Raw genomic sequence first — 72,089 nt, 5'->3', positions numbered from 1 at the left:
GGGCATACGGGAGCTTTTTCCTGGGTATCCTTCTGTATCCTCCACGGGAATTCCAAGGCGTTGTGAGCGAGTTGGTGGCATGGGTGTTCTCGCTGCTCATCGTTCTGGTTGCATATCGTCCTTGAAGTTCCTGAAATCGTTGGTTGATTGGTGTAGTATTGATGAGGTTATATAGGTTTATAGATGGGTATCGGTAGGAAAGGTTGTTTATATTACGAAGGATTCTTCTCTCTCAGTTGTAAGGATACGGCGGGATAGTATCGGGGGAAGCGTACAGTATATCATTGCTTTGTAGTCTAGGACTGGTCTTATGAAAGTTTTATAATGGTGAATGAGAGATTCACTGTCTCCCGAGCTTGCCCCTCAGAGCTTTTAACAGTTTGGCTCTCTTCCGGACTCTGTCCTGTGTCTCTCTCAGGTCGATCTCTCAGTTGAGGGTCCTCGTGAAGGTGACCCCAAGTAGGACACCGAATTCTGGAGTCTGAGGTTTTCTCCCAAAAGTCTGAGATTCAGGTTATCCGGATTTGATTTAGGACGGGTAGAGGTGTTAGGATATCGGAATAGGATAGTTTGGGTTTTGGTGGGATTTATTTAGATACGCCATTTGTTGCACCACTGCTCGAAATGGTCGATCATGTTTTGACCTTGAATTTGCAAGCTGCGGGTGTTGGGAGCGGAGGAGTAAAGGATAGTGTCGTCGACATACTGGAGGAGTTTTTGGGTTGTGGGAACGTCGTGAGTATAGATGAGAAATAAGGATAGAGCGAGGACTGAGCCCTGTGGGACACCGGCTTTTGGAGTGAAGGGGTGGATAAGGCTTCGTCGACTTCAACGCAGATTTGTCGGTTTGATAAATAGGAAGGTACTAGTCTGATGAAGTGATGAGGCAGATGAATTTAGATAAGCTTCCAGTTCAGGGCCGCGTGCCAGACCTTGTCGAAAGCTTTTTGGATATCAAGAGAGATTGCAATAGTGCAAAAAGATGCGTTGATATTTTCGGATATATGGGTATGTAGTTCGACTAGTGCGTTCTGAGTGGAGTGTTCAGGCCTGAAACCATGCTGGTGGAAAGGGATAATGTTATGATGAATGAGAAAGTCGTTCAGACGGTTAGTCAGTAGTCGTTCCAGCAATTTGCCCAGGTGACTAAGTAGGCTGATAGGTCTGTAGGAGTCAGGATTTGTGAGATCCTTGTAGGGTTTTTTGGATTCCAGGCGTTTGGGAAGTAGGCGTGTACAAGACATGCATCAAGGATATGTTTGAGAAAAGGAATTGTAGAATCGGAAAGGTTTTTCAGTACTCGGTGATTCGCCGAGTCTGCGCCATGAGCGGTATTTCTGCGGCTATGGATAGTTTTGAGGATATCTTCCTCACTGAATGGGGATCTTAAGGGGCAGTTGACGTCGAGAGAAATTTGACCTGGTTGAGAAAAAGGTTATCGAAATGAGGGTCTTTAGGGAGATGGAATGTGTGTTCGAGATTTTCGCAGGAGGCTTCTGCTTTGTCGGATGGGTTGGAAGTGATATTACCGTCAATCACTAGGTGACTGTCGGTTTTCCGGTTTTGTCCAGTAAGGACTTTGAATTTGTTTCAGAGAGCCATTCCATCTCGGTAGTCAAGTTTTTCAGTATCCTCAATCCACCTTTTCTGGGTGTTTACGTTTGCTTTTGCTTTTGATGAGTGTTATGAGATAAGGTGGAAGTGGGGATTGATCGATTCGTCTAGTTTTAGTTAGAGTGGCTAAGTCGTCTGAGTCAGAAATAATTTTTGGAATTGTGTCAATTTGTGCGTCAATTTGTCTGGGATGGTTGGGGGGAGGATTGTCAAGGGAAAAAAGTTTTTGATTGATGAGGGAGTGGAATCGTTTCACGTCTGTGAATTTATGGTTTTTGTAGAAAATGGTTTCAGGAGTTGAAGGAATACGAAAGTTTTGAGAAGTTTTGATGAGAATGGGGAGGTGATCCGATGTAATTGTGTCACCGATATAGGCCAAGTGATCGACCTCCTCTATCGGCTTCTCAGAGCACAAGATATGGTCGATGATGAAAGCCCCACGGTGGCTCAGAAATGTCGGGTCGCGGCAGGGAATTCTATAAAGATTGTGTTCGATTAGAAGGTTGGCTAGGAGGCGGCCGTTGGCATTGGAGGTAGAATCTCCGAATTGAGTATGTCGAGAGTTTGAGTCTCCTATTAGGAATGCTTTGGGGAGAGAAGCTACATATTCGATTAATTCTCTAGAAACAGATTGAGTTGAGTGATTGTAGTAAGCTATGATAGTTATGTTGCTGGTATTAGAAAGTAGGTCGATCGCCAGGCAATCGAGTTCGGATGGGATAGGTGGAAGGCTGTGTTTTTTGTGGGCTAGTCCCCTTTTGTTTAAGATAACAATGCCACGGGAATGTTGATCTTTTGGTCGGTGGGTAGTGTTGAAACCGGAGAAGGCATTTGGTTAGGGTATGGGTGACACAAATGATTTGGATTTCTTGGATGTGAAGAAGGATTTTGGTATGATATATTTTTCTACTGAGGCCCTGGGCGTTTATAGTATCGAGGATTAAACACCCATTATTCCGTACCGTTGGACAATCAGCCATTCAGTTCAGCCACCAAATCAGTGAACGTAAAGTCCACTTTGTAACCACTGGCTGTGGCGAAGAGGGAGTGTCCCAAGATTGTTTTGAATAATTCATTTGTGAGCGATAGAATTTCGGTTCTCATGGCAGGCATGAGGTTGAGGAGAAGAGTTGTCTGGATTTTAATAACAGCTTTGATTTGCTGAGTAATTGGGGTCACTGATTTGGGAGTTTGAATTTTGACGGTGGCCACCTCTTTAGGATTATCGGGGGTTATAACTTATAACCCTTTTGGGGCACTTTAGAGTGAAGGCGGGATAGTCGCCATCACAATAAGGACATTTGGGAGTGTATGTTTCAGAACATTCAGTTGGGGAATGGGCCTCACCACAATGAGGACATTTGGTTTTGTGGGTGGGACATTCAGTTGCTGAATGTCCCGTTCCACTGCATGTATTACAATACTTTGGAATAGGTGTTCGGCCGTATATATTGACTCCGTGAGTCAAACAGTGAGTGTATTGTTCCTTATTCGCGGTTATGACGCGAATGAGGGTTGTTGGATTGCAGGTTTTCTTAGAGGTTGTCCTCCAGATTTTGAGCACTTGAATTTTGGCGGCTTCTAGGAAGCCGCTGATTTCTTCGATGGTGAAATCAAGGTGAACACCCTTGATAACGAATGAGAGGTTGGGTTCTTTATGAGCAGGAGGTTGAGTGTTTCTTGGTCGAAAGTCAATAACTTTGAAAGAAGTGTGACCAGTGCGGTCACGAAAGAGTTTTTGGAGTTGTTCTGCATTTTTGGAGTTATTTGAGGTTTTTAGTAGTGCGGTCGGGTTGAAATTAACTTCAAGTTTCGTGATTTGACCACGGAGAAATTCATTGGAGTTTAGTTAGTTGAACAAGGCCCTTTGACTAGCTAAGCCGTCAGGGATTTCTCTAATATTGAATAAAAAATTAAAAAAAAAAAATGTTCAAAATATGTTTTTCCGTTAACCAGCTGTCGCACCCCTACGAACGACAACCCTCACAAGTCGAAACTTGTGCGAGCTAAGGATTAACGAGGTCTTACCTTTTAACGTGTGATTCCTAACATTGGTAAGATTTGGTAGCGTTACTTCGGTAGAGGTTAGAGAGGGGGTCACAGCAGACTCGCGCTCGGAAGACGAGCCGGAGAAAGAAGGAGAGGGATTAGTAAAAGGTATTTGGGTACGTTTAGTTCGGCGAGTTTGTCTCGCCATTATTTAAAAAGAGGTATACGACCTTATGTAGTTTACTATATTGTTGGTTAGTCCTAAGATTGGCAGCACCTCTAGGTGCTACCTCTGGCACTGGGTTGCACCTTCGCCTTTTGGATTAGGCTCTGTTGCCTCTATCGGAAGAGTATGATTAAACTAATCAGGGACTCCTCACGCCGGCAGACAATTCGAGATTATCCTATGGGTTCAAGTACACTCATTTTGCACTATCACTTTCACTTTGGCACGACCTTCACTCGACGGAAGCTAACACTTGTAGTGATAGTGTTCCTTGTACGTGATGAGGCCATATCAGTGAATAATAAAAAATTAAAAATTTGTACATATGAGGTAAATTGAAATTCATCATAATATATATAATATAAAATTATTATTGGAAAATTATTAAAAAAGTCTGAATTATAAAGTACTTAGTGCTAATATTTACAGTAGTTCAGCGATAATGGTTATTACCGATTGAACGCAAGATATAATATTTTGTATGTGATGAAATGACCAATAAATTAGTACAGAAAATAGCCGCTTTGTTATTAAAATTTGTTTTAACTATGTGAGTTTTTTTTTTTCGGGGAGGGGATGCGTTTATAGGGGTCAATTTTGTTTATACATTTTTTTCAGCTCAGTTTGATTAACCAGTTTATGGAAAAATGATTTTTGGGTGAGCAATATATTTTAACTTTTTTCTTGAAACTTTTTTTATTATGATTGTCTTTGATTATATCAGGTATTATCTGATAAATTCGTGGTCCCAAGTAACATGCATTTCTCTGTCTAATCGTTTTCTCACAACGAGGGGCGATCACAGAATTATTCCTGTTTCTTGTGTGGTAGGTGTGTTCAGCTAGGATTATCTGAATATTCCTTTCTTGAATATTATATAGAATACTCATACAGAATAATTGCCTCATGTCGAAGACCTGTGTGTCTCTGAAAATACTGTCACTTGAGTATGTTCGACTTTTTTGAAGTATTATTTTTAAAATACACTTCTGAATTGTATCAAGATTCACCAAATAACAATCTTCAATAATAATAATAATAATAATAATAATAATAATAATAATAATAATAATAATTGAGACTGAACTAGTGCAGAACATAGGGTTCTCAAGTGTTTCATGTCTAGGAAGTTTCTGAGATATGGGAATTTAGAAAGTGTACCTCTCTTCTTTTTTACTGTTTCTTTTATGTGTTAGTCCCAACGACGGTGTCTGTCAATTGTTACCTCTAGATATCTAATTGAGTCACTTTTAGTTGTATAGTATAGTAATTCGTTTTATCGAAATTAATTGTGAGTTTGTTCTGTGGAAACCAATTTTCGATTGCTGGAGAATCTTCTTCTGCACCTAACTTGAGTTGTTACCACATAAATCCTGTGTATAGGATGGCAGTGTCGTCCGCAAAGCTCAATACCTCACCTCTTGTATCAAAAAGGAGCTGTTCATTCTAGTAAATTGTGAAAAGAACGGGGCCTAGCACAGTTCCTTGAGGTATCCCAAAGTTCACAGTTTCTGGATTACTCATTGTATCACCTATCCTGCCCCCCTGTTTACGATCATTCATATAACTTTTGAAGAGTCCATACGCCTTTCCGCGAATACCAATGTTATCCGGCTTTTCTAAAAGTTCAGGGTGACTCACTGTATCAAAGGCTTTAGAGAGGTCGATAAAAATGCACACTATTGGGATCTTTTTGTTTGAAGAATCATAAATTTGTTATGTAAGTTTATGTATTGCATCTCCTGTCGATCTTCCCTAAATCCTTATTGTTCATCAGCGATCAGATTATATTCATTTGTAAATTTCATGATTTTTTCAATTATTTTTGCTATATTCGACATCAGTGTAATTGGTCTGTAATTAGTCATATCCATTTCATCCCCTTTTTTGTACAATGGTTTGATTATTTCGGTTTTGAATATTTCAGGAAAACAACCATTTTCAAAACATTTATTAATGAGAATGATTAATGAAACTTCAATTTCAGTAGAAATAATTTTCAAAGTTTCCGAGCGAATTCCGTCTTTCCCTGGTGACTTTTGTGATTTCGATTTCATGATCACGTCATGTACTTCATTTGTATCAGTTTCATAACGATACAATGAATTTTGTTACGTTTGTTTTGGAATATCGTAGTTGTTTGTATCAATAACCCTGTTCGCATATATACGAATGTTGCTGGATAATGAATCTCAGGATACTTTTCGTATCAGGTAAACAAAATTGAGAGATTTTCATCTTGCCTATGCGAATCCATCAGAGAGGGTAATGTGAGAGTTAAACAATTTTTTTTGTTCGTATTAACATGAATGAAATTCGAGATGTACCTAGAAGGTTCCACGATCCGCTGAATAACCTAATTGTGCTGTTCATGGAACCACTGGTTTCGTCCCTAATGAGTTATAGATAAAGTTACCTTCACTTTCAGATACTTGTAGATGAATCGACGATTGACCAATAATAGTCGAAACTTCTCTCAGGGGAAATATTGTTTTGTTCCAGGCAATGTTAACATTTTCAAGGCTAATATTTTATCTGCCATCACAGTGAAAACTGATTGTAATGGCATTATCTAAGGAACCTTTTAGGATTGAGAAGAAAGTCATTGATTTGATTCTCAGGAACGCGCAGGATAAGAAGAAGCGCTGAATTTTTAACTAGTTCCATTTGGACGGGTTTTGATTACCTATATCAGCTCCACTTTCTTAGAAGCTTAGGAAAATATATGTAGTAGAGTAAATATGCAAAATATTCATTCAACGACCTCATTTACCATGACTATATTTGTATTTCAGCATATCTAGGCATGCGCCAAGATGTAAAAAAAATCCCTCACTGCGGTTGCAACCTACTGCCCTCAATATCGCTTGTAGGATTGCCTACTCTTTTTCACGCTGATCAAATTATTCTCTCTGCGGTTTCTGGTCGATTTTCATAAATTTGCAAAAAGTAAACGGAAGTTATAACTCCAAACTTGTAGGTCATTTATGAAATAACTGTTTGCCAATTCCAATACTACGTGATCAATTGCTTCAACTCTAGAAGTTGTTATCAACACTCAAAAATAAGAACAAACGCTTTCACTGTCGGAGTCGTGATTAAAGAAAACAAATCCTGGGCTGATAGGTCGTGGTCGAATAGAACCTTTAGTAACAAAATAATTGTTCGTTACAGAGACATCGAAATATAACTCAAGAAAGTGGCAAACCATAGACACGTGTTTCGGGCTTTCGGCCCATCATCTGTATGGTGCAGCCAAGTGTAAGGATGGGCAACACTTGGTTACCAAAAGATAGAAATACAAATGCACGAAGCCACCAACAGGAGCCAACCGCACATTTGTGGTTTCAGTTGATAGATCTTGTGTTTACAAGTGCTATATCCGATATTAACTTCTGTTTCTATATCAAGACACTCAATAACTTTCATATTCGTATAATTTCCTGGACCCGGATGTCACGCAGGTAGCTATAGCTGCCTCCGTGGTAATTTTGATAGTTTTCTCGTAAACACAAGATCTATCAACTGAAACCACAAATGTGCGGTTGGCTCCTGTTGGTGGCTCTGTGCATTTGTATTTCTATCTTCTGGTAACCAAGTGTTGCCCATCCTTACACTTGGCTGCACCATACTGATGATGGGCCAAAAGCCCGAAACAGATGTCTATGGTTTGTCACTTTCTTGAGTGCTATGTCCGATATTTACTTCTGTTTCTATATCAAGAAACTCAATAACTTTCATATTCGTATAATTTCCTGGACACGGATGTCACGCAGGTAGCTAGCTATAGCTGCCTCCGTGGTGATTTTGATAGTTTTCTCGTAAACACAAGATCTATCAACTGAAACCACAAATGTGCGGTTGGCTCCTGTTGGTGGCTCCGTGCATTTGTATTTCTATCTTTTGATAACCAAGTGTTACCCATCCTTACACTTGGCTGCACCATACTGATGATGGGACACAAGCCCGAAACACGTGTCTATGGTTTGCCACTTTCTTGAGTGCTATTTCCGATATTAACTTCTGTTTCTATATATATATATATATATATATATATATATATATATATATATATATATATATATATGTCTAGGGATATTTTTATAACATACTAAATATCATAAAAATAAATGCATGAGGTCGTTTAATTTCGATTAAATTGGTACACTCGACCACCCTGTAGATTTCTATAGGTTGAACTAATCTTTCATCAAGTTTTTTACAAACTGTAGGTTTTCGGCTAAAATGGATAATCTGAAAGTGTCGAGTTTGTACATTCTATGCATTCTATGCAGAAATCGACTGCATGAAGCAGATCTCCACAACAGAAGGCCACTTAGATGTCCACCTTTGTCGAGAGGCAATCGCGGTAGAAGATTAGAATGGTGTCAAGAACATCAAAACTGGGATGGAACTGATTGGGCCACAGTTTTGTTTACAGACGAATCCAGATTTGGATTCCATCCAGATTCTCGTCGAGTAAGACTGTGGAGACGACCTGGAAATAATGAACGTTTGAGACACGTCCAGGAAGTCCACACATACAGAGGTGGTACAGTAATGCTATGGGGCGGAATCATGATCGGCGGCAGGACCGATCTCGTTTTTCCAAATCGCTCCCTCACAGCTCGACAGTACCTCGACACCATTCTTCTACCTATCGTCCGTCCGTTTGCTGGTGCTGTTGGTGAAAACTTCCACCTAATGCACGATAATGCTCGTCCACATGTTGCGCGTCTATTGACTGACTGGCTCACCAACGAAGGAGTTGATGTATTGCCATGGCCAGCACATTCACCGGACCTGAATCCCATGGAGCATGTGTGGAACATGCTCCATGGGATGCATATATATATATATATATATATATATATATATATATATATATATATATATATATATATATATATATATAAAGTCTAGGGATATTTTTATAACATACTAAATATCATAAAAATAAATGCATGAGGTCGTTTAATTTCGATTAAATTGGTACACTCGACCACCCTGTAGATTTCTGTAGGTTGAACTAATCTTTCATCAAGTTTTTTACAAACTGTAGGTTTTCGGCTAAAATGGATAATCTGAAAGTGTCGAGTTTGTACATTCTATGCATTCTATGCAGAAATCGACTGCATGAAGCAGATCTCCACAACAGAAGGCCACTTAGATGTCCACCTTTGTCGAGAGGCAATCGCGGTAGAAGATTAGAATGGTGTCAAGAACATCAAAACTGGGATGGAACTGATTGGGCCACAGTTTTGTTTACAGACGAATCCAGATTTGGATTCCATCCAGATTCTCGTCGAGTAAGACTGTGGAGACGACCTGGAAATAATGAACGTTTGAGACACGTCCAGGAAGTCCACACATACAGAGGTGGTACAGTAATGCTATGGGGCGGAATCATGATCGGCGGCAGGACCGATCTCGTTTTTCCAAATCGCTCCCTCACAGCTCGACAGTACCTCGACACCATTCTTCCACCTATCGTCCGTCCGTTTGCTGGTGCTGTTGGTGAAAACTTCCACCTAATGCACGATAATGCTCGTCCACATGTTGCGCGTCTATTGACTGACTGGCTCACCAACGAAGGAGTTGATGTATTGCCATGGCCAGCACATTCACCGGACCTGAATCCCATGGAGCATGTGTGGAACATGCTTCAACGAAGAATTACTCCGCATATGGGGAACATTCACACAACGTTTCAATTGAGAGAGCTTTTATTCGCTGAATGGGCAAATGTACCTCAACAAGACATTGAAAATCTCATTTTGTCGATGCACGATAGATGTAGGGCCGTAATAAACCAGCGTGGAGGCCATATTTTGTACAGATTCCAATTGTTTTTGTATTATGATTTTTTTTCGGGGTGCCAAAGAAGAGCCATATTTTTTTTAGTTTTGCTTATATGCGCACTCAGTATTTTTGACCATTCAATGAATTTTGTTGTAAGTTACATTCGTTTAATAATCACCCGTCAACATTTTTTTCCTAAAGCGATCTAAAAAAAATTATTGCCAATTTTAAAAATATCCCTAGACTTTTCCGATGTATATATATATATATATATATATATATATATATATATATATATATATATATATATATATATATATATATACACAAAACTTTGGGAATTTCTTTTTGGGTGAACAGCAGAACGGAAGTGTACTCTTATAACACAAGTTATTCCAATATTTCGATAAAATTTATTATCATCTTCAGGAAAAACTACAAATGTTTTATGGTGATAATACAATATGAAAAAGTTTTTTTTATTTTAATAATGATATAAAAATTTTTCATACAACTTACTGTTAGTGAGGTTGGCCGTGTCGAAAAGAATGTTATATCTAAACAATTGAAACATGTCAATACAATAAAATAGTCATCAAGTTAAAAGAGGTAGACACCTCACTGGATACAAAGAAGAATAATGAATTAAAACTTTTAATAAAAATCGTTATTTGTTTTAAAATTATGGGAATACCGGTAAACGCCATGTGCATTTAGAAACAAGAGAGAGAGACACAAGACAGTTGACATTTAGACAATGACAGTTGTCATGTCATTATATTATAAAGGTGTGTTAGTTTGTAAATGATAACAATCTGGAACACAAAGGGAACTGATTATGGAACAAGTGTGGTCAGAGACATCTGCTGTTCTGTAAGTAAATAAATGAGAGAAAATCCACCAAATCAAATATATTAATTAATTAACAAAATCCTCAGTGGTCTTGAGGAATGGAATGAAGAAAATATTTACTCAAAATAAAACCCTGCCTTAGGGAGGTTGGAAGTTTTGTTGAAACAATATCAAATATTATGATTTATATTGGAGAAGAGAACCCAGAATTATTGTTCATTTGGAAATTATGTAAATTTTTATCAATGTCTAATAAGAAGGCATAGATTCCACTGAGATGATCAATGTCAGACCTTTTATTAAGGCAGTTATCTGATTGTAATATGAAAGACATTTCCAAAAACAATCTTTTAGATGTATTTCTTTCAGTTGATAAAATGTTTGCTGAATTAAAGTTCATGTTATGACCTTCTTTGTAAATATGCTTGCTGAGAGCACATCTCTCAGGATGTAATCTACTGTCACTCTTATGTGACGAGATTCTGTCTTTTAGTAATCTTGACGTTTGACCAATATATTCACTACTACAATTTAGACAAGGAATGGAATAAATTAGATTAGACTGAAGGTTGATGGGAGTTTTATCTTAAAGTTCAGAAAATAGTTTATTAATGGTGAAAATGGTTCTAAAGGCTATTTTTACATTTAAATCTTTGAAAATTCTGCATAGCTTTGGTGTCATATCGCTTATGTATGGTAAAGAGGAGAATAATATAGGAACTGGAGGTGGATCAGTCCCAATTGTGACATTGTCAGACACTAAAGGATTTTCATCCAACTGGTTATTATTATTGACTTGCACGTCCATGGTAGACGTGCTAAATAAGATCTTCTTAAGTAGAGGATCTGGGTAGGAATTGTTAATGAATAATTGGAAAAGTATATTTAAATTTTTTTTATGAAAAGAGGGATCGGAAATCTGCAGAATGCGATTCTTCATTTGTTTGACCAAATTAATTTTCGTTGACTGCTTGTGGTATGACCAATAGTTCAAGAACCTCCCAGAACTGATAGGTTTGCGATACCAATCTATGCGTAGAGTGTTATCTGGTGTTCTGATAACTTTTGTATCAAGGAAGGGAACCCATTGTTCGTTGTTCTCAGTTTCGATGGTAAACTGTATGTGAGGGTCATAACTGTTGAAGATGTCCACAATCTCAGATATTCCATCTTGAGGAAGGGATAATATAATGTCATCGACATATTTTTTTATGAAGAAAAGATTAAAGGGAAGTACCTGTAAGACCAAATCTAGCAGGTCATCCATGACATATGCTGCTAAAATGGGGCTGATCTTAGCTCCCATTGGAGTACCAAAAGTTTGTTCATAAATTTTACTATTAAATGAAAAATAAGTATTATTAAAAAGGAAAGTTATGAGTTGGAGGAAATCGTCTTTATGGATGTCACAAAATTGACTAATACGTCCCCATTTTCTATCAATCGATCTAAGACAATTGTCTAAATAGACATTACTAAAGAGGGATACGACGTCTAAGCTAGCAATTACATAATTGTTGGGAAGTTTCATTTTGTTGAATGTGGAAAACACATCAAAAGAATCTTTAATAAAATATTGATTATCATTTTCATAAGCTTTAGTTAAAATGTCTGTTAGAAAGGAAGCAAGTTTTTCAGTGGGAGAACCAATTGAAGCAATAATGGGTCTAACAGATAGGGTTGGTTTATGAATTTTAGGTAAAGCATAAAATTTTGGTAAAATACCAGTATAATTGGTGAGACGTTTTTTTGTAGGTTCGTCAATCTGATTAGATTCAAATAATTGTTTAATTAACTCATTACAGTTACGTTGAACTTGTAATGTCGGATCTTTATTTACTTGTGAATAAGAATCACAATTTTCAATAAGATTTGTAGAAAGGTTGATATATTGGTCACGATCAAGTATCACAGTAACATTACCTTTATCAGATTTGGTAATTACGAGGTCTGGATTATTCCTTAAGAAGCGTTTAGCTTTTAAGAACAGATTTTGGAAGAAATTTCTGTTCAAAAGTTGTTTAGAAATTATAAAATTTGTAATAATGTTAGTAGAACGTGCTACTAAGGAGTTTCTTTTACTATCATTGGAGATAGTGGAGGTGATGTAGTCAACATCAGCTAAAAGATTTTTTATGGAGAATGTGCCATCAACGATGGGTTCAATACTAAATTTGGGGCCTAGAGCCAAAAAACTTGAAATATCTTCAGGGATACTAGTGCCTGAAAGATTCTTTAACCATTCTGGTTTGGTAGAGAGTTTTAATTTATTCATGGCTGTTAATAATTTGTTAAATTTATTTAAATTCTTTAATCTAATTTTATGAAAAATTTTATTAAAAGAGATTTGTTGTCTTCCAGAAAATTCTAAGAAAACGGTGTGATTTGATAGTTGGATTATCTCATTTTTAAGCAACTCTGAATTTTGTTGAATTCGTTTAAAACATTTATGATTACTATTAATTTCATAATTAAGAAGTTTGGTTCCTAACCTGCAAGTGAAAGTTCCTGGTGTGTTGTTATTATAATTTACATCTTGTCTTAACACTAGTTTATCAATGTGTTGGGTTGCATGTGTAATGTGTGTTGGAAGTATTCCTACAGTACGACATCTCAGGAGGAAACATCTACGGTTTTTTTCTTTGGCTAGCTTCTTCTTTAAACGTGACCACTGTTTCATTTTATTCACAATTCCATTTCCATGTGTAGCTCTTAGATCTTCATAGAAACCCATACCTGTTGATATAGTTGAAGGACAGTCTTTGCTGACTAGTTAAGAACAAAACTTGGGAATTTCTTTGGGTGAACAGCAGAACGGAAGTGTACTCTTATAACACAAGTTATTCCAATATTTCGATAAAATTTATTATCATCTTCAGGGAAAAGCTACAAATGTTTTTTGGTGATAATACAATATGAAAAAGTTTTTTTTTATTTTAATAATGATATAAAAATTTTTTATACAACTTACTGTTAGTGAGGTTGGCCGTGTCGAAAAGAATGTTATATCTAAACAATTGAAACATGTCAATACAATAAAATAGTCATCAAGTTAAAAGAGGTAGACACCTCACTGGATACAAAGAAGAATAATGAATTAAAACTTTTAATAAAAATCGTTATTTGTTTTAAAATTATGGGAATACCGGTAAACGCCATGTGCATTTAGAAACAAGAGAGAGAGGCACAAGACAGTTGACATTTAGACAATGACAGTTGTCATGTCATTAAATTATAAAGGTGTGTTAGTTTGTAAATGATAACAATCTGGAACACAAAAGGAACTGTGTCATACCACTGTGGTCATACCACAAGCAGTCAACGAAAATTAATTTGGTCAAACAAATGAAGAATCGCATTCTGCAGATTTCCGATCCCTCTTTTCATAAAAAAAATTTAAATATACTTTTCCAATTATTCATTAACAATTCCTACCCAGATCCTCTACTTAAGAATATCTTATTTAGCACGTCTACCATGGACGTGCAAGTCAATAATAATAACCAGTTGGATGAAAATCCTTTAGTGTCTGACAATGTCACAATTGGGACTGATCCACCTCCAGTTCCTATATTATTCTCCTCTTCACCATACATAAGCGATATGACACCAAAGCTATGCAGAATTTTCAAAGATTTAAATGTAAAAATAGCCTTTAGAACCATTTTCACCATTAATAAACTATTTTCTAAACTTAAAGATAAAACTCCCATCAACCTTCAGTCTAATCTAATTTATTCCATTCCTTGTCTAAATTATAGTAGTGAATATATTGGTCAAACGTCAAGATTACTAAAAGACAGAATCTCGTCACATGAGAGTGACAGTAGATTACATCCTGAGAGATGTGCTCTCAGCAAGCATATTTACAAAGAAGGTCATAACATGAACTTTAATTCAGCAAAAATTTTATCAACTGAAAGAAATACATCTAAAAGATTGTTTTTGGAAATGTCTTTCATATTACAATCAGATAACTGCCTTAATAAAAGGTCCGACATTGATCATCTCAGTGGAATCTATGCCTTCTTATTAGACATTGATAAAAATTTACATAATTTCCAAATGAACAATAATTCTGGGTTCTCTTCTCCAATATAAATCATAATATTTGATATTGTTTCAACAAAACTTCCAACCTCCCTAAGGCAGGGTTTTATTTTGAGTAAATATTTTCTTCATTCCATTCCTCAAGACCACTGAGGATTTTGTTAATTAATTAATATATTTGATTTGGTGGATTTTCTCTCATTTATTTACCTACAGAACAGCAGATGTCTCTGATCACACTTGTTCCATAATCAGTTCCCTTTGTGTTCCAGATTGTTATCATTTACAAACTAACACACCTTTATAATATAATGACATGACAACTGTCATTGTCTAAATGTCAACTGTCTTGTGCCTCTCTCTCTTGTTTCTAAATGCACATGGCGTTTACCGGTATTCCCATAATTTTGAAACAAATAACGATTTTTATTAAAAGTTTTAATTCATTATTCTTCTTTGTATCCAGTGAGGTGTCTACCTCTTTTAACTTGATGACTATTTTATTGTATTGACATGTTTCAATTGTTTAGATATAACATTCTTTTCGACACGGCCAACCTCACTAACAGTAAGTTGTATAAAAAATTTTTATATCATTATTAGAATAAAAAAAACTTTTTCATATTGTATTATCACCATAAAACATTTGTAGCTTTTCCCTGAAGATAATAATAAATTTTATCGAAATATTGGAATAACTTGTGTTATAAGAGTACACTTCCGTTCTGCTGTTCACCCAAAGAAATTCCCAAGTTTTGTTCTTAACTAGTCAGCAAAGACTGTCCTTCAACTATATCAACAGGTATGGGTTTCTATGAAGATCTAAGAGCTACACATGGAAATGGAATTGTGAATAAAATGAAACAGTGGTCACGTTTAAAGAAGAAGCTAGCCAAAGAAAAAAACCGTAGATATTTCCTCCTGAGATGTCGTACTGTAGGAATACTTCCAACACACATTACACATGCAACCCAACACATTGATAAACTAGTGTTAAGACAAGATGTAGATTATAATAACAACACACCAGGAACTTTCACTTGCAGGTTAGGAACCAAACTTCTTAATTATGAAATTAATAGTAAACATAAATGTTTTAAACGAATTCAACAAAATTTAGAGTTGCTTAAAAATGAGATAATCCAACTATCAGATCACACCGTTTTCTTAGAATTTTCTGGAAGACAACAAATCTCTTTTAATAAAATTTTTCATAAAATTAGATTAAAGAATTTAAATAAATTTAACAAATTATTAACAGCCATGAATAAATTAAAACTCTCTACCAAACCAGAATGGTTGAAGAATCTTTCAGGCACTAGTATCCCTGAAGATATTTCAAGTTTTTTGGCTCTAGGCCCCAAATTTAGTATTGAACCCATCGTTGATGGCACATTCTCCATAAAAAATCTTTTAGCTGATGTTGACTACATCACCTCCACTATCTCCAATGATAGTGAAAGAAACTCCTTAGTAGCACGTTCTACTAACATTATTTCAAATTTTATAATTTCTAAACAACTTTTGAACAGAAATTTCTTCCAAAATCTGTTCTTGAAAACTGAACGCTTCTTAAAGAATAATCCAGACCTCGTAATTACCAAATCTGATAAAGGTAATGTTACTGTGATACTTGATCGTGACCAATATATCAACCTTTCTACAAATCTTATTAAAAATTGTGATTCTTATTCACAAGTAAATAAAGATCCGACATTACAAGTTCAACGTAACTGTAATGAGTTAATTAAACAATTATTTGAATCTAATCAGATTGACGAACCTACAAAAAAACGTCTCACCAATTATACTGGTATTTTACCAAAATTTTATGCTTTACCTAAAATTCATAAACCAACCCTATCTGTTTGACCCATTATTGCTTCAATTGGTTCTCCCACTGAAAAACTTGCTTCCTTTCTAACAGACATTTTAACTAAAGCTTATGAAAATGATAATCAATATTTTATTAAAGATTCTTTTGATGTGTTTTCCACATTCAACAAAATGAAACTTCCCAACAATTATGTAATTGCTAGCTTAGACGTCGTATCCCTCTTTAGTAATGTCTATTTAGACACTTGTCTTAGATCGATTGATAGAAAATAGGGACGTATTAGTCAATTTTGTGACATCCATAAAGACGATTTCCTCCTACTCATAACTTTCCTTTTTAATAATACTTATTTTTCATTTAATAGTAAAATTTATAAACAAACTTTTGGTACTCCAATGGGAGCCAAGATCAGCCTCATTTTAGCAGCATATGTCATGGATGACCTGCTAGATTTGGTCTTACAGGTACTTCCCTTTAATCTTTTCTTCATGAAGAAATATGTCGATGACATTATATTATCCCTTCCTCAAGATGGAATATCTGAGATTGTGGACATCTTCAACAGTTATGACCCTCACATACAGTTTACCATCGAAACTGAGAACAACGAACAATGGGTTCCCTTCCTTGATACAAAAGTTATCAGAACACCAGATAACACTCTACGCATAGATTGGTATCGCAAACCTATCAGTTCTGGGAGGTTCTTGAACTATTGGTCATACCACAAGCAGTCAACGAAAATTAATTTGGTCAAACAAATGAAGAATCGCATTCTGCAGATTTCCGATCCCTCTTTTCATAAAAAAAATTTAAATATACTTTTCCAATTATTCATTAATAATTCCTACCCAGATCCTCTACTTAAGAAGATCTTATTTAGCACGTCTACCATGGACGGGCAAGTCAATAATAATAACCAGTTGGATGAAAATCCTTTAGTGTCTGACAATGTCACAATTGGGACTGATCCACCTCCAGTTCCTATATTATTCTCCTCTTTACCATACATAAGCGATATGACACCAAAGCTATGCAGAATTTTCAAAGATTTAAATGTAAAAATAGCCTTTAGAACCTACTTTCACCATTAATAAACTATTTTCTAAACTTAAAGATAAAACTCCCATCAACCTTCGGTCTAATCTAATTTATTCCATTCCTTGTCTAAATTGTAGTAGTGAATATATTGGTCAAACGTCAAGATTACTAAAAGACAGAATCTCGTCACATAAGAGTGACAGTAGATTACATCCTGAGAGATGTGCTCTCAGCAAGCATATTTACAAAGAAGGTCATAACATGAACTTCAATTCAGCAAAAATTTTATCAACTGAAAGAAATACATCTAAAAGATTGTTTTTGGAAATGTCTTTCATATTACAATCAGATAACTGCCTTAATAAAAGGTCTGACATTGATCATCTCAGTGGAATCTATGCCTTCTTATTAGACATTGATATAAATTTACATAATTTCCAAATGAACAATAATTCTGGGTTCTCTTCTCCAATATAAATCATAATATTTGATATTGTTTCAACAAAACTTCCAACCTCCCTAAGGCAGGGTTTTATTTTGAGTAAATATTTTCTTCATTCCATTCCTCAAGACCACTGAGGATTTTGTTAATTAATTAATATATTTGATTTGGTGGATTTTCTCTCATTTATTTACTTACAGAACAGCAGATGTCTCTGATCACACTTGTTCCATAATCAGTTCCCTTTGTGTTCCAGATTGTTATCATTTACAAACTAACACACCTTTATAATATAATGACATGACAACTGTCATTGTGTAAATGTCAACTGTCTTGTGCCTCTCTCTCTTGTTTCTAAATGCACATGGCGTTTACCGGTATTCCCATAATTTTAAAACAAATAACGATTTTTATTAAAAGTTTTAATTCATTATTCTTCTTTGTATCCAGTGAGGTGTCTACCTCTTTTAACTTGATGACTATTTTATTGTATTGACATGTTTCAATTGTTTAGATATAACATTCTTTCCGACACGGCCAACCTCACTAACAGTAAGTTGTATAAAATTTTTTTATATCATTATTAAAATAAAAAAAACTTTTTCATATTGTATTATCACCATAAAACATTTGTAGCTTTTCCCTGAAGATGATAATAAATTTTATCGAAATATTGGAATAACTTGTGTTATAAGAGTACACTTCCGTTCTGCTGTTCACCCAAAGAAATTCCCAAGTTTTGTTCTTAACTAGTCAGCAAAGACTGTCCTTCAACTATATCTATCTATATATATATATATATATATATATATATATATATATATATATATATATATAAAATTGGAAGAGTATTTATAATTTAATGTATTTGACTCTTGATTGTTATTCTGATAGTTCAAATAATTTGAAAATTTTCTGTGATATCAAAATTCTTAGTGCTCCGGCAGATACCTGTCCTTACCTCTAAATCTTACCTCTATTCTTCAAGGTTGCTCAGCTCAATCGAAGCTCATGCTGCTCTCTTTCTCAGAGTAGAATTCTAGGAAAGGTGTTATGAATAAAATGTTGTATGTCTGTGTTTTTGAAAATAAAACTTTGTCTCAAAGTTAAATAAAATATAATGAATGTGAAATTGTGTAAATGTTTTGTCAAACCAAACTTAAATCACCCTAAAACTGCGTCAAAATACCTTATGCTGAGAAATGTTCCAGTAAATGTTAAATTTGAAACAAAAGTATTCTTAGAATTGTGTTCCGTACAGTTAAATTTACGTGTAACGGCAAATTAGTTACTTGAAAACTTAAGGTGTCTGTGGTTCGTGCGTGGGAAACGATTCTAAAAATATCTGTGCTAATTTCAGTGAATTTTTCAAATTTTCCTAATATTAAATTCAATAATAGGTCTTGCAAATAAAATGATGAAGTTCGTTGATAAATAAAAGTTCAGAGGTTGTGATTTTCACACTGGAAGTTCCTTGTGACTGGAAAACTTTTGATTTGATTTGGAGGTTATGAATTGTTCAAGATTTTCAAAAATGTATTCTTCTTATGGATTGGGATAAATTCATAAATTCATAAATGATATTGTAATACCTCAAAACTGGTACAGCTTCCCTGGATTGGTTTTCCCTGATTGGAATTTTGAATTCTTCCAGACACTCTAAAATCTCCAGTAAGTATCCTTTCTCGTTATTATTATTTATACTCTGGCTCCTATTGATGGTTTTATATTGATAAGATCATGCAAAACGGCCTTGTCTCTTTCTTTTCCCTTTTTATTTCTAACAGTTTTTCAAAAAAATTGCGTTTGGACAATTCAAAAGCTTCTCTCCCCTTCTCTTCATTATTGATTCACCCCTGGCAACCAGACAGAATTTTCCTGCCTGCTACTCTTCATGACAATAATTTTGAAATTTCTTCAATTTTGACACTTTTCACTGTTCACACATATTACATCTACGATTTCTGTTACCCAATTTTCACTAATACTAATAATGATTAATTTTGATTACATTTCATCACATTTTGTTTTGAATTTTTCTAATTTTGAATCCAAAATTCATCATTTTTCAGAAGTTAACACCTCCTTTTCAATTTATCAATCTGATTGGCTACTCTTTAGTTGCATCCAAATCATGTACTGAGTTATTACCATTTTTCAGATAAAATTCCTAATGTCAGTGTCAATTGAATTTTTGTTATTAATTTGTAGTGTAAATCTGTTTTATTGTATGTTATTATGTTGTATTAATGTCTTTACTGTTTTCAGTGTATTTATTCCGATGATTGATGGTTTCTGGTTAGTTGTACTGTTTGGAAAGGATCTGAAATACTCTAATACTGATAAGTCACAACTTTTCCTGATCTGGGCATGAACATTACTCCAAATTATACAGATAAGAATTTTAATAAAGGTAAAGTATCTGGCTTTCTAATAAAATTAAACATCTAAGAATAACTTTGATTTTCACAAACTTTCAACACTGAACTAACAAAATATGTGAACTTTTGACATCAAACTAATAATAATATGAAAAACTTTCAACATCGAACTATCAAAATGAATACGAACTTTTAACTACTAAAATAAATGCAAACTTTTAACATTTAACTAATTAAAATATGAAAATCTTCAACTTTGAAAACAGAATAATCTTATAAAAAACTTATCATAACAAAATTCCCCCAAATTTATGTTTGAAATTTTGGAAAGTTTTCTTAAAATTCAAACATAAAATTTCCTTTAAATATTTTCATGAATTCACTTTCTTGTCATAATCGAGATTTCTTTTTCTATTTTATTTTATGTTTCATATTTATAAATACTCTCAATATTAAAAATACCTCTCACAGTTTTATTTATTGGGTGTATTAATTTATAGCTGTTCGTGGGATTCTCTGTCGCAACTTCATAAGGTCCTTCAAATGGTAACATCAGTTTGGCACATTTTTCTTTTTTATTATCTGGCATTCTCATAGCCTTAACAATAACTAAATCTCACTTTTCAAACTTAACTTTTTTACCTCTCCTTTTACTTTCTCTCATCATATATTTCTCTGCATTCCTTTCAATTTTAATATTCACTTTCTCCATTATATCATTCATATCCTTCTCATCACTAATCCATTCTCTCTCTGGCATTCTTCCATTCATAATCAACTCTGGACATTCTTCTGTAATAGTATTTGGTACCTCATTAAAATATTTCTCAATTATACTGATTTTATTATCCCAAGTTCTGTGATTTTCTTGTGAAACTATTCTCAAATATTTAATTATTTCCTGTACATATCTTTCAGTCTAATGCTGGTAAAATTTAATTTAATATTCAAATTATGTGCAAATTTCTTCATCCTGTCGTTATTGAAATATGTTGCATTATCTAGGATTACTTGTGTTGGTTTACCTAGTTCTACCGTAAATTTTGTTGATAAATTTTTAATTTATACCTCATTATTATTACTCTGTACCTCATTCTTAGCGTGTGTCTGTTGTATATTGTTTAGCTGTCTAATTTCTTCCACGCTTCTACTTCTATGTCTGTACATATCATCATTTCTTTCGTCATCGTAATCCCTATTATCTCTGTAATTTTGTCTGTCTGTACTATTAGTTCTATGTCTGTATGTATTATTATTATTGTTGTTTCTATTATTATTGTTATTATATCTGTTATTATTGTTGTTATAGTATCTGTTATTGTTATTATTATTGTATTCATTATATCTATTATTATTACTGTTATTATTTCTTTGTGGATAGTTATAATAATTTCTGTTATTAAATCGTGTATTATTATTATTTATAGGTCTATTATTTTGTTGTGGAACTCTTCTTTGTGTATTATTATTATATCTATTATTATGATACTGATTATTTTGATTATAATAGTTATTTGAAAATGTTGTTCTGTTTTGATCATTTCCTCTATTTCTATAGGATAATGTCCTTTCTAATCACATTAAATAATCACATAATCTGTCCATGTTTTTGATTTCATGCATGCTAGTAATTTCGAATATTTCCTGCCTAAAATGCCTACTAATATATCCTACCATTTCATCTTCTCTCATTTTTGGTTGTAGATATTGTGCTGTTGCATATAATTGAATTGCGTAATTATTATAATTTTGACTCCTGCATTCGTCAAATTTTCCAAATTGAAGTTTATCTCTTATTCTCAATTGCGCATTTTCCCCCCAATACTGTCTAATAAATAAATTCTCAAAATCTTCAAAAGTTTGAATATTGTTTTTCTGGCTGTTGAACCATATGCATGGTTGATTTACCAGATGTTGCCTAATTATGTCTTTCATTTCCTCACCCTTAATTTTGTTAATAATTTTATTCTTTAAGATTTTAATAAATACAATTGGATGTAACTTTTCAATATTGCCCTCAAATTTGTTATTGTTTCGTACATTTTGGCACAGTCCTATGTAGGTGGTTTCTACTTTAGTTTTATGTCCATTTTCCTCTATTTCCCTAATTTTATTTTCTAAAGTCAGGAATTTATTTTTATTTTCCTCATCTTTCTCATTGATGATTTCATTTGTGCTATTTGTATTTATTTCTAATCTATCATTTACATATTTAATTTTCCCTAACACTTCTTTATTATTGTTTTTAATTTCAGTCCTAACTTTTTGAATATTTTCACTGTTTTTATATATTGAGTTGTTAATGTCCACTATGTCCTGTTTTGTATTACTGTAAAATTCATCATTTTTCTGCTGCATTTTATTTTCAAAATCTCTATATAATTGAGCCATCTCCTGTTTATTTTTTTCTAATTTAGTTTGTACCATTTCTTCTAATCTGTCCATATTTGCTTTCACACCTTCCATGCTTTCTCTCGTGCTTTCTTTCATTTCCTCCTTCACACTTTCTATGCTCTGTCTCATATCTCCTTTCATACTCTCTATATTTTCTCTCATTTCTCCTTTCACACTCTCGAAATTTTCTCTCATATCCCCATTTACACTTTCTATATTTTCTTTCGAATCCCCCTTTACACTCTCAATGTTCTCTTTCATATCTCCTTTTACACTTTCAATACTTTCTCTCATATTTCCTTTCACACTTTCAATATTCTCATTCATTTTAACCATGAATTGCATCAGCATTTTCATTTGGTTTTCCCCACTCAAATCTTCTTGCACTCCACTACCTTCTTCTTGTTCACCTCCAGTTTTCTTACCATCCCTCAAATCCATTTTATTAAATTTTTTAAAGCTTTTCTATATAATTCACTCTAATTTTTGCCTTCCCAAATGTGCCTCACGTTTTGGCGCCAAATTGTTATAAAAATATAAAATTAGAAGTGTATTTATAATTTAATGAATTTGACTCTTGATTGTTATTCTGATAGTTCAAATAATTTGAAAATTTTCTGTGATCAAAATTCTTAGTGCTCCGGCAGATACCTGTCCTTACCTCTGAATCTTACCTCTATTCTTCAAGGTTGCTCAGCTCAATCGAAGCTCATGCAGCTCTCTTTCTCAGAGTAGAGTTCTTGGAAAGGTGTTATGAATAAAATTTTGTATGTCTGTGTTTTTGAAAATAAAACTTTGTCTCAAAGTTAAATAAAATATAATGAATGTGAAATTGTGTAAATGTTTTGTCAAACCAAACCTAAATTACCCTAAAACTGCGCCAAAATACCTTATGCTAAGAAATGTTCCAGTAAATGTTAAATTTGAAACAAAAATATTCTTAGAATTGTTTTCCGTACAGTTAAATTTACGTGTAACGGCAAATTAGCTACTTGAAAACTTAAGATGTCTGTGGTTCGTGCGTGGGAAACAATTCTAAACACATCTATGCTGAATGTCAGTGAATTTTTCAAATTTTCCTAATATTAAATCCAATAATAGTTCTTGTAAATAAAATGATGAAATTCGTTGATGAAGAAAAGTTCAGAAGTTGTGATTTTCACACTGGAAGTTCCTTGTGACTGGAAAACTTTTGATTTGATTTGGAGGTTATGAATTGTTCAAGATTTTCAAAAATGTATTCTTCTCATGGATTGGGAATTATAAATGATATTTGTAATACCTCAAAACTGGTACAGCTTCCCTGGATTGGTTTTCCCCTGATTGGAACTTTGAATTCTTCCAGACACTCTAAAATCTCCAGTAAGTATCCTTTCTCGTTATTATTATTCATACTCTGGCTCCTATTGATGGTTTTATATTGATAAGAACATGCAAAACGGCCTTTTCTCTTTCTTTTCCCTTTTTATTTCTAACAGTTCTTCAAAAAAATTCGCGCCTGGACAATTCAAAAGCTTCTCTTCCTTTCTCTTCATTATTGATTCACCCCTGGCAACCAGACAAAATTTTCCTGCCTGCTACTCTTCATGACAATAATTTTGAAATTTCTTCAATTTTGACACTTTTCACTGTTCACACATATTATGTCTACGATTTCTGTTACCCAATTTTCACTAATACTAATAATGATTAATTTTGATTACATTTCATCACATTTTGTTTTGAATTTTTCTAATTTTGAATCCAGAATTCATCATTTTTCAGAAGTTAACACCTCCTTTTCAATTCATCAATCTGATTGGCTACTCTTTAGTTGCATCCAAATCATGTACTGAGTTATTACCATTTTTCAGATTTATTTTATTGTATGTTATTATGTTGTATTAATATCTTTACTGTTTTCAGTGTATTTATCCCGATGATTGATGGTTTCTGGTTAGTTGTATATATATATATATATATATATATATATATATATATATATATATATATGTAAACGGTCATTTGTCAGCCCGTAGAATATACGATGTGAACTCTGGTCAGCCCTCGGAAACGTCGGTCGTCCCGGTTTCGGGCTCACCAACGTTTCCCACTGTATATAGTGTTTTTTGGACTTGTTATCATGTGAAATGACGTTTAGCAAATTTTCGGTTGGGCCGACCATTACACCATATACACATAGCTGATACACCACCTACTTTCACAAAACTTCGCCAGGAGGCGTGGCTGTGTAATTGTATACACCTGACGTGAATAGTGTCTTTGTGAGCCCAGGTTTATACGAACACTTTCAATGGATAGCATGTTGGTCAGCCCACAATCGGGCAACGCTGCACTTGCATTTCATGATTCTAACTAGATTGTCGTGGTGCAGAAATTCGATAATAGAAATGGAAAATTTTTTGAGAGATGTAGAATTTTATGAAAAAGTTCCTGTTTTGTATGTTTCTTGTACAAGCGTTCGTGTGCGTGCATCACCCTATATCTATACAAGCAATTTAGATCAGGAATTGTTTCGCATATAAAAGTTTTATCAGAGCTTCGTAACATATTCACTTGTAGAAAAATGCTTGATCTGAACTCATACTTTCCCACATTCGACTACTTGGCTTAAGACTCTATAATCGACTTCCACAAAGATATAGATCCTTTTCAAACCGGAAATTTCTTATTGAAGTGAAAAAGATACTAATTGATCTGTGTCCCTACTCCCTAGAAGATTATTATGAATTAATTTTTTAAAGAACAACCTGTAAACATGTATTATTTCACTATCCTATGTTGATTGTATTTTGTCTGCAATCCTTGTTATGCATGTACATAATTTATTTTATTTTATCATTTTACTCACTGTACTTTGTTGTATGTCTATATGTTTTTTGACTTGTCCTATAGCTGTATTTGCTCGAATGGATAAATAAAGAATTGAATTGAATTGAAGTTAAAATGTAAGACCTCGTTAATCTATAGCTGGTACAAGTTTATACTTCTGAGGGTTGTCGTTCGTAGGGGTGCGACAGACATATTTTAAACCGTTTCCTGTTTGTATTCTCAAATGTAGATTTTCAAATTCTAATTATTTGGCATGGACGCCTCAACAGAAATCGCGTTGTGTAAATCAATTTTAGACATTAAGCAGGAAACTTCGGATTTGACTTTGAAATTGTAGATTTGAAAACCTGACTGCACAAAAATAATCGAAGTGTGACTGAGTAGAAATGAGTAGATGAAAAATGACATTTTTTTCACAATCGAAAAATCTAAAATGTGATGAATGATCTGGTAATGAATTTATTGAGAAATTAATAGTGAATATCCAGAATGTCTACAGTTTCAATAAATTCTATATAAAAATCCGCAGCAGCACTACGGATTTCCGATATATAATTTAGTTCAAAAATTAGGTAAAAATCGCACTAAGTATGTTTTCTATGACGAAACGAAATTCTGAGTGACTAGCATAAGGTAAGATATAATTTGTGAAACAGATATTAGTAATAAGTTTCAATTCTCTTTTTCTTAGCAATAGTTTTTTCGAAAACTCCCTTTCAGTTTTTGGAGGTATGATGTTGTTCAGGTTGAACATAATGAAGTGGAGATTAAACCAATGTTTTTTTATTATGTTGACTGTTCATGACGATGAATACGTCATATCATCATCGATCATAACCTGCAGCAGACATTTCAATCAAAATAAAAAAGACTTGGAATATTTCAGCACAGAAAAAATTTGATCAGGTTGAATAAACATTTATTTGAATGGAGTATTATTCTTCAATTTGAGAACTGCTGACAAAAATTGTTCGGCAAACTAATAAATCGTAGAATGAAAAAATAACATAATTTCTAATGAAATGAAACTACAACATGGGTAAAAAAATATCAAATGAAAATTATTAATATTATTTCTTCTTTCTATAACAACAGTAAACGTATTCTTTGATTGCAGCCCAGTTTCTATTTTTTAATAATGATGAATATTTATTTTCCTTATATTTTATATACAAACAAGAACTAATTCAATTCTATCACTTCTTTTTTTTTCGGAGCGAAAAACTTTTTGACTATATTTCGTTTTGCTCCTTAGACCAAGTTTGTTTTTGGGAAGGTTTTATTGTTTTCAAAACTGTGCGTGTCTGATAATCTGAAATGAGATCAGTGTGTTGAAAAACTCTATCAAGATATCAAACGGGTTGAAAATGGATCCAAAAATGAATGATAAAAATAAAAAATGGAAGGACGATACTGAAAAGTGATGTGACTCATTTCCAACCTATACTCAGAGATACGGATGATTCCAAAACAGCTCAAAATATAAATAATTGATTGCATATAGGGAATTTTTTTCAAAAGGAGCCACGTTCAATATCTCCATAAATAAGACAGTAATGTAAATTTCCCGAAACACCTAATTTTTGTGAAATAATATAAGGTATCGCTAAGATGCGTACACACTCCTCTTCAAAATATCAAACAAAATAACCCCATATATGCCATCTATTGGATAAGTGATTTTATCAGGAATTCAACGATGATTTTTCAGGGTTGATTTCTAATTTACTGTGAAGAAGGACCTTGAAGTATAAGTGAACGACTTTTTAGATTAATTGATACAATCTCTCACAAAAACGTATACAACAATTATTTCTATTGTCAAGTTCCTAACAGAAAACAACTTTTGTCGCGTTGAATTATATCTGTCGGATTTTTGGCAAAGTTTCTCACACAAAACACTTCAAAATACTTTCTAAAACTCACAGCCAAAAATGTTCCACTAAACAGTTGTATAAAAACGCGACACGTGTTTCGCCATACAATGGCTTCTTCGGGCGTATCTTTATCTACTATATTTTACAAATTTAATGCTTGGTATACCTAATTTTAAAATTTAAAGTACCTACATTTCAAGTACTTGAGTTTGTAATGGATTAAATGACCTGAGCTTATGTCCCAGTCCCCACATTTGAAAAATATTCAGTAACGGTTATTCAATTCTAATTGATCATTTAGTTAGTTACCCGAATTCTTGAATCTATTGATTGCTTGACATTTTAGAAGATTGAATTTCAAACTCTTCTCTTCTAAATATAACATGTCATATTCATGACTGAACTCATGTACTTCTTCTAAAAGGTGGTTTGCAAATGTGAAATTGGTCTTACTATTCACAAAATTACATCTAAGCTTTTAATTCTTTGGAAAATAATCTCCCTGCTTGGCCATTATACAGTTTTGGGCAAGAGCCACAACTCAGCTGATATACTCCTGATCTATCCGATACCGAAGTTTTGTCTTTATTGTTTTTAATAAATGCACTTACACTATTATTCGGACTATTACTATTTCTGTGAGCTAAGTTTACGCAGTCTTTCTTCAAAAAAATATTATTGGTTGGTTCAGCCAAAAATGACAATGTCTCATAACTGACGTTATCGCATCTTGAATTTGGGTAGATATGGTCCATGGCTTGCTTTTGTAGTTTTGTTTGATTTGTTTGATCAAACTCAGCTCTCTCTGGAAATTATTCAATAGTCTATGAAGAATATTATTGAATGCAGCAACTTTATGCTGGTAAGAGTGCGTAGAGGAATTATGTATGATAATGTCAGTGTAAGATGGTTTGTGGAAAATTGCAAATTCATGTTCATTGTTATTTTTTGTAATGGTTGAGTCAAGGTAATTTAATGAATTATTTACCTTCCTCTCAGTGGTAAATTTTATTGACGGGTGGATGGAATTGACATATTCAACGAACTTGCCTACTTGCTTTTCTGTAATGATTTCATTATTCACTAGTGATAAATGGATATCGTGATGCTTGAAGAAATACATGCATAATGAATATTTAATACAACAGTCCTGAACAAACTGTAACGTCTATTTGATAAAAAAATTGATGAGCTTCCGTGAAGTATCATATTTATTCTAATACTTGCTACTTTCTACACACATTCACATCAAATCGATATACCAAATTTGGAACATCCATTCGAACTAAAAATGAAAACACAAGAAAATAATATTTCATTTGAGTTAGGAATTGGAAAACAGTGAATTACTTAAAATTAAGTAGATTTTATGATATTTATTTGTAATCGTCATATACCTATATATTCTCTAATTATTCTCTAAGTATACCAAAATATTGGCAAGCCAATTAACAAAATAGCATTAGGACCATTGCAAAGATCGTAACGGTTCTCAAAGAGTTTCGCGCCAAAATAGTTAACGCGTCTCAAACAATTGCAGATTTCGTAGGAATACTGAAACTTCAATGAAATGAATAAAAACACTTTTGTCTAATTACCTATATTTGATTTTATTTATATGACCGTTTTCCGGTTTGATCCCATCATCAAGTATTACCTTACCTATAAATTTCGTCGCCGCTGATATATACCATTATTTTTTGAAGAGAAATTTTGATGATCATAATATCCTCCATTTCATAAATTTATTATCGGATGAAAAGTGCAATTTTCTATACTTCACTGAATTTGACTTCGATACTAAATTTTCCCATTTTCATGATGTTTTTCTTCAAGCTTTTGATATATCCTTTCCTAAACAGTTTCAAAAAATTAAACAAAATCAAAATTCAAGTGGACACAAACCATGGATTACTAAGGATATCGTTGAAGAAGGTATATTACTCAGAGATATTTATAATTTGAACAAGAGCCAAACCAATGTACATTTATTGGGTCAATATAAGCAACTCTTAAAAAATAATAGACAAAAAATTGTGCTCTCAAAAAGTCAATACTTTAATAATCAATTCCTCAAGGCTCAACATAAATCTGAAGCTGCCTGGTCTATCATCAGCAAAAATACTATTATAAACGATTCATCTAAGACATTGGCGATGGTGTACTTGTTGGTGTACAAGCATTTAGTAGTTATTTTGTCGATTCAGTGGAGTCATTAGTAAAAAATACTGCACCTGGTGGCATTGAAAATCGTTGTGTAAAAACTGAGAGTCTTTTCATCTATCCAATAGATGAAACTGAACTCGTGGAAATAATTAAATTCGCATGTTCGAAAAATTCCAGTGGGGTTGATGAATTGCCAGGCAATGTTTTAATGAAGGCTGCTTTGAAAATAATGGAACCTCTGATTTATCCAATCAATTTATCTTTCTCTGAAGGTATTTTTCCTTCCCGACTTAAGCAAGCAATGGTCGTCCCAGTCTATAAAAAAGCAATAAGCATGTAATGTCGAACTACAGAGGTATTGCTTTACTATCTCCATTTTCGAAAATATTTGAAGAATCATATCAAAACTTGTGTCCTTTTTAAATAAATACAATATCGTATCTGACAACCAATATGGGTTTCAAGTGGGCTTGTCAACCCAGGATGCCATCCTTTCTCTACATAATCATGTATTATCAAACTTCGACAACGATGAAAAATCACTTAGTCTTCTTTTCGACTTGACACGAGCGTTTGATATCAGTCATCATGGTCTTCTTCTTGATGAACTGTTTGGCATGGGCGTTCGTGGTCCAAGTCTGAAATGGATTGAAACCTATTCAACTGGTCGTACACAGGTTGTTAAAGTTAGGCTTCAGACTGGGTCATTTTTCTCTGAATTTCGAAACGTTGTTACAGGTGTGCCCCAAGGTAGAGTTTTGGGGCCTACACTATTTATTTTATTTGTTAATGACCTTTCAAAAATTAATCATCCACAGTGCTCTATACAATTTGCTGATGACACATCTTTTACTGTCAGTGGTTCGGAATGTGAAACATTGTCAGTAAGAGCAAATGATGCTGTATTCAACAAGCAAAATTATTGTTCTGAGAATGGCTTGATTCTGAATAATCTTAAAACCAACACCATTTTCTTTACAAATCAGGAAACTGATTGTAGTGTATTGGTTAGGTCTGAGATTAAAAATATTGAACAGGTAAACTATAAAAATTTTTTAGGAGTTTTTATTGATTCCCAACTCAATTGGAATCATCATGTTGATTTCATACTGAAGAAATTAGAGACACATTGTTTCGTTATATGGAATCTGCGTAATTTTGTGTCTATTGAAATTCTTAAAAGTTACTATTATGCATATATTTACTCTGCCCTCAATTACTGTATTATTTGTTTTGGCAACTGCAATAGAATCAGTGTCTTATTAATTTTCCAGAAAAAAAATATTAGAACAATTTGTTTAAAAAAAAAACTCGATTCCTGTAAACCACTATTTGCAAAGTTGAATATATTAACTGTTACTTGCATGTATATTTTTAATTGCGTAATCTACGTTAAATCAAATTGCTCCAAGTTTTAGAACAGAGATGATACATGTCTTCTTTCGGGCTTCACCCTGAGAAAAAACTATAACATTTTAATTCCTAGTCATAAGTTAGCCAAGGTGACTAATGGACCTCGTATCATGTCAAAAAAACTGTACAACAAGCTCCCAATATCCATTAAAAATAACTAGTGTAAAGCTCTCTAAACAAAAAGTTCGGAAAGTATTATGTGAAAAGGTATTTTATTCGCTTGATGAATTTTTTCAGTCTGATTTGGAATTATAAATTTTAATTTTTGTACCCCTTTTATGGTCTGAATGTTATGTAATATATCATATAATTATGTTGTTTTATGATTGTGACCTCATTGTAATTGTACTGAGTTATGTGACTTTTTCCATGGCGTCCCTAGGTCTACGGAAATAAAGATTTTTGATTTGATTTGAAGTATTGAAAAAATACTTAATAATGCGGGGTCAAACCCGAAACTGGTCGTATACATAAAATCAACTAGTGGTACTTAGACAAAAGTGTTTTTATTCATTTCATTAAAGTGATCATGAATTACCACAAAATAAACAAGTAATCAATCATACATAATACAGAAACTATATGAAACATAAATAGTCAATAGTAACGGCATCTTTTTCTTTTCCTAATATATTTTTTCCGGTAAACTAACACATAGTTTACCTCTGAAAAACTGGATTTGCCAGGATTTTAAAAACACTTGATACCCTCACGATGAAAACCAATGATACACTGAAATGGATCGCGTTCCTGGTCAGCCCTTCGATGTGGCAGCATTGTAGGGCTGACCAAGATGCTCTTCATATAGCGATTTGTATAACTATGGGCTGACCAACAGCATGGGGCTGACAAAGGTTTAAAGGATATGTAAAATTTTTATTTTCAGAAAAAATCTACCCCTCTGATGGGCCTATTAATAAAATCATACCCCTGAAGAGTATTCCGAAAAGTATATACCTAAATATATTCGGGAAGTGCTGGGTGGACCAACGCCCCGTTAATATACCGGGCTCACCAATATGCAATGAACAAATATATATATATATATATATAATATATATATATATATATATATATATAATATATATATATATATATTATATATATATATATATATATATGTATATATATATATATATATATATATATATATTTATGATATAAGTATTGTTCATTGGAATTTTGACAAAACCTAATTAGCTCATAAGTTGTTCATTTGAAGTACAGATTAGAAACAACACTCAGTATATGATAAAACCATGTAGTAAAAATGTTGTCAAGCCTACTGAGTTATTGTTAATGGAAAGAGTTCATAAAATGTGCAAATTCCTGATTTCAAAAATAAATATTGTAAAATTGAAAATGTGAACTATCATAAGACAATCAAAATTGTTAATATCAGATATAGGATTAAGTATGTTTATCCAAATGGTGAATAAACTAAGGTTAGTTTGTATAAAGTGCCAAAAAGTTACAAATTATAACAAGTTGACATGATCTAGAATTTTCGAGAATTGGTTGCCAAGGAAATGAGGAATTTATTGATTGGGGAAGCGAGGAGAGTCGATGAAGAACACTGGAAGAGGAAACACGTTAAAATTTTGCTAAGTTTTCGAAAATTGAATTTAATTTGAAAATAGTAGGTGAAAATATTTAAAAATAAATAAAAATCCAGCAATGATAATTAGTGTGAACAAGCAGCTAATTCCATTCCATTCCAAAACATGTTGCTGATATAAGGAGGCAGGAGAGACTTTTTCATCATTCAGTGATCACAAACTCAATAAACATTATTTCACCATTTCGAACATTAATTTACAAATCATAACATTGTGAAAATTGTTTTTGTCGATAAATCAATAGTTGTCACTTTCCAGTCATTCACTGTTTATTCACAAACAGAAAACTGTCATTCTATGATAAAGGTTAAAAATCATAGAACAAACATTACCATAGAGTGGTAATCTGTACTCATTTTAGATTAAGTTATGTTTCGCAGATTCTAGGTAGTGATAAGGTGATTAATATCAATGCTGTTTTTTTTTCAAATTTTACATTATAATTATTTAGCATTTTGAAATTTTATTTGGCACAATAAATTTTGATAAACATCAAAGACCTTTCCAAGAACTCTACCTGTGGAGAGAGAGGGCGCTGCATGCTGTTAAAATCCGACTGAGTTAAGCTAGACAAGGTAGGAAGTTTCCTTTAGGATAGGGTATCACCTAAAGTACAGGTTGTCAAAATTTTAGTAAACATATAATAATAATAATAAAAAATATAACAAGTAAATTCAGAACCCATTTATCAATATAACAAATTAATTAAAACAATTCACTTCAAAATATATATATATATATATATATATATATATATATATATATATATATATATATATATATATATATATATATATATATATATATATATATATATATAAAATAAATAGATAAGTACTCTTTGATCATTCCCCTATTGATTTCAAGTTAAGAGCCACCGGTATACAGCTGTTTCACACCAATGGGTGGTTCCACTTATGTTTCGCTTGCGTTTACGCAGCTATTTTTATCAAGTACTTTCTTGGTTCTTTTTCATTTTGTCTTCAATCGAGGACCGCCTGCCCGGTACTGACGATGCCCAATAGGCTGAAACAGCTGTATACCGGTGGCTCTTAAATTGAAATCAATATGGAAATGATCAAAGAGTACTTATCTATTTATTTTTTGATTTTTATGGAATTATTTTCCAGCAGCTTGACTGCATTAACTTTTCTAGATTATATATATATATATATATATATATATATATATATATATATATATATATATATATTGCGTGACTCACGATCAATGGTAGGTTAGACGTTTCTGGAAAACGCAAAGCATGATTTTTCTGAAAATTTCACCTCTCACATTTCCTAACCTGTTCTATCGATCTAAAATATTTTCAGCATTGCGGCGTTGCCACTTCTATCAAAAAGTACTAGCGATTATATTTTTTTTAATGAAACACCCCGTATATTAATACATTTTTGGAATCGCTCTAGTATTTTGATACTTTTTGTTGATAATGTCCTATACTTATCTCTATCTGTTTTCTAGATGAAAAATAAATTGTGTTAAATATGGTCCAAAACATAGCCTTAATTGAAATTGAGTACATCAGTACTCTCAATTCACGAAAATTTGATATTTTAATGACAGTTTGGACAAACTCGAAATATTCAAATAACACCAAGTAATCGACTACATATCATACAGGGCGTGCTAAAATTACTATTATTTCCATTGTGCATGAAAGTAGTCGAAAATTAATTTATTTATTTATTTTATTTTCATGGAATTATTTTCCAGCAGCTTGTCTGCATTAACTTTTCTAGATTATATATATATATATATATATATATATATATATATATATATATATATATATATATATATATATATATATATATATATATATATTGCTTTATTTTACATGAAAATGAATTGGCTGTTTTCTCAACATAACTGAAGGACACTAACAGAAAAAGTTACGAAATCTCATTATATTATTGAGTGTTACTCCCAGGTAAAATGGATAATTTCAAACCCCGTTATTTTCAAATATACTTGCATACTAACTTTAACTGCATCGCTAGACTTGGGACATAAATTCCATCATGACTCCAAAAACTGTACGTTTTATTAAACCGTCCCCAATGTGACGTTCCGTATGAAACCGTGAATCCTCTCTTCGAATCAACATGTCAACATCCCATTTTGTATCGCGAGTGTTATGTGGATGCGTAATATTGACAAAGTGTGGCATTGTATGTCTGGTGGGAATTTGGATGATGAACAATTATTTGTTTTCCCTTCGAGAAAGTTCAGGGTTCAAAGTTCACATTATTTTCCATTACTATATTTTCATGAAAATTGTATCGTTTTTCTACTTAATTTTTATAGTAATTTCACATTCATTTCTGTCAAAACTATAGGTATGTATATGAATCGGAAAGCAATTCGGATTCAAAAAAGGAAATGAAACAAATAAATGGAATTTCTGCTTAGTGAAACGCCCGTGCTGGATATCATACACTGAACGCAGAATAATTTCGAACATCTGAATTCTCACATCGTTTTGGTTTTGACCTCTGAAGATGTTTCGTGATAGTGGATCTACGGTTTGATCCAAAATTTTTCTACCTCTTTTCAGTGAAAAAAGTCAGACGTTTCTCCTAGTTATATATGTCTTATTTGAAAAAAGATATTACGTTGACCTTAATATTGATTGATTATCATAGGACAAGAGTTGAAAATTAAAAATGAATCATTCATTTAGAGAGAAATATCTCTATTCATCAGCCTCATCTCAAGATGTTGTAGTCAGCAGTTCCGTCAAAAGGTACATAATGGAAAAACAGATAACCATCGTCAAATTCCGCTTTCGAAACAGTATACAACAGTTAATGAATCTTTTAACATCTATGATTGATGACTTGTTCAATTTGTGAAAATTCATGATCAATTCAATAAAATGAATTGATCATTTATTTTTACGACCGGTTTCTGGATTTACTCCATCATCGAGAATTAAACTAACATGTGAAATCTGAAAACCAGGTTATATAGAGATTTTTAAAAATCTTCAACTTAGCGTTACCTGATAAACCTGAAGATAAGGTGTTTGAAGATTTGACAAAACTGTTCAACGAGCATTTTGAAGGCAGTGAATCAGTGTTTGCCTATCTTTATAAATTCTACATTTCCACAAAATCACCATAAGAAAGTTCATCGGAATGGGTCGCAAGGGTAAGAAGTCTTGCTTCATGCTGTGAATTCGAAGCAAATGTACTAGATATGCTCTTAAGAGACCGTTTTGTTATTAGTTTCCAAAATGAAGAAGTACAGGATAGACTTTTCGAGGAGAAGAAAGACTGTACATTCAACGAAGTCATTTTTATAGCTTCATGCAAAATGGCTGCCAAGCAGAATACCTTCTTGGAGAAACATGTGATCAAATTGGAAACAGATCTTCATCACGTGTCACTCAGAGAGAAACGTCATACTACGTATCCTGCGACGAGTCGACCATCAACAAGTGCAAGTGGAAGTGCCACTCAAAATTGTGTAGTTTGTGGAAGGGTAAACCACCCATCGAACAAGTATCGTTATCGCGAATTTTCGTGTAACTTGTGTAAAATCAAGGGATATCTGGCACCAGTATTACCAAATAAACACGTTACGAGGAACAATTCGAGAAATTTTCAAAATTTTGTAGAAGTAAACGATGATGAATGTTTTTCGATCAACTCATGTTCGGAGAATAATAAGCCTTATTATATCAAAAGTTATGATTGGTGAGAAAGAATACTGTTTTCAACTGAACTCAGGGGCGAATATTTCAGCGGTTTCAGAAAACTTTTATTTGAGCAATTTCAAAAAGTATCCACTTATTCCATCACACAAAGTTTTGCATTTTTATAATGGCGAAGAAATGACACCTTTAGGCATTTTCCAAGCTGATATATTTTATAATGATATGTCTCACGTTGAAGATATATTGGTCATGAAGAATGGGGCAATTCCAATACTGGGACGTGATTTTATGAGCTTTTTCCTTCTGAAAATCACGGTTTCAGTGAATTACTCCGATACTTATACTAGTATCGGGAAAATGATAAAAAAATATGAAGGGGTATTTGCGTCGGTATTCGGTAATTTTTCTAAAGGAACTGTAATGTTAAAATTGATAGATGCAGCAATAACTCCTGAATTTTTTTATGCCAGACCCCTACTTTATGGTATAAAACATATAATGTAGATGCAGAACTAATCAGATTGGCAGAGTAGAGAATTTTTAAACCTGTTGATTATTCACCTTGGGCAACTCCCATCGATCCCGTTATGAAAAAATACGATTGAGTTACACAAGTAGTATTCATACATACTCCACTAGAAATAGAATAAGACATTTTTATATCAACAAAGAACATATAGGTTGTGATTTGTTGTATAGTTATGGTCTGATTACATTTAATAATTTGCCAAGTCATATTAAAAGCTGTGATTCATTAAATTCATTCAAAAGAAAATGTGGTGAATATATTTCAAGAAATTGTCGTCAATAATTCTTCTTGTTTTCTAGTTTCTTATTTTAAAAATATGAGTTGTCTCTAATTTAATATATATATATATATATATATATATATATATATATATATATATATATATATATATATATATATATATAGTTGAAGGACAGTCTTTGCTGACTAGTTAAGAACAAAACTTGGGAATTTCTTTGGGTGAACAGCAGAACGGAAGTGTACTCTTATAACACAAGTTATTCCAATATTTCGATAAAATTTATTATCATCTTCAGGGAAAAGCTACAAATGTTTTATGGTGATAATACAATATGAAAAAGTTTTTTTTTTATTTTAATAATGATATAAAATTTTTTTTTTTAACAACTTACTGTTAGTGAGGTTGGCCGTGTCGAAAAGAATGTTATATCTAAACAATTGAAACATGTCAATACAATAAAATAGTCATCAAGTTAAAAGAGGTAGACACCTCACTGGATACAAAGAAGAATAATGAATTAAAACTTTTAATAAAAATCGTTATTTGTTTTAAAATTATGGGAATACCGGTAAACGCCATGTGCATTCAGAAACAAGAGAGAGAGAGGCACAAGACAGTTGACATTTTGACAATGACAGTTGTCATGTCATTATATTATAAAGGTGTGTTAGTTTGTAAATGATAACAATCTGGAACACAAAGGGAACTGATTATGGAACAAGTGTGATCAGAGACATCTGCTGTTCTGTAAGTAAATAAATGAGAGAAAATCCACAAAATCAAATATATTAATTAATTAACAAAATCCTCAGTGGTCTTGAGGAATGGAATGAAGAAAATATTTAATCAAAATAAAACCCTGCCTTAGGGAGGTTGGAAGTTTTGTTGAAACAATATCAAATATTATGAATTTATATTGGAGAAGAGAACCCAGAATTATTGTTCATTTGGAAATTATGTAAATTTTTATCAATGTCTAATAAGAAGGCATAGATTCCACTGAGATGATCAATGTCAGACCTTTTATTAAGGCAGTTATCTGATTGTAATATGAAAGACATTTCCAAAAACAATCTTTTAGATGTATTTCTTTCAGTTGATAAAATTTTTGCTGAATTAAAGTTCATGTTATGACCTTCTTTGTAAACATGATTGCTGAGAGCACATCTCTCAGGATGTAATCTACTGTCACTCTTATGTGACGAGATTCTGTCTTTTAGTAATCTTGACGTTTGACCAATATATTCACTACTACAATTTAGACAAGGAATGGAATAAATTAGATTAGACTGAAGGTTGATAGGAGTTTTATCTTTAAGTTTAGAAAATAGTTTATCAATGGTGAAAATGGTTCTAAAGGCTATTTTTACATTTAAATCTTTGAAAATTCTGCATAGCTTTGGTGTCATATCGCTTATGTATGGTAAAGAGGAGAATAATATAGGAACTGGAGGTGGATCACTCCCAAATGTGACATTGTCAGACACTAAAGGATTTTCATCCAACTGGTTATTATTATTGACTTGCACGTCCATGGTAGACGTGCTAAATAAGATCTTCTTGAGTAGAGGATCTGGGTAGGAATTGTTAATGAATAATTGGAAAAGTATATTTGAATTTTTTTTATGAAAAGAGGGATCGGAAATCTGCAGAATGCGATTCTTCATTTGTTTGACCAAATTAATTTTCGTTGACTGCTTGTGGTATGACCAATAGTTCAAGAACCTCCCAGAACTGATAGGTTTGCGATACCAATCTATGCGTAGAGTGTTATCTGGTGTTCTGATAACTTTTGTATCAAGGAAGGGAACCCATTGTTCGTTGTTCTCAGTTTCGATGGTAAACTGTATGTGAGGGTCATAACTGTTGAAGATGTCCACAATCTCAGATATTCCATCTTGAGGAAGGGATAATATAATGTCATCGACATATTTTTTTATGAAAAAAAGATTAAAGGGAAGTACCTGTAAGACCAAATCTAGCAGGTCATCCATGACATATGCTGCTAAAATGGGGCTGATCTTAGCTCCCATTGGAGTACCAAAAGTTTGTTTATAAATTTTACTATTAAATGAAAAATAAGTATTATTAAAAAGGAAAGTTATGAGTTGGAGGAAATCGTCTTTATGAATGTCACAAAATTGACTAATACGTCCCCATTTTCTATCAATCGATCTAAGACAAGTGTCTAAATAGACATTACTAAAGAGGGATACGACGTCTAAGCTAGCAATTACATAATTGTTGGGAAGTTTCATTTTGTTGAATGTGGAAAACACATCAAAAGAATCTTTAATAAAATATTGATTATCATTTTCATGAGCTTTAGTTAAAATGTCTGTTAGAAAGGAAGCAATTTTTTCAGTGGGAGAACCAATTGAAGCAATAATGGGTCTAACAGATAGGGTTGGTTTATGAATTTTAGGTAAAGCATAAAATTTTGGTAAAATACCAGTATAATTGGTGAGACGTTTTTTTGTAGGTTCGTCAATCTGATTAGATTCAAATAATTGTTTAATCAACTCATTACAGTTACGTTGAACTTGTAATGTCGGATCTTTATTTACTTGTGAATAAGAATCACAATTTTCAATAAGATTTGTAGAAAGGTTGATATATTGGTCACGATCAAGTATCACAGTAACATTACCTTTATCAGATTTGGTAATTACGAGGTCTGGATTATTTTTTCAAGAAGCGTTTAGTTTTTAAGAACAGATTCTGGAAGAAATTTCTGTTCAAAAGTTGTTTAGAAATTATAAAATTCGTAATAATGTTAGTAGAACGTGCTACTAAGGAGTTTCTTTCACTATCATTGGAGATAGTGGAGGTGATGTAGTCAACATCAGCTAAAAGATTTTTTATGGAGAATGTGCCATCAACGATGGGTTCAATACTAAATTTGGGGCCTAGAGCCAAAAAACTTGAAATATCTTCAGGGATACTAGTGCCTGAAAGATTCTTAAACCATTCTGGTTTGGTAGAGAGTTTTAATTTATTCATGGCTGTTAATAATTTGTTAAATTTATTTAAATTCTTTAATCTAATTTTATGAAAAATTTTATTAAAAGAGATTTGTTGTCTTCCAGAAAATTCTAAGAAAACGGTGTGATTTGATAGTTGGATTATCTCATTTTTAAGCAACTCTAAATTTTGTTGAATTCGTTTAAAACATTTATGATTACTATTAATTTCATAATTAAGAAGTTTGGTTCCTAACCTGCAAGTGAAAGTTCCTGGTGTGTTGTTATTATAATCTACATCTTGTCTTAACACTAGTTTATCAATGTGTTGGGTTGCATGTGTAATGTGTGTTGGAAGTATTCCTACAGTACGACATCTCAGGAGGGAACATCTACGGTTTTTTTCTTTGGCTAGCTTCTTCTTGTTTCTGAATGCACATGGCGTTTACCGGTATTCCCATAATTTTAAAACAAATAACGATTTTTATTAAAAGTTTTAATTCATTATTCTTCTTTGTATCCAGTGAGGTGTCTACCTCTTTTAACTTGATGACTATTTTATTGTATTGACATGTTTCAATTGTTTAGATATAACATTCTTTTCGACACGGCCAACCTCACTAACAGTAAGTTGTTAAAAAATATTTTTTATATCATTATTAAAATAAAAAAAAAAACTTTTTCATATTGTATTATCACCATAAAACATTTGTAGCTTTTCCCTGAAGATGATAATAAATTTTATCGAAGTATTGGAATAACTTGTGTTATAAGAGTACACTTCCGTTCTGCTGTTCACCCAAAGAAATTCCCAAGTTTAGTTTATATATATATATATATATATATATATATATATATATATATATATATATATATATATATATATATTTATGTTAACTCGAAGATTCTCACGGATAAAGTATGATGAGCTGTTTTCTCGGGTTTCGCTCCGTGTTCTGTGTATTTTCTCCCCATAAGGATTATGGGGGATTATGGGGGGTGAAAATAATCCTTATGGGGAAAAAATACACAGAACACGGAGCGAAAGCCGAGAAAACAGCTCATCATATATATATATATATATATATATATATATATATATATATATATATATATATATATATATATATATATATATATATTGTTGTGTATTTTATAACTTACTGACTGTACTATGAAGAGCATTATTTGCTAATAAAGAGTAATAATATACCGCATTATTGGGCGAATAGGGTACGCCTTATTCGCTCCAATCATTCTCTCCAATTATCGTTATAAGATCGAATATGTGAAGTCCGATAAGGCTAGTCTTTAAAAAAATACATTGATTCCATGGAAATGGCCCGAAGAACTTTTTTACAGATTACATATCGATTATGTTGGACCATTTTTGGATTATTACTATTTAATCGTGCTAGATGCACATTCTAAATGGATTGAAGTCTTCCCTACAGAAAAGATTACTTTAAATTTTACTATAAAAGCACTTCATTCTACTTTTTCACAATTCGGAACACACAAATATTTAATATCTGACAATGCCCCTGAATTTCACAAGTTCGGAATTTCAGTCGTTTTTGGAAGATTACGATATTACACAAGTAACATCACCTCCTTTCAATCCTCAGTCAAACGATGCTGCAGAGGTAACAGTAAAAATTGTCAAGAAGATAGAAGAGTGTAGTGTATTTCATTTCCGAAATATGTACTTCCCTGACTGTACGACATACCGCCGTCGTATGATAATATTATATATATATATATATATATATATATATATATATATATATATATATAATATATATATATATATATAATATATATATATATATATATAATATATATATATATATATATATATATATATAATATATATATATATATATATATATATATATATATATATATATATATATATATATATATATATATATATATATATATATATATATATTGCGTGACTCACGATCAATGGTAGGTTAGACGTTTCTGGAAAACGCAAAGCATGATTTTTCTGAAAATTCCACCTCTCACATTTCCTAACCTGTTCTATCGATCTAAAATATTTTCAGCATTGCGGCGTTGCCACTTCTATCAAAAAGTACTAGCGATTATATTTTTTTTAATGAAACACCCCGTATATTAATACATTTTTGGAATCGCTCTAGAATTTTGATACTTTTTGTTGATAATGTCCTATACTTATCTCTATCTGTTTTCTAGATGAAAAATAAATTGTGTTAAATATGGTCCAAAACATAGCCTTAATTGAAATTGAGTACATCAGTACTCTCAATTCACGAAAATTTGATATTTTGATGACAGTTTGGACAAACTCGAAATATTCAAATAACACCAAGTAATCGACTACATATCATACAGGGCGTGCTAAAATTACTATTATTTCCATTGTGCATGAAAGTAGTCGAAAATTAATTTTTTCAAATGAAACCCCCTGTATATTACTCGATAAATTGAAAGATGGTGAAAAATGCTTCAAGATGATATACATGTCCCTTTGCCTAAATCGTCAAGTTTTCTATATAAAGCCGTTTTTGTGGAAAAATAGTTATTCACATTTTACCTACAAGTGTTGAAAGTGGCATTTTATTTTGTGAGTGGGGATTATTGCAAAATGAGCGTCAGTAAGTGGAGCAAACTCACGAGCAAAATAAAATCACTTTCAACAAATGTATCATACAAATTTTTTTGTATAACGTTACTGCTGATAATAAAAAAAATTATAGGGTCCATGGGATTTGAACACACGATCTTTGGATTACAAAGCAGGGATTTAATATTACCAATAGCACGAACTGCATGTGTGAACTTTTCTAAATGATTCTTTGGTAGGTGTTCTGATTGAAATGTTTCTATCAAAGAGATATTCAATAACAGTTGTACAAAAAATAACTTTTGAAGAATTTGATTTCTAGGTAGCCATGGAAATATCAAGCTTATGACAGTTTGATGACTTTTATAAGTAATTGATGAATGGTTATTGATGTTTGATTATTCAAACGAAGTTCTTGTGAAATTATTTATTATACACGGACAGTGTGATCAAATCATTGCCAGAACTTGTAATACTTTACTAATACGTTATCCCGCTATTAATATGATAATTGAAGTCGGGTACCTTTGTATAACTTTGAACGATACTCAAAAACTTGGGTTCTGATTGAAAACATTCATCGATAATGCTCTATCTCCAATTTGGGACTCGTAGTATTTTTTCTGTAAAACAGCGCTGCTTGGAAATACTAACTCACGTGTTTGAATTTTGTTCTATTGTTTAAATTGTTTCCATTCTTTCAATTTAATTCATTGAATTCATCTCGAATGAGATGATAACACAGTAGAACAATGAGAATATATAAAAAATACTCATAAAACAAATATTTATCGTGAAGCATTTTGGATTATATGTGAAAGAACAACATAATTATTTGAACATAGGATTTATTTCAAACTTCATTATCATGGGAGTGTATTATGAACCGTTTTGCAATTATATTCCAATTCATATCTTTCCATTCAGTCATCCAAGTATGGAATTTATGTTCAACCCTTATGAAAACTGATAGTCATAAAACCAATATGAAAACAAGTTCATTGAATACTATGAGGAAATGAGTTTACAAGAGTGAGTCAATATTTCTTCTCATAATCTCCTACACGAAGTTATCATATCCTGGTTCCTGTTTCCTACAAACTACATATCTAGATGGCGACAAACACTTCGTGTGTCTTGGTTATTTTTGGTTATTTGGTTAACTTCAAAGTAAACTGCATACGTCTTCGTTCGGTTGTCCAGTCGTTAAAGAAGAACAATTGCTTGTTTCTCTCGAATAACTTCCTTTTCACGTTCTCTACGAGAAAGTGCCAAATCTAAGAAAGGATTTGTGGTCCACAGATTGCTGTTATTAGCGCTACAGGAATTCAACTATAAATTACAAAAGAACTCGTTTAGGAAAGACGCCGACAAATAATACATCTACCACATGAATCGAAACAATAGCTTGTTGTTTTGTCGTAATAACAGAACGGACAACAATATCAGGAAGTGTTCATTCAGTGATTGACCTCTTGTTCTGAATTTCCGTGGAATAGAAGTTCTGACGTTTTTCAACACTGAAGCTTCTTCTTATACAGAGTGACTGAATGAAAACATTGTCGTTAATTGGAACTACGCTAACAAAGCAGGAAGATGCAAATACCAGTCGATTTTTCATAGAAAGGGGAAACAAATTTTTTTCACTACCAAGCAATGATGATAATCAGCAATATGATGTTGAATAACGGATCAAGTGTGATGTCGTTTTAAAGCATTCGGAATTCATTTTTCTTTTTTGAGTTGTATTTCAATTTAGAATTCTCTTTGATAGTTGACTGAATTCCCATTTGTGTCCACACAATAATGAAGATTTTGTTCCTAAACATTTCCGGGATCAATCGACGGAACAACCCACTTCAAATCATTTATGGTCAAAATGTACACTTTTATTCATTACCTTTTTTGTTCATCAAATAGATTTTTTCAAATCAGAACTTTTGTATTTCGTGTTCAGAATTTTGCTACTATCAATGACACTTGAATATTTAAGAATTCTATACATATTTGTGAGTTCGGGGACGTCTGTTTTTATATTTCAAACCCGCATATTTTCTAACTGGTTTTTTATTTTTTCTATGATATTTTTGAAAACTTTATTTTTAGTACAAAAAACATCTCAATTATTGAAAACATGGAACAAGCAATGCAATAAGACAAAAAATGGAGGTAATTAAATTCAAATCTCGGATTCCTTCATTTCCACATATTCTTCGGAAATTCGTTTTCGCAATTCCTATTTTCCTAGCGCTGCATACAAATGAGTTATTAACTCAGCTTGGAAAATCTTATGCTCATTAAAAATATATGTGACTTGAAATCACTTAATGGTGATTTCAAGTCAATGGTATTCTAATCAATTCAGCTCACAATTTGCAGGGTGGCATTGAACTATTGTACATCAACAAATCAAAAACTAATTAGTTTGAAAAACACATTTTTAGTGTTATTGAAATTGTCTGAAAATGTCACCTAAGAATAGTTTCGCATAATTCATTACGTAACCCATAACTAGAGAAGTATGGAGCAAAATATTCATCAAATATGTTCAAAAAAATATGTATGGAAGGAGTAAACTTGCTGGGGGTCGCACGTTGTAAGGTGAGGCCTCATCAAACCTCAGCTCAGATCCGAACTGTTTTTTTGTGTTATCTTTGAATATTACTATGAAATGCATAATGGCTACTCTCTCTTTTGGTGAAGGAAGAACTTTTGTAGCATGGTTTGACCTCTTACTTCTGAAATTGAACCGATAGTCTAGAATAGAGCCATTTTGAAGTTATTCATATGACGTTATTATTCTGAGGATAATAATCAACTGATAATTTGTTATGGTAGTAAATGATGAACCACTTTTGTAATAGTTCCTCTGAAAGTTTTGTTATTTGAGATATGATAATAGGAGATGAGATATTCATCAATCACTCGCAATACACTTGGTTTATGTGGTAAGTAAATCACATGAAAAGTACATGCAATGAATATATGATTGTATTCACGTTAAAGGGAAAGGCCTCGTTATTGACTCGCAGGCGTTCTGACTTTTGAAAGTTGTTCAAATTCAATTCAATGACCTGAATATTAGGTTAAGTTAGATCCAAAGTGAGTGGGTCTATTTGATCCTCCACCGCAACCCGTAAGTGTTTATTGTGGCTCACACCTAGTGACACTCGACTAAATAAACCCAGCTTCTTAACGAAGCCGATCAGGTAAGATGGTAAGAGTACGACTTTGCCGAACTCTGAAAACCTGATTCGGGGCAGACACAAAGTATGTGATCTGCTGTTTGATTACTTTCCAAACAGAGGCGACACACACTGTCATCGGACAGTTCGAGTCTCTGCATATGATGATTCAAATGACAGTGTCCTATGAGAAGGCTTATTGGATATCGTAGTTCATCCCTACTGTAGTCCAACAGCTGTTTGGTAGGTATCAAACTCCAATGGATGTCAAATACTGTTCGATGATTCGTCTGATGATTCGTTTGTTCAAAAAAAAACTTGTTCTCGGTGGATCTAAAACGAAAATCATGATGTTTGGGACGGAGTAGAATGAGATTGCAGCTGTCCAATCATAGAAAATTCAATTTAAAAAATTCAGGGTAATATTCATGTCTTCTGATGGAATCTTCCAGGATTGGCCCATTACAAGGCGTTTATTCACACTTCGAAGGTTGATACCTAATAGTTCTTGGACTACAGTAGGGATGAACTATGATGTCTTACAGGCCTTCTTGAAGGTCACTGTGATTTGAATCATCATATGCAGAGATTTGGACTGTACAAAGACAGTGTGTGTCACCTCTGTTTGGAAAATGATGAAACAGCAGAGCACATACTTTTTTCCTGCACCGCTAGGGATCGAATCACATTTTTAGAGATCTGCAGAGCCGTACTCTTACCATCTGACCTGAAAGACCACTGAAACGCCATACAAACTAATCGACTTTATTAAGAACCTAGGTTTATTTGGTAAAGTGTGAATAGGTGTGAGCTACAATAAACCCTTTCGGGTTGCGGTAGAGCGTTGAATAGACCCACTCACTTTGGATCTAACCTAATATGCAGGTTATTAAATTGAATTCAGAAAACATGAGTCGAATCTCACATAGGAAGCACAAAAGGGGCATTAAGACCAATTTTGTATCCCTGAGCGGAAATTCCTTCCATCTGATCTGAGAAGGCGTAAGTGTCAAGGACGTTGGTTTTTGTGAAGCCTCAGTGAAGGAGCCAAATTTTATTAGGCTCACTGTGTTTTTTCTAAAGGATTCTGCAAAGAAATGGGTTGCCGTTATGGAGGACTGAATCATTATCTCAGTCTTCCTTTTCAAATCTGGGTACATGGAGCAACCTCAGTTCTTGACTTCGCATCTATACAATTTTACTCTGATTGGTCATTCCTGATTTTCAGTCTGTTTCTAGTGCGGTGTTTGTCGGAACCATTGAGGTATATGGGACCAAAGATACACCCACGTTACCTGTGATATTTGCACTCCGTTGTTTCTTAGTTATGAGGTTCAAGTGAAATTTTCATTTTGAGTGAGTCCCTTAACCTCAACCACTGCTCAATGAGATGGAGACTACAACTGACGTAGATTTTTATGAGCTTTTTTGGTCGTCTTGCAAGAGAATTCGTTTGTAAAAGGAAGTTGAATCTAGTTGAATCTACCCTGATTCACCTATTTGTAGAGCTTCGATGCCGTCAATCTTTCGAAAGCACACAAGCCCACTACGATGCCCCAGGAGATACACACAGACTGTTCTTCAACGTTAGAGACTGAAGAAAGATGGAAAAAATAATAAGGAGTTTTTAAACTACTCAGCTTTCATCATCCTAACCACAAACTTCGAAAGTCGCAACTTGTGCGAGTCTACTATTAACGAGGTATAATCTTTCAATTCGTGATTTTGAACATATATCTGACGATTGCTTGAAGGTGGTTGACAATGTTTCGTGATGCATTTCATCAGTTCGGACATCCATTGTCTAATATGATATAAATTGATTTGAAATCCCTAAAAGAATCCGTAAATAATGGAAAAGATTAGCTGAAGAATGACAATGATATTGAGCAAAGAACTGAAATTGCAATGAAATAAAATACAAGCAATAATGAAAAAAAAGAACTATTAACACGAGATGAAAATTAAAAAATTATAAACAAAAAATGAAAATTGAAAGATTCCAAACCAAGATACTTCACGACGATTCGATTGTTAGAATCCACAATCGTCTCCGGGTGATACTATATAGACTCATTCCTGCGAGATCTATAAATAGTCAGATCTCGGGTTTCGATATACAATAGATCCCTCAAGCATGTTCATACGGTGTGAAAATTTCCAAAAATCCAATGAAAAACCTTGAGAATCAATTTGAATGATATTTCAATTTGAGCGCCATCTACAGCATCAAAATTCTCACAAATACATTCTCAAGTTAGTGTTTGTAGGAATAAATACTAAGTAAGTAAATTTATTCAATTCAGTTATAGGACAAAATACATTCTCGTCTAAGACAGAACGATAAAAAATCAAATGAAAATAAAATGAAATGAAATGAATTGAATTGAATTGAATTGAATTGAATTGAATTGAATTGAATTGAAATGAAATGAAATGAAATGAAATGAAATGAAATGAAATGAAATGAAATGAAATGAAATGAAATGAAATGAAATGAAATGAAATGAAATGAAATGAAATGAAATGAAATGAAATGAAATGAAATGAAATGAAATGAAATGAAATGAAATGAAATGAAATGAAATGAAATGAAATGAAATGAAATGAAATGAAATGAAATGAAATGAAATGGAATGGAATGAAATGAAATGAAATGATTTCATTCAAGTGTAATGTTGCAGAATTGAAGTTGATATTTTCCCTAATGTAAACTATCAAACCATCGTTCTGATCGAAACAAAATTCATTATGTACTATTTCAAAATTTGGTATGGAAAAAATTTGGATATCTATTCGCCATGATTCAGATAATATTATGATATTAACATTTGTTGTATTGGCTGACTGAATATACAAGAGAAATTCATCAATATTTTTTCGCATACTCCTAATATCGAGATGGAATATATTGAAAAAATGCTCACCCCCGAAACGTTCCACATTGACTTTCAAACTATCCCAAACAATCTCTTATAATTTTTCATGTCGATTAGAAAATCCAGCATATTTGTCCTATTGTTTTGAGAATGTGGGTATGTTTATATAATAAATTTATTAAGAAATTGAAAATAAGAAAAAATATCAATTATGATAAAAATTTTAGAAAGAGAGTAAAGGTGAAAGAAGGTGAAACAGAAACTTAATTCTTCGAATAAAAATAAATAATCTAGCTAGATTCAAATATAATTGTTCTGGCCTAAAATATAATAATTAACATCTTGAGCTTCGGATACATTATTAACAGTTTATACATATATGTAAATTCATCATCAATACAATTAACTATTACAATGAAAGAGAGTGATGAATGATTCATGTTGAGTGTTCATCAATAACATATTTGGTTACATCTTTCATGCAGTTGAGCCTACTTTTCTTTCCATTTATTGTGGCATAGATTTGAATATTGAATGGCCATGTATTTTTCACCCCAAAAACAGACCCCATATTTGATTTGGAATTGATAATGCCCAGTATCTTATTATTTACTTCAGTTCGTTGACGAATATTATCCGTTTCTTGTTCAAATCTGTAATTTTTTTTTCTAATTTGTTGATACTTTCTTCATGAGTTTTTACCTCCATTTCAAGATTCCTAATTTTTTGTTCTATCCTTTCAGCTATCTTCTCTGTTAGTTGACTAATAAATTCTTTGTTAAGTGAAAATTCATTGATGTATTTCGTGATTATGGCCGCTATTTCATGTTTGTTTCTAGTATTCATTTTACCTGATATACAGTGTCACCATTAAAGTGCGCACCATATGGGAAACTTTTTTTTCGAAAAGTTTCAATGAAGTTTAACTTCAGCACTTGTTTGTGCTTCAAATTTAACTTCAAATGATGCGGCTAACTGCGACCCACTGACGTTCAGTGTTTTTCAAATTCAACTTTTTTTTTTAATTGAAAAAGTGCAGTTCTGGATCGAATTTAACAAAAAGTTACTTGAAAAAGTTGTGTCTACGGCAATTTAATATTCATATGCCTAATTTCTTGCAACTAGGATGAAGTTAACGTTTTGCTTATTTTTGACAGATATCCCCTTTATTTTAAAAAACAAGTTCGGTTAATTGTCATCAATTCATGTATTAGGTTAGGTTAGGTACCGGTTTTCCACTTGCAAATAAATTTTTCACCAGTACACCAAGTTTATGCTGTTTATACACACTACAAGGCAGAGCAATTAATTCACGACTACACTCTCTGAGACATCTGAACTGTGTTCCAAAAACAAAATTGTCACGAATGCAAACAAAACATGTAACTTTAAAAATTGTTTCATTACCTAACAGTGATGTCATATTCAAGAATCAAAATGGAACAAACAAGAAGAAATATATCAAAACAGTATTAATTCCCAAGTAAACAAAAGGGGCACTATATCCCTTTCGTTAACCAATACTAAGATAGGAATGAATATTTGCTCATTTTCGCCTGTAGATTATGATATTCGAATCTTTCAACACAATGATCACAGAGGAACATGCCATTTTATTCCCAGGTTGGAAAAGAAAATTGAAATTTCTATGTTGTTTTTACCACTTTCATTTGTAACTAACGTTACTGCACTTCCGTCCTATAAGGAAGTATTAGTTTGAAAATGTCCCTATGGAAAGAAAATGCAGTAAAGTTAGTCACAAATAAAAGTGATGAAAAACAAAGAAAGTTTCATTTCATAATTTTCTACTTCATAGAAAAAACTTGGTGCATGTCCCAGTGATCCTAATGTGTACTCATCGTCCAACGACAATCATCATTTTTTCTCATTCAAATTTGAATCTTCAAAAAGTAGCTTCAACATTCTAATTCAAAATTATATCAATAGGCCTTATCGAATCATAAAAATGTTTTCAGCAAAAAAGACGAAAAATAAATGAACAATAATAGGTAACTCAATAAAATGAAAGCTAATCTCTGTCCAAGACGAATATACTACAATTATTCATTAATTCGACGTTTCAGCATGTTCATCAAACATGCTGTATAATGGATGACTCAGATAAACATTCATTGTGGTGAGTCAAAATTCATCCAAATGATTAATTCAATGAACACCCCAAATGAATGTATTCAAATCTCTAACTATTAACGGACGGACCCAACCTAACCTAGGGTGGAAAATTCGCTTTCTTTTTCATGAATGTTACGAACAATAATATGACAATGATTACCTCAACATCAAATTAGTTCTTCCTTATAAAGATACGCCTATGCTTCAATCATAACCGTTACTTCATTCTTCTGTATTATCAGATATTTCATATCCAAAATGAAAAAAAATGTAAATGTGTCACTTATGAGAATTGAAACTTTTTATATTTTATATCACTTTGTATTTGTAACTAACGTCACTGCTGTTTCGTCCTACAAGGACATTTCCAAACGAATACAATGAACTGGCAATATACCTCAACAATCATTGTAGGTGATAATAGATGATCAGGCAATAAAGTCATCAAAGATCATCTGTTATCAATACCTACAGTGGTTGTATGGGTATATAAGAGTATACGTTGGTAATCATTTCAGTTTACTGTATTCGTTTGAAAATGTCCTTGTAGGATGAAACTGCAGAAACGTCGTTAATTACAAATACGTGAAAGCATGAGAAGTTTGAATTTTCATCTTTCATAACTAACGACGACATTCTACGTTGCTATAGCGAAAACAACATTTGAAATTAGTTCATTCTACAACCCATTGAATCAATATGGAAATATTTCTGAAATAAAATTATGTTCAATGAAGAACATCTCCAGTGAGTGAAGTAGAAATAGGATAATAATTTTCAACAGTAATAGTGTGGATAGCGCTCTTGCTATTCCAGGTCGTTATACCTACGAGAAGGGATCAGACCAATCCCAAGCGACTCGTAGAGGTCTGAAGAAGGAGACTCTAGGGATTATTCCTACGGGTGTTGAAGGGTTCATTCATATATTGTCGAGTCACTCATGTCGGAAGACAGGATTCATCGTAATGTATCGTGAATGAATGTTCAGTTCCTAACCAAAATATTGTTCGAAATTTCTCGTCTTACAATACAAAATGATACATAAACGGTGAAACTGAGAAAATTCCGACTTTGTATTCGCCGATATTGTCAGTAATGAAAAAATTAGGTATTCATAATTATTACTCGAATGAAATTTGTTATGGAATATTATTCATTTCTGTGATTGAAATATTTTTCAAACCAATAAAAATTATGGATATGCCTCAGGAGATGATGATACTTCAAATTTTAATAAATGGTAATTTTTATTTTTGCGATGAATTCGTATTGAGAATGGAATGTTTCATTTCCGTAAAACTTCAAGCAGATATATGAACAATTATTTGAAGATGAAAATTACTTGAAGTAGAAGTAATGAATAGCACTCTTCTGAATGCTTCAAATATTTGATGAATTGATAAACATCATTTTCTTGTTGGCGATGAAAGTGCGTATCCTTCTTGTCAATGAAAACTTCGTTTCCAGAACGTCGAAGACAAAATATCGTATTGTTACAAATAGAAAATAAGCCAATATTTGAAGATTAAAGTTGTCAATAATTCAATATTACATCATTTCAAGACCATATTGAAGTTTTGTAGAATAACTTGAACATCTTCAATTCATGATCATTTTATGAAAACCCTCTGTTTTGAGATGTCATATTCAAATGTACTGGTACTTGTAATATTCGGTGAAAGCCAAATATTACCAGTATATTTCTCATTTTTCACATATACTCAGTGAGCATACTAACTTATCAGTTAGTTATTATACTGGTGGATATAACTAGTGGAAATGAAGTGGAAGTGTTTTTACTCATTATACTGAAATGATCATGCATTTTCACAAAATGAACAAGTCGTGGAGCACATAGATTTTTAATTACTGGAACGGACATACTTGCAGATCGGTTTCGGTCTATTTGACCTCTCGTCAGTGCAATGTAGTGGTCATCACCAACATATGTCGATGATATATCATAATCGAAAATCGTATTCTATTCAATGTACCATTTCTCGAACCAGGCTAAAGCGAACAACAAACAATATATATGTGATCGCTCCATTTGATAAACAAGGTAGTAACCAACCACATATCCGAATTTGCCCAATTCTTCGTATAAGGAAAGAAATACTTTTGTGATGATTCCTGCACAGACACCTGTCGAATATAATCCAACGCCTTTCATGGTATCAGCTAGGAGAGTGGTGTTTTCTGATAGGTGTCAGTCCAATAACCTACAGAGTAAGTGAGTAGAGACTGGTCTGAACGAATTGTTTTTGTAGATAATTGGATTCACAGTCAGTCTTCAAGTATGCCTACGGACTATACATTCCTTTCCTCACATGGGGAACTCTGATTGTCCTGAACGAATTATTCTTATAGATGATTGGATTTACAGCCAGTCTTGAAATATGCCCACTGACTATATGTGAAAAATGTTCTTTCTTTATACGAGGAATTAGGTTAACTCGGGTATGCGGTTTATTATTACCTCCTTTTTCAAATGGGGCGATGATAAATCTGTTGTTTGTCTTTTCCTTCAGCCTGGTTCGAGGAATGATACTTTGAAAGAAATTCGATTTTTGATCATGGAATATCATTGACTTTATATTGATGATGGCGACCACCTAGCACTAACGAGAGGCCAAATAGTCTGAAACCGGTCTGCAAGTATGTCCGTTCCAGTAATTGAAAATCGATTCTGGCAGTTGTATCGCCAACAGCATATTATGCAGAAAGCACTGCGTGTAAAATTCCTGCACTGACACCTGTCGAAAATAATCCAACGTCCTTCGTAGTATCGGCTGAGACAGTAGGTATTTCTTGATAGGTGTCAGTTCATCAACCTACAGTGTAGGTGAGTAGAGACTGACCTGAACGAATTTCTCATTCTATGATTTTTTGTTATGCTGAAAATGCATATTTCCTTGTACTGATGTTTCCAAAACGTCAGAAACTGAGAGCTTCATTTTCGTTACACATATTAGTGTTGTAGCAGAATGTATCTCATCGATTTCTAACGTATGATTTTCAGCAGTAAAGTTTCATCACAATTCGTGTTGGATTCAGTTTGGATTCATTATTTGTCAATACGGTATAAAAATACTTCACAAAAACAAATGAAAATAATTGGAAATTATTGAATAATGGAAAATATCAACCTAGCCGCTAACTGTGATCTATTGAAAATCAACTATCGCATTCAAATCGAATAAATTCGAAATTGTCGAACCTATCAGGATTTCCAATTGTTACACGAAAACTGCATTATCGGCAATCACTGAATATCTTCTGATACCTTAAATGTTGTTATAAATTATGTTCAACTGAACATGAGTCATAATTCTCGCAGAATTTAGGATGAAAATTTTCCGCAAGGCTAGTTTTGCAACATACGTATTCATATGCATATGCACTTGGTTAGCAAACAAGTATCTGTTGGAGAGAGAATACCACTTTCAATAAATGAAACTGAGTTGGTGTATCGGAATTGGAGTGAAATGAAAATCTGAAATCAGCCATTCATTGACGTACAGTTGTTATGGGCCATGCATTGTCCTTCGATTGAGGCCTCAGACAGACTCAAAATATTTCATGATTTGTCAATTTGACAAAGTCCTACTTCTGCCAGCTGAGCTGAGTGAAACTTAATTCAGTTAGTCACTAAATCACACGAAAGTCTCTTCCCAACCCTGTTGCGTCAGACCTATTCCAATAAATAAATAATGAGAAACTTTCAAAAGGAATTATAAAGAATATCACCCAGCTTTTTAATGTATGAAGTCATTTTATTGTGACATGATCGCAGTTTCTTTCATCTCGTCATATATTTCGAAACATCAAAGTACAGCTCACAAGGTGGATAATGATATCGGCTCATATACGTTAACAAGCAGTCACAAATGATAATTCAAATATGTGAAAAGACTGAAAAATTTTGAAGCCATTAGGCTGAGTTTGATTTGGTGAAAGATAATTAATTTCCAACATTTTGTGTGATGAATAACTAGAGAATCTTCTCTGAAAACCATTTCAATTTCAAAGTTTGAATTATCTGGCGCTGTTATTTCAGTAAAACTGATGAATTATTTAAAAAACATCTGAGAGGATAAAATTAATTTTGTTAAAATGTTTTGCATGGTCAGATTCTTCTGTAGCAATTTCCTGAAATCAATCTCACCCACATTGGGGAAAAACTCTTGTAAGCAACCGCATTACCCTGATACAAAAAAAATCCCTGATCATTGGTTTTATAACAAAACTCAACACAACACCGCTGACAACGCTTCTCGCAACGCTTCGAAACTCATTAATAATACGTTATTCATCCTATAGTGCGTCTGTCCTGATTTTTTAAAATCACCGGCATGTGGCTAATTTTTCAAACATATATGGTTGTTAATCACATCAGTTCTGCGAAAGAAAAGAATGCCACTGTCCTGTCAGGCATTCCTTCTGAACATGTGTTACATATTCTGATTGAAAAATTTTCATCATTCAGTACAATTCAACGTATAGTTGTTGATTTATTGGGAATTATATTCATTGTAAAAAAATCCTATAGTAGAAAATGAAAATTGTCCATCTCATGTTGAACTGCAAAACACTTCAGTGGAACATAAACAACCCTCATCCTTTTCAGATGGAATTTTTCAAATAAAAAATTATCCAATTGTTCCAAACTTATTCAGGAAGTGGAATATATTTTTGGAGGCCGTCTCCATTATTCTAGTCTTCGATATCAGAAGAACCATCCGTATCGCTTCTAAAAAGTCATCGTTCAACCCATTTTCATTGTTAATTATATTCAACTGAAATAATTGCATTCGGATGCTCAGAAGGTTCACTTTCTGCAATATCAAAAGGTCTGAATATTTTCTGCAAATTTTCTGCCAAATTAATCTGCAGATAGAGTAGGGCCTAGAGGATGACAGCAGGACCAGCTGTCGAAAGCGCTCGCAGATAATTAAATAGAAGTTATAGAGCTTCAAATCCTTTTTGTAACTTACATTGATAGTAAAATACTGAAAATGAAAGAAAATTAGTTGCATCATCCAATATATATATATATATATATATATATATATATATATATATATATATATATATATATATATATATATATATATATATATATATATATATATATATATATATATATAATATATATATATATATATATATATATATATATATATATATATATATATATATATATATATATATATATATATAGAAACAGAAGTTAATATCGGACATAGCACTCATGAAAGTGGCAAACCATAGACACGTGTTTCGGGCTTTTGCCACTTTCATGAGTGCTATGTCCGATATTAACTTCTGTTTCAATATCAAGACACTCAATAACTTTCATATTTGTATATATATATATATATATAGAAAGAGAGATTTTATCGAGTGGGTATGATATAAAAATCAAAAATGAAACAATTAGTGGACACAACACTCCAAAAGTGGGGCAAACCGCGGACACGTGTTTCTGGCTATTGGCCTCATCATATATATATATATATATATATATATATATATATATATATATATATATATATATATATATTTCTGGAAGAATTCAAAATTCCAATCAGGGGAAAACCAATCCAGGGAAGCTGTACCAGTTTTGAGGTATTACAATATCATTTATAATTCCCAATCCATGAGAATAATACATTTTTGAAAATGTTGAACAATTCATAACCTCCAAATCGAATCAAAAGTTTTCCAGTCACGAGGAACTTCCAGTGTGAAAATCACAACTTCTGAACGTTTATTTATCAACGAACTTCATCATTTTATTTACAAGAACTATTATTGGATTTAATATTGGGAAAATTTGAAAAATTCACTGACATTTAGCACAGATATTTTTAGAATCGTTTCCCACGCACGAACCACAGACATCTCAAGTTTTCAAGTAACTAATTTGTCATTACACGTAAATTTAACTGTACGGAACACAATTCTACGAATATTTTTGTTTCAAATTTAATATTTACTGGAACATTTCTCAGCATAAGGTATTTTGGCGCAGTTTAAGGGTAATTTAAGTTTGGTTTGACAAAACATTTACAAAATTTTACATTCATTATATTTTTTTTTTCAACTTTGAGACAAAGTTTTATTTTCAAAAACACAGACATAAAAAATTTTATTTATAACACCTTTCCAAGAATTCTACTTTGAGAAAGAGAGCTGCATGAGCTTCGATTGAGCTGAGCAACCTTGAAGAATAGAGGTAAGATTTAGAGGTAAGGACAGGTATCTGCTGGAGCACTAAGAATTTTGATATCACAGAAAATTTTCAAATTATTTGAAATATCAGGATAACAATCAAGAATCAAATTAATTAAATTATAAATACTCATCTAATTTTATATTTTATATATATATATATATATATATATATATATTTATATATATATATATATATATATATATATATATATATATATATATATATATATATATATATATATATATATATATATAAATCAAAAGGGAGAAATTCGTGGACAGAACACTCAAAAAATAGGGGCAAACCGCGGACACGTGTTTCTGGCTATTGGCCTCATCAGCGCGGTGCAGCCAAGTGTGAAGACGGGCAACACTTGTTTGCCGAAAGCAGGAAACAATACAAACGCACGAAGTCAACAACTAAAGCCAATCGCACATTTGCACCGCGCTGATGAGGCCAATAGCCAGAAACACGTGTCCGCGGTTTGCCCCCCTTTTTTGGAGTGTTGTGTCCACGAATTGTTTCATTTTTGATTTGTATCATAACCACTCAATAAAATCTCTATTTGTATTTATATATGAATGAATGTTTGAGTTTTCCCAGATGTCCATACGGTTTCTCTTATTGACTTGTTTTATGTTTTCTTGTGGGGGGGAATTATGTTTCTTCCATATGAAAACAGAATCAAACAGAAAATAAAGAACAAAGATCAAACCACTCCAACAGATAAAACAACACAACAATGGACAGCACTTACGTACGTAGGACACCAAACTAAAAAACTAACAAATATCTTCAAACCCCTGAACATCAACATCACATACAAGGCAAACACGAAAATAACACAAAAAATAAACAGCTATGAAAAAGAAGACAAAAACCTAAACGGGATGTACAACATACCAAGAAAAAACTGAAAAAACAAACATAAATTCTACCCACCATAAAACATAATACTCATAAACATAACGATTATCTACCAGGTGAAGTTACAAGAGTAGTGTTTCTGTGAATTCTTGAGAAGCAATGGTTTGTACGTTTCGAGAACGGATTGAAATAGTGAGTTTGTACTACCAGAATGAAAAAAGTGCTAGAGCTGCTGCCCGTATGTTCAATGATGTACGACACGAATATGTTTCGGAATTATTGAACTGGATCTGTTAACAATAGGAATCATAACCGTTCAGGAGTTGTCAACGATGGAGGTATTCGTACTGCAGTTTTATGGCGAGTTGGAATAATGAAAAATTCGCAATATCTTACTAAGTTGTCTCGATAATCAGAAATCAGTTGTACATATGTTTTCAGAATCCTTCATAAGTACAAATTTCATCCATATAAGATTAGACCAGTTCAGGAATTGAACAAAGATGATTTCAATAGACGTAGACGAGTTTTGTAAAAGTCTCACTGAACGGATCAAATTTCATCTGAATTTTTTGTATAACATTTATTTTTTGTCCCCATGTCCCCAAATGTCCCCATCTGTAGTATGAGATAGAATCAACAACATTAAAAGATTCGAGAGAGAATATCATGAAGGCGACAATGGAAGCTCCTTTGTACCATTATATGGAAGTTGGCGGAAACGTTTTTAATCATTTACTATAAAAAAATCATTTTCTTTTCATTGTCTAGTCTATAGTAGTATAATTGTTGACCGGTTTTTTTATTTTTCTTGCAAATCATTGTTTCAAAAGTTATTCAGGGTGGCTCGTTTTCAACTCAAATAATTTATAACTCCCGAACCATAAGCTCCAGACCATATGTTTCATACTTTGTTGAAATATGCTATCATGGAGCATCCGATAATGCGAAACAATTAAGGATGATGCATTTAAAAAAATTGGTGACATGCTCTTATGGTGCGATAGGGTAAATAACATCAAATGTGAATATATCAAAATGTGTCCCACTGTATATCATGGTTTGCTGGAAATCGGTTGACACGCATTTGTATTGAATTATCGGGTTACGAAAACTCACTTTCGGAACCATAGAAGCCATTTTGAAATTTCGGCCACTAACGTTTGTTAGTATTGATCCGAATGACCTTTCTGCTCTAACTGCATACGATTTTTCAAATCTAGATTCTCTGACCGTCATTCCATACGTTGATTCACATGATGTTGAACTCAGTAGGCTCAATCGTTGGCAACTACTCCAAACAATTCATCAAGATTTTCAGAGTCGTTGGAATCTGAAGTACTTCAACAAAGAATAAAATGGGCGGCTCATCTTACTTCGTTTCTAAAATTCGGGCAATTAGTCCAGTATTCGAAGAGATAATGGCTTCAGCACCTTCAAGCTGGCAGAACGTTAATATACCAGTTGATCTCACCAAGTGAACAAGTCAAAAATATTTTGGAACAACTTTGAGACAGTCAAGACACTTTCGAAAAGTACCAACTCGAGTTCTCAGGATATGATTATTGGGTCCACTATCGCCCTCAAGCTCAAAAATTATGCTATGCCACTCCTTTGAAGATATAATATTCAATGAGAATCTTAGGAATGGTGCATTTTCTGCACAAAAACCCTTTTCTGTGGGAAAAAATATCTTGGATCTTTCCTCAGGACTGTTACTGGTTTTGGTTACTGAATGAGAGCGATTTTTCTGAATAACCCAATCCGAATAGATCATTACTGTTCCTTGTTCTTCGATAAATTTGTTGCTGAAAATATGGCATTTCTGCTTTCTTATGAAAGGCGAAATTGTGACAAGACGCCACATTTTCCATAATAATATAGAGCTAGGAAAGATTCAGAATTCCTTTGTGATAGATAGAATTTAGGCTTTTTAGTTCCTTACCCTAGTTTTTGGAATAGACTGTTCACATAGATGTGTTTATCATGCATAGGAGTAATTTTCAGACGCCAACTGAAAAAAAAGATCTTCCAAGTAAAAAATTCAGCCCTTTCAATTTCTATTTATATTATAGATTTTTACTTATTGACGAACTTTCTGTAAATGACGGTAAAATTTGATTATCAGCAAAAATTTTTTTCAAAAATTTCACCGTCAGTGGATACGCTTTCAACGAAAAGCATTAAAAATATTCAAACTATGAATTTCACTAGAATATTTAATGTTTGAATGGAAATGGCCAGAACTGTTCAACTGAAATCAACATACCACTATTATTACATTTTTTTTTTGTTTCAGGTCAGTACAAGGAAGCGAGGGTACTTTTGGTGAGTTGGTAGTCTCAAAGATAATACTTACTATGTCACACTATTCTATGTTTCAATGAAAACATCTGTTTTTTTTAATCTGCGGTTTACTATCTATCAATCCTATTTATTGAACATTTAACTCCATATGCAAAAAGTTACACAGCTTTTACAACTTTCTTCCCAAATCAGTGCTTCTCTTTATCAATGATTCCAGTTTTGGATCACTTGATGTCATTCAGATGGGTTACATGTTTCGCTATTCTTGACCTGCCAATATTTCTATATTTTGTGTATTTATTGTTATCATCAGTTCGGAATTTTCTCAGCCGCTTGATTTTAGTTCCACAGGGAGAGTATTTGCGAATTGTTGGTTTGATTTTTTGTACTCGGACGACAGTTCTCTGATGTGAGAAAATATTGAATTTGTCTACATTCTCAATGATGAAATCGTAAAAAAAATGTCCACCATCATTCTCAGTGTCAAAGGATCGGTGAAATAATAGAAAAAGTCGTAAATTATTGTTTTTGACATAACCATTATAGAAACTTCTGCTGCATACATACGTATGACGACAAAGTCTTTCGCAAATTTGAATATCACTTATATTGTTGAGATTCTCCATTGTCTCACCGTATATTGAATTGACACTCAGTCTAAAGTGATTTTTCTCAAACTTATTGGTAACCTCATTCCTCAGATGAGTATCCAAATCGATATAATTTTTCAATCATGGTGTCCATCAAGTCCCAAGCATTCTGCTATCTGAGTCGGATCTTTTATGCACTGATGCAGATTACATAAATGTCTATCGGATATAATTCAACATCCAGCGTGGTACTAGCCAGGAAAGTAGTTGTTTACCAGCAGACATTTACCAGAACCTACTGTGTACGTAGGTAGATGGGAGAGATGAATGTTTCGAAATTGTATTTGAAAATATTTATTTTCTTGTATTATTCTTCCTTCGAATATCAAATAAGTGACGAAGTGAATAACTCAACTCGTGCATTTCAGATTTCGAAATATGCCTTTGTAGTTCCATGGTGTCATCCACTTATTTTTCCCTATGTTCATTGACACGGCTTTCACAGTAGTAAATATATGGATACTACCTTCCTCGATATAGCATTGAGGAAGGTGTATATGATTGCCAAATTTTGAACTGTATATTATCCTTTCGATACCCAGAGTATGAATATTTTGAATAATTCTCAAACAACAAATATTTCGTTATATTCCATCACAATATTCTTGGCGGTGAACGTTTGCCAGAACAGTAAATTGTTCTGCGGAGCCTTCTAGATATAAGGTGGTGGTGATATACTCTAATCTACAGTAACGTTCAGTGTTAAGTGCTGTACAGACTAAAGTGTCTGGAAGATTCAATGTACTGCTCAAACATTTTGGAAGGAAGTATTATGTGTTCGTACGGTTACCAATGAAAATAATAAATTGCACCGGAAATTCGTTTATCGTTCTATAATGTTTGGAGAAATATTTCACAAAGATTCTCGAAAATAGAAAAGGATGTCGGTGGTGGCAAATTTTAAATTTTGGTATACACAAGAAAAATTTTCAATAATGTAGAAGAAAACAACGACAATCATTCAGTGTCAACGACAAGATATTATGCCTAAAATAGTATCTATCGAATCTATGAGATATTATAACATAAAAATATCTGCAGAAAAAAGGATTCGTGATAATACTGAAATGGCAAAGACAGCCAATGGAAAAGTAGAGAAGCATGTCGTTTGTAGCCGTCCGGCTCGGACGGTAGCCGGTAGTGGTTCGTGCAAAGCGGTGGGTGCTTTGTTGACTCGCTCAAATCGATCGCCGCGCCGTGTTGATCGCTGATTCAAGCCCCAGACTGAACGATCGATTTTTACTTGCCAACCCGTGTAAGGAATCGCACGTTGAAAGTTAAGACCTCGTTAGTCCTTGACTCGCACCAGTTTCGACTTTTGAGAGTTCTCGTTCATAGGGGCGCGACAGCTGGTTAACGGAAAAACAGATTTGCTTGAGGGAAGGGTGTACTAATTTTTCTATCTCTCTTTCAAACAGAGTATTAAATTAATTTCAACTGATTTTTTATGAAAATAATTGTAATTAATATATCTTCCTGGATTATTAGGTTTGACATACAGCTAATCAAGGAATTATCAGTTTTACGGATAACTCTTGTATCAAGAAAAGGAAGGGTCTAATTATTTCCTATTTCGATAGTGAACTGTAAATTTTTATCATATCTATTGACAACATTAACATCGTCAACGTATTTCTTTAAAAAGGGAATTTCAAAACTTAGTTTGGGAAGTATGTTTTCAAAAAGATCGTCCATTACGTATTGAGCTCTATAATAGGAGAAATAGTAGCTCCTATCGGTGTACCAAGAATTTGTTTATAGTATTTACCTTCGAAGGAGAAATGACTTGAGTTGAAGATGAACTTAATTATTTCAATAAATTTCTTTTGGTTTATTGAACATTTTTTATTTATATCACACAAAATATATGATCACAAAGATTCTTACTGATGCTTATAATTATGAAAATGAATTCTATATTGAGGATTCTTTCGAATTTTCCAATTTTATAAATGAAAAATCATTACCTCCAGGTTATATCCTGATCAGCCTTGATGTGATTTCACTTTTCAGCAATATACCTATAAATCTACTGGAGAAAAGTGTTATCAAAAGATGGAATGATATAAATAAACAATGTTCAATAAACCAAAAAAAAAATATTGAAATAATTGAGTTCATCTTCAACTCAAGTTATTTCTTCTTCGAAGATAAATACTATAAACAAATTCTTGGTACACCAATGGGAGCTACTATTTCCCCTAATATAGCTCAATACGTAATGGACGATCTTTTTGAAAACATACTTCCTAAACTAAGTTTTAAAATTCTCTCTTGTATTGTACAAATGACGATGTCATTTGTACAATACCTTATGATAAATCTAATGAAATTCTCAATGCTGTCAATGAATATGATAAAAATTTACAGTTCACTTTCGAAATAGAAAATAATCAGACCCTTCCTTTTCTTGATACAAAAGTTATCCGTAAAACTGTTATTTCCTTGATTACTGATAGGTATGTCAAACCTACTAATTCAGGAAGATATATTAATTACTATTCTTTCATAAAAAATCAGTTTAAATTAATTTAATACTCTGTTTGAAAGGAAGAATAGAAAAATTAGTACACCTTTCTCCCAAGCAAAAAAATCTCCGACTTCTTAGAGACATATTAATCGAAAATTCTCATCCCAGTAAACTTCTCAATGAAATAATTGTCAATACTGGCAATAATACAAATTCAGATGTAATCAACAGAAATATATGTAATGATAGTTTACCTATCATTTTTTCTTATAAATCTGTACCTAACCTTGGAAATGTATCTTCAAATATCATTAAACTATTTCATAATGAACGAAATATCCCATAAAAATATTAAAACTATAAAGAATTTGAATAATAAATTTAAAGATAAAACGGATACTACCAAAAAGTCAAATTTGATTTATAACATTCCTTGTAACAACTGTAACTTTGATTATATCGGAACAACATCTAGAATTCTCAATGATAGAATGATTTCACATAAAAGTGATATAAAGCTCAATAAGAAATCATGCGCATTAGCACAACATTGTATAGAAACAGGACATGAACCAAATTACTCTGGTATCAGAGTTTTACATACAGAAAAAATATTTCTAAACGCCTTAATCTTGAAATGGTTGGAATTAATAAGTCTTCTGTTTTTATGAATATAAAAACTGACATTGATAATCTCAGCTATATATACAGTAACTTACTGGAACTACATAAAAAACATGATAATAATGAAAATTGTATCAATCAATAAGTTGTTCTTAAAGTCAAAGATTATGAAAGCATCATACCCATTGAAAAATTACATTTATGTGAAGGTATGACATTTGTCAAATACAAAATAATCTATACATGTTTAACCTTCTCCGTCAGTTTATATGTTCAATTTATTGTTTATAACTCATTTTTACTGTGAGTATGAATTGTATTGTTTTTCGATGGAAAAAAAAACCAACAACTCAATAAATTATAGGCTCTGAAGAAGCTTCCCGTTAGAAGCGAAAGCTTGGCAAAGTAGAGCAAAGTTTTGATTTTTGATTTTTTGACTGAGAGACCCCGTTAATCTGTACTGTACTGTACATTTCTCCAGTCGCTAAGATTATCCTCTATATATATATATATATATATATATATATATATATATATATATATATATATATATATATATATATATACTACAAGAAGTACACTTTCACGTTGCTGCATTCCCAATTCAATACAGTTGTCCTATCCTAACTGTTCAGCAACGACTACACTTCTACTATTTATCGTGGGGGAGAAAATGAAGAATTTCCTCAAAATTAATTCGCAATATGGATATCAGTAAAATTTTTGCAAAAATATACCTAGGTATGTGCAAAAGAATCTGAATCAAGTCCACGTGAAGATAAACAGTGAATGACAAACTTTTTTGAATATGGAATATTCTGCGTGATTTGTATCTATTCGAGGCATCAATATTTGGAATTACTTCCTGAAATACAAAAGAAACTCAGTTGTATTCGCAAAATGGTTTGTAATTGATTCACAGTAATTTCTGGATATGTTTCAAGTCAGACGGTTTTGATAGTGATGTGAAAATAATCAATATCTTTCAAAACAACAGGAGTTCTAGAAGACATATACCATATCTGATGAAAGCAGGATAAACTATTTTGGAATACCAATATCAAATCAAGTATTTCTGCTTCTTAACTTCTACCAGCCTCCGTACTGAACCAATTGGAGTCATTTGACTCCAAAATCATCAGGCTCCAATAATATTCATTGAAAATATACGCCACAAAAAAAGGAACCAGTAACTGAAAATAATTTCTCTGAGCGAAAATTAGTAATTATGTTGAAAAATATTCTTTGATTATATACCCCACGAAAAATAAACCAGAAACTGAAAAAAAATCCTCTGACCGGAAATTGCTAATCAGACATGTTTGAATTCAAACCCAATGAAAGAAAGCTATTGTTGAAATCTCAGTGACTGTAGATAGATTCTCACAAGAAAAATTAAGTGAGATAATCAATATCCGGAAGACTAGTGAATGATATGGAATATTATCAAAATTTGAAAATGGTATTATTAATTTCAGTTCGATATATTCGGGTATCCTGCATCCTCCACCTTTCTGCATTCACATACGGACGTCAAGAGATTTTTCTATAATAGTGTCGTGTTAGGAATCACTGGTTAAAAGGTAAGACCTCGTTAGTCCTTAGTTCGCACAAGTTTCTCAACTTCTGAGAGTTGAGAGAGTTTGAACAGATTTCTAAACAGATTATAATTAAAGCGCCAATGCACGAGATCTAGGGAATATTTCATCAGAAGAAATTGTCAAAAACCGTGAGTTTGCTCCTGATAAAGGGTATGCTAGAACGTGCACTGTCGATTTCTCAGCGTAGCTCGGGTCTTTCATGGCTGGATGTGCTCTTGTCAACCCTTGTATATTTCACACGTAAAACATTCAAAAGTGTTGGTCTCATACCGGTACATTATAATTTTCAATCCTGAAGACGAAATGATCCAATTCCTGCTCTCCCATGGTCGCAAGTCACGCAGAGAAGAGAATCCGGAGTCCTCCACAGGCTCCACACACTACCATCCAGTCATGTGGTTACACCAAAAACGAAAGGCCAATTGTCGTGGAAAGTGCAACCATGGAACGGATGATTTGGTATGCAAAATCCTCCCGAGTCCACTTCACTACTCCAAACGGGTAGAGTTAGATCGAAACAGCTATCATATTCATAATTACCCCTTCGTTTTTCCATAACAGATTCTTTCCACATCCGGCGACTCCTCTCTTCGACTCTATCTGCTCATATATTCGTTCGAATACTTGGTCAACGGCGGTGAGTATTCGTGTGCATGAGATGCTCGTGAACAACTTATCGAACGTAATTCTTAGGAATTGACAAATCTCCGTTTTTGGGAATCGATTGCTTTCCATCCAACCATGAGTTGAAAACTCTGACCAGATAGTGGTGGGTGCGTTTAAATTTAGTTTATCGATAATTGCTCAGCTCAACTGGGCCTAGAGTAGCAGAATATTTGCAATCCACAAGGGCTCTCCGAATGTCATCCAGGGTTATCGATTTGTAAAGCTAGTTCATTGAGCTTAGGATAGCAAAGCTCTCTGCTGAAAGCTTCAAACTGCAGTAGGGCTGTAACGTCTAAGTTGAGTGACTGCAGGTGAATATTCCTTCAGAAGAATACCACCTGTTCATCGGTCGGCAATTTATCCAAAACTAGCAGAGGGTGTAGAATCAACTGACAAGTTTTCTCGCTTCTTGTCGGCTATTCGCTTGACTTCGGGCATGGAAGAACTGTTGATCGCCCTGTAATCCACCACACATTGGATACGAGGCAGGTGTCAATTCGACAACTTAATCTCAGCCGCCATCTGATGTTGCCGCTATTCAATCTTCCGAACCGCCAGAACGGGATAATTTTTTTCCAGTTCGGAAAACGATTGAACAACTATATACACGACGGTGTCAGCCTCTTTCGCAAGAACGTCACAAACTTCCATATTCAAGGAGCCTAATTCGGTGGAGTGCCCTGCATGTTCTGATTGTTTCCACTGAGAGTATGATGCGGTTTCCTTTCGAGATGCGTCAATCATTATTGTTATTATTATTGTCATTATTGTAATTATTATTTTCCTCAGATGGTAGGCTGGTCGTGCCATGTACCTGAAGCTCCGACACAGTCGGGATGGCGAGCAGTCATAATCTTGAGATCTGAGAGTAGAGAGGGCATTATTCCACCAAGGACTCCGATTAATCAGAACAATCATCCCAATAGAGTGATCATGATATAGTCTGCTGATTTCGGAGAGAAAATCTCGATATTTTATCCATGTGTCCCTTCGTTTTCTGACGATATTCATCCCACCGGGAGGCGAATATGTTTTTGCTCTGATGGTCAAGAAGAACTACATCAAGCTCATTAGCTTATTAGAGCTTGCGGGTGGAGAATGAAAAATTCAAATAAATTTTTCATTTCACATTCATCACAATGGATTCGATACTTCCCGGAGCGTAGGACAACACCGGTGACTCATCAATACTGTAAAAGTGCCGAAGATGACAATGAAGCACTCTACGTTATGACGATGGCTGAGACCGAAAAGATAGAGTGTATTCATGATAGATATATTCATTCAATAAAAATCTTCATACAGAGGCAGTACAAAACATCAGATTCGTCAACAACTGGGTAGGTTTGAATTTTTTTGAATTATGTAAAACTATGCATGTGAAATACATCAATTCACAATTTTAAATGGTTATTGAGTATGTACAAGAATACAAAACATTCGATATCGGGAAGCCAAATGACTGTGATTCCATTTTTTTTCACTCCAGACAATACTTATCAGAATTTTTATACTCTAAATATTTTAAATCCAGATATCAGATTCAATATATCAGATATCAAACTGAAATCAGAACTGATTCAGCAATATAAAGGGATGATTGAAGTTTTGACTGATGCTACGAAAATTAAAAAAAAATTATAATACCAGTTTCAACATCTGATAAGATTCCATATCATTCACTAGTCTTTCGGATATCAATTCTCTGACATAACTCTTCATGTGATAATCTATCTACAATCACTGATATTTCAACAACAGCTTTTTTCCATTGAGTTTGAATTCAAACATGTTTGATTAGCAATTTCCGGTCAGAGGATTTTTTTTCAGTAGCTGGTTTATTTTTTGTGGGGTATATAATCAATTAATATTTTTGAACCTAATTAGTAATTTTCGCTCAGAGAAATTCTTTTCAGTTGTATGTATATATATATATATATATATATATATATATATATATATATATATATATATATATATATATATATATATAAGAGGAAGGGTAGTCGTTGCTGACTAGTTAAGAATAAAAATTATTGGATAGTGGGGTATTGCAGCAAGTAAATGAGTACTCTTTTAAGTTAGTCCAAGCTTTCGGAAAATTTTATTTCCATCATCAGGGAAACTACAATAATATAAGTTTTAAGGTAAGATCAAAAATATTAATTGTTCATGACTCACATAGTCTGAGTCTGAGAATAGAACGTTAAAATGCCAGAGTGACATCTGTCAATTGATAAAACTTATATATTCTCACTAGGAGGATATATATATATATATATATATATATATATATATATATATATATATATATATATATATATATGTTGATGGTAATCTTTGCGCATTATCCCTCTTGTTATTATTAGGTCGTTTTTCAATTTTGATAGCCTCTCTGATTGTTCGCGAGTAAAAGTTTTCGTTGCTTGCTAGCATTTTTGTGTTATCGAATTTGATGTTATGTCCTGTTTGAAGTACGTGTTGGGAGAGAGAAGACGTGGTGACTTTTCCCTTCACTGCTAGTTTGTGTTCATCTTTGCGAATGTTGATTCGTCTGTTGGTCTGGCCGATGTAAGTCCTGTCACAATCATGGCATGGTACTTCATACACTCCTTGTGACTCCAGTGGTATCTGATCCTTGGGATTACGAAGCATGGACCTTATTGTCCGTTCTGGTACGAACGAAGTTGATATATTATGTCGGTGAAGAATTCTGCTGATTTTATCTGTTGTTCCTGCAATATATGGTGGTAGGACACCCGAGTAGGGTTGCAAAACGGAAAACCTATCTGCAAGTAATGTTTAGTAGTTTTGAAGAGCTGTAGACACGTTATGATGTTATTAATTCAGAGGAATAAGGACGAATATCTGAATTTGAACTATGTTCTAATTTGTGTAAAATTGATCATGATAGTCGAATCAAATCAAGACATACTTTACGGTCTGGAGATTTGCATCTTATTGACAAAGACCAAGAAATACAATGTAGATATAGAAAAAGTCCTGAAAAAGTATAAATGTAGATATGAAAAAAAATTCAAAAAATGTATACTTCTCAGTTCTAAGTTCTAAAAATGTGAAGATAAAACCCCACGATGTATAAAGTGATGTATAAAGAATGAATTGTTAATTTATTGTTGAAAGGATTCACTAAACTACTCTTCCAAACTATGAAAGGGTCTATCAACAAGTAGATAAGTTTTTTACCGCCTTTTTGAAATAAATGTTGCTTAGATTAGCAGATCTCATTTCTAATGGTGAATTATTAAACAACTTACCACCATTATAGTATAGTATGGGATGGAAAGTCTAAAGGTATAATTGTGATTACGACCGTCTCTAGGATAAAAATTGCGATGACTGATAACAATTTTATTTGCAGTGAACAAGTTCCTGCATGATTCTCTGAGTTTGATTTCAGAGATACATCTTAGTGCCCTCTTCTGTAATATCAATACAGAAGACAAAAAGGATGAGTCGCATGCTCCCCAAAATGGTAATTCATAGAATAGTCGAGATTCAATAAGTTCATGGTAAACGGTCTTTGCCATATGGAAACCCAACTCATTTGAAACTACTCTAACTGCATAACATCCGGAAGAGATCTTACTCGAAGTGTGCCTATTGTAACTGAATACACCTGAAAATTTTGTGTTTCATTTATTTTGTAATATTGGAATTTCATCAAGCGAACATTTGAATGATATTGTATTCGTTTTGGATGCATTGAGAGAGGAAATTTGCATCGCACCAGCTCTTCACCTTTTCCAAGTCGGATGATATTAGTTTATTCATAAGTATCATCCGCGAATAGAGTGAATCTACCTGATATGTCAATCATTTAAATGTCATTCATATACAGCACAAATAGAAAAGGGCCCAACACAGAACCCTGTGTTACATTATATTCAATGACCCTGTTCTCCGAGAGTTCCGTTGTCTTCACCATTTGACTCCGTCCTGAGAGGTACGATTCGAACCAATTGTTTGTTACACCTCTACATCCATATTTATAAAGTTTCTTCAGTAAAACTTCATGACTGACGCAATGAAACGCCTTTAAAATATAAAAAAAATTGCGGCAGTTACTTCACCAGCATTCAAAATTTCATATATAAAAGAGAAGATAGCATCATTTGTATATTTTTCCGCTTGAAACCTGAACTGGTTTCTGCTTATAATACAGTGCAGTTTCAAGAATTCATCTGAACGTGCTTTTGTTACGGTTCTATTTTGTCATTTGTTCTGTTTTGAGGTCAACGACTATTTAAACCTAAAATTAATACTTCCATGAAGGTTTTGGAATATTTTAATACCTCGTCATTTGTTTAGTTCTCATTTACTGATCAACAACTATACAAGGATATATTCGAACATATATTCGAATCCTCTAAGGGTTCTGTGCTCTGTACGGTGAATTGTGTAGTGAGGGTGTTCTGTGACTTTGGTTCCATGAATGTCTTGCCGCCGGGATTCAAAATTTTTTGTGGAACTTTTGGTAGCCATTTTGCTAATTTTGGAATTATTGTCCAAACTTCTCGATTTTTCGGATTAACAAAGTAAGATCATCTTCTATAAGAATAGGAAATCGTTTTATTCTTGGCATTTGGATGCTGGTAAAACATTCAAGTCACTTGTTGGATTCAATTTCTTACGGAGAGCCGAATCTTACTGATTTGAATCTTGGCTTCTTGGGGCAAAAGTAAACCTATAGGCCACACGACATCAAAGGTGAATTGTCGTATCAACGAGACAACTCATACATACTGTCCAGACGTATCGTCTGGACAGAATGTATGAGAACCTGCCCAAAAAGGGGAAAACATATTAGTGTAGGGTATATGCTTTTATGCATATGTAGATGAATGCATTCCCTCAACCTACTGTAAGCTGGCGATATAGCTATATCTAAGGTAAAGTATAACTTCAAAACAGCAACGTCTCAAGTATTGAAGAAACATCCTCCTTTCTTCTTTAGGGAGCCTGGGTTCATTACAGCCCCCTTAGAATTGAAACATTTGTGCTATAGGTGTAATATAATTTATATCTTATAAACATTTTGGTATTGTTCACAATCAGGAAAGTAATATCTTTCCATATTTGACACTTTGTGGCCTCAGGAGCTCAAGGCTTCCTGCCAGTATTGTAGGGAGAGTCTTATAGTAACGGTTGATGAAAGGTTGATGAAATTTATGAACTGACAGGTAAACCAGAGGATTTGTTGACAAGTTTGCAATCAACTGAGAAAGGTGTAGATGTAAGGGAAAGGAATTTTTAATATTTTAACTGGGTTCGAGTTTGATTCAATTTGTTACCGTTTAGAATTAATATCCCGTTTTTGTTTTGTATGCTATATAAGCTCCAGGGTTGATAAAGCGGGTGGCGCTCTACCCTTCATCTTACCCACGCCCTTCTTCACTGTTTAAAAGCTGGCGACCTACCCGGGGAGCTATGCTCTTTCTCTAATCCCTAGTAGCCACCCTCAAGCCAAGTTGTGGAACAACGAGAAATCGTTTACGAATTGACTTAAGTGGTCAACGATAAATAAAAGGTGTGACAAAGAGGCGCCCAACGTTACTTTTTTTTTGCTTTGTTTTCCTCATCATCACTTTCTCGTTTGGTTCTGGAAAAATTCATTCATAATGAATTCATAATTCCTGTTTGTTTGAGCAACCCTAGGGCAGGGCTTGAAGGTTTGTTTTTCCAGTTCGCTGTGTTGGTGTTCGGTTGACAAATTGGCATCCAACGTTACTTTCTTTTTTTTTTCTCGTTTTTTTTTTATCAAGATAGAGAGGGGGTTGTTGATTGATTTCCATAATGAATGTCAATAGACTTTTAGGAGACGAGTTGACTTATGAGTTACAGATCAGAGGTCTTTCTATTTCGGGAACGGTTGCGGGAA

The sequence above is a fragment of the Leptinotarsa decemlineata genome, unplaced genomic scaffold (genome assembly GCF_025532065.1).
Source record: "Leptinotarsa decemlineata unplaced genomic scaffold, Ldec_3_MD MMD2_tig00003557_RagTag_RagTag, whole genome shotgun sequence".
Classification (NCBI taxonomy): Eukaryota; Metazoa; Arthropoda; class Insecta; order Coleoptera; family Chrysomelidae; genus Leptinotarsa; species Leptinotarsa decemlineata.
Note: the sequence above shows the minus strand (reverse complement) of the source record.